Raw genomic sequence first — 60,948 nt, 5'->3', positions numbered from 1 at the left:
GATTCAGCCAGAGCGGCTCGGCTGATTTTGAATTCTTTCCACGGTTCGATTCCCAAAGCTCACCAACATCTGCCTCAGATTTCCCAGAAGCCTCCTGTCCCGGATACGACCATTAACCATCGTGCCGTGTCTCCTCCGGCTGTGCCACCGCTAACCGAGCTGCAGGATGAGCAGCGGGATCGAACCCTTCCAGACCGGCCTGACACGGAAAATAAGACGAGAGCAGCAGGCCTGTAATTTCCCCTGACTCTGACCTTTAATCATATCTCCATCTCCATCCTCCATCTCCATCCTCCATCCACAAACGCTGCTAATTTGAGAGCTCATATTTCTGATCGCTTCCCGTGTTCGGTGCCATGCTCTGGATCGGGAACAGAAACCAAACCTCGGTGTGATCGTCCTGGTCTGGATCCTGACGGAGCAGAGGGTTCACGCGTTGTTCTCAGAGTTTTGGGAGTTTGTGTTTACTGCTGTGTAAAAGCCACCTCTGCATGTCGCAGTAAAACGCTGCAGCAGCCTGCGGTGGCTCAGTGGAAACTCACCGCAGCTCTGCAGCCCGCGCTGCTGCTGCTGCTGCTGCTGCTGCTGCCAAATATAAAAAGTGGTGGAGTTTAGTCATGGAGTTTGCTAATGATGAGGAACAACGGCTGCTGGCTCCTCGGCCTCCTCTGCTCAGACCTTAGCAGGAGAAAGAGACGGCTGACGTTTTCAGATCACCAAAACAAACATCTTCTCTGCAGCGTCTGTTATCCTGAAGCAGCTCCTCTGTTTAATTACAGGCCATAAATCATTTAGTGGATGTCTCAATTAACTGCCAGGCTCTATTAGCATGGAGGATCATAAAACCATTAAACTCAAACTGTCAGATCCCTCAAAACCTCCTGAAACTGAAAGAGAGCGCTCCTCGTAAAGCAAAGCCTGAGCCAGGCCGTGCAGGTCCGAGCCAAGCCGCATGAAGCCGGGGTGTATTTTAAACAAAGGCTGACTTTTAATAAGGCCAGAGGGTGGCATATCGTGGCAGATAGCTGCTGACTTGTAACGGCCGTGTTTGGCGTTAAAAACAGCGCGCTGCCATGGCAACAAGGATGCCAACTGTTCCCCCTTCGATGTGCCAGACTGCCTGGAACTGTTTGTATGCAAAGGAGGCTCGAACCAGAAGTAAATTTTAATTACAGGGAAGAAGAAGGAGGAATAAAGTCTTTATATGAGACTGTTTATGTAGCTGCAGGTAGCAGCACCAAGCGCGAGCGTTTGCACCGTCATCTGAGTCTGCTCAGGCCGAAGAGGGCACCACGTGTTGAGTCTCTCCAAGCTGTGTCAGTGTGTGTTAATTTATGATATTTTCTCTGACTTCCTGTGCAGGATGTTGAAACTCTGACTGATTTAGCGCAGAGCGGCTCTGAACCTCAAACATCCAGTGCAGAATTAAAAATCCAGCCTGTGTTTCTCGCTCTTTCTCCTCATTATTTCCGTCCAGAAGAGCCTCAGAGCGTGACAGCTCCTGTTCACAGCTGTAAAGTTGGACGTCAGGAGCCGGTTACACAACCTGAGCCGTCATGACAAGAAGTCCGATGAAAAATAACCAGAAAGTTCCAGTTTACATTTCAGCCGACAGATGTTTGGGGAGGAATATCGTGGCTCTGTGTGCGCTGAGGTTTGGTGAGTTTGGGCCTGACGTGCCGCAGCAAGTTACAGAGAGAGGACAAAACACAACGATCCATCACCTGACGTTTCTCTGCATTCAGCTCAGCCAACAATACAGAAACCCTCCAAGTTCACGACCCCGTGGAGCAGGGTTCACCTCAGTCTGCCAGCGCGTAGGAGGACACGGGGACTGAACGCTGTGGCAGTGTGACTGCAGCTAGCACAGGCTCTGAGGAGAAAGTGAACCTTCACCTGCAGATAACCGCCCACACACACACACACAGAGGCCGACACACTCAGTGTGTGTGTGTGACTGACTCTGTTTTTACCAGACGTGACAGCGCAGGGCTGGGAAACTCTCCTAAATGTCAGAGTCTCAGGGAGAGCTCTTACTTCTGACCAGCAGCTATTTGAGGGCCAAATAAACAGAGTTAAGGTTTCATGAGATGTGTTTAAACTGCTGCAGGGGCTGGATCTCCCTGAAGGACCTGGCCAATGAAACCTGCTGGAGCTGGTCCCCTTTCAGAGCCAGACAGACTCAGACAGGAGGGAAAACTTCTATTTTTATACTTTAAATACTCCACACTGAGAGGGCTGAGTGATAGAAAGCCTTCAAACCAACTGTGGGGTAAAACTCAGCTCCTAAAACACCACAGAGTCGATTTTTAAACAAGTTTAGCTCATATTTCAACTTTCATACAGAGTTAAAGTATGTGTGAGTTTTTTCTTTCTTACAGTTTAAAGAATAAAACAAAACCTTTATTTATTTGGTGAAACTGTTTATATGAGTATAATAACATACTTTATTATTATGATTATTACTTAATTCATAAAACTCAGACAAGAGACAAAAACAAAAAGTCTTTTAAGGTGGACCGGGCTGGAATGCAGTTTTCCGCTCCTCTCTGCTCTGCGGTCTCATTCATGTTTGGCCCACATTTGCTCCACCTTAAATCTCTCTTTCTTTCTGTCTCTCTCTTTCACTCACACACACACACTCACACACACACACCCGAGCTGCGTCGGGAGCGCGCAGCAGCAGCAGCAGCCTGTCAAATCACAACGGGGGTGACGCACGGACCGAAGAGTTGAGTGAAACTCCTCCGAGGACTCCTTAAACCGCCTCGAAGTCTCTTTATTCGCTTCACTCTGCTGCGGAAATACTCCACCGTGAGGATTATGACAAGTTGTGATAGTTTGCTGAGCTCTGGGGGACGTTTGGAGTAGATACAGGACACAAAGTACGCTCCGTAGCGCACAGGCGCACGGGACGCGCGGACGCGAAGGGGGAATTTACCGACTTTCTTTCTTCTTTCACGTTTTTCGAGGGATGTGAGTTTTCTGAGCACGTTTGGATCCTTTACAGAGAGTATTAACACAGGATAAAGCCACTTTTTCAGACTCTGTGTGCCTAGAGTTCAGCATGCTGGCGAACACGGCGCTTTACGCAGCGAAGAAACGGAAGAAGCCGGTCCAGAAAATGTAAGTCAACAAGTTGAAAAGCGCTTCAATCCCGCTTGTGTTCCGGGTTTATCCAGAAAGAGCCGAGTAATAAGTGTTTTTCTTCTCCTTTTAGATCTTTTCACCTGTTTTTACTCTTTCTGTTGAGTTTTAGCGACCCTTTGTGCCTTTTTCTGCACTCCTTGTGTAACACAACTTCTGCTTTATCAGTGGATATCTGCAGACTCCTCCAACATGACTCACTACATTTCAGCTCAGCTCCATGCATTCGTGACTTTCTCAGTTTTATGGCGTTTTAATGAGTTGTTATGTATTCATACAGGCAGCGTACACCATAGTTACCTCCTTTTTAAGGTGGTTACAGCTGTGCAAACACCTCCAGACTCAGTCTCACAGCCTGTCTGTCTCTCAGCCTGCCTGTCTCACAGCCTCAGTCATCACAGTAGTGTAGTGACTTGTACTGGTGCTTGCAATAGTAGCTGCATTGTCTGAGGTTGGATCCCTGAGACCATAAAATCTATTTTCCTGCTCGTGGTTGTGCAACGTTGGCCGGCCGCTCTGAGGTGATGTGAAGTGCTGAAGTCCAGCAGCTCCGAGCAGAAAGGACAGAAAACTGTTGCCTCAGGATTTTTAAATCTGATTAGACGCTCTCAGACGTCGGCCCTTTGCAGGACAATGTGTAAACCACTGTCCTCTTTATGTTTGCCCTTCAGTAAACTCCCCAGGCCACCTCCTCATCCTCCTTTAAACTGCTCCTTCTTTTCTCCTGGGTTTCCCCTCAAAGACCCCAGGCGCTCACTCACTTTTTTCTGTTTTGTGTCGGAAATGGTCCCATCTGATTCCTCCCCCAGAGGTCCCTGAAACCCAGAGGAGCAAACAGAGTAAAGTTATTTGCTCCATAAAGGGACGCGTTGACCCAGGGTGTCTGTGGACTCTGGAGTCAGAGTGTTTGTCCAATAATGGATCAAATGGAGCAAAAGGAGGGTCAAAGGTCAGGCTCTCTGTGGCCCCGTGAGGAGCAGGTATTACCACATTTTTAAAATATGTGCTGGATGTGCGTGGAAGAGGAGATGGTTTTGATTCAGACTTTTCAAACACCTCTCTGCTGTTAATTAAGGAGCTATAACAGCAGACTTTGGTGGTCATCTGAGGTCCCTGAAGCAGAAAAAGTTCCCTGTAGACCCTGATCATAAAGCTTAGAGGAACCTTTGGGAAAGTTCTGCCCAGCTTCACTTCTCATTGTTCCTTTAAAAACTTTCTGACCTTTTCTAAGAGTTTCCAGAAGCTCTGTGCCTTTTCAAGCTTTTTCTCCTCAGGCATGTTGTTTATAAAGTTTATTTTGGACCGTCATGGTTCTGTAAGGAACGTTCTAGAGAAGCTGCAGCCAACCCCGGCCTCCTCTCTGAGCTGTAAAGACGTCTTTCTTCTCCTCTCAGCTCTGTCCTCTCTGCCCTCCTCGCTGTGATTTGACCAGTTTGTGATTTCTAACTTTAACAAGCCAGACGGAGTGTTAACTGCTCCGTACAGAACCACAGCCCCCGCGCGGGGGACCGTGGCAGAACCTGCCAGAACCGCGGTTTGAGTGTGTGTGTGGTAGTACCTGCATTAATCATAATCAGGACGTGGAGCGAGAGCGCTCTCACGCGATGTTTCCACGAGGGAGGAGGGAGGAGGGAGGATGGCGTAATCTGAGACTCGCTCTGTTTTTTTTCTCCTCCTCCTCTGACTGCCACAACATACTTTTTTCCTGTCTTTCCTTCTGTCTCTCTGTGTGTTTTTTTGGGGGGTTGTTTCTTTCCTCCCTCCCTCAACACAAATTAACATAGTTCTGTGTCACGCAAACGGTTATGTAAGCCTGCCATGTTCTCCCGCCCGGGTTTTTAGGAAAAGTTTCTCTCAGGGAGTTGATCTTTCCTTTCTTTCTCTGGCCTGAGTTAGGAGTGTGAGAGAAAGTCTGTTTAACCCTCGGTGCAGGCTGCCGCTGCGCCCTGAGGCTCTCCACCTTTATGTTTACATGCATTGTAAAAGTAGAACATTTAAATTTATGGTAATGCCTGCGTCTGTGTGTGTGTGTGTGTGTGTGTGTGTCGGCCTGCACACACTCATCACACTCCAGTCTTCCTCCTAAATCCAGCCCTGCTCTGAAAGCCTCTCCTTTTTGATTTCAGGCTTTAACCCAGCTCTTTGTTTTGGAGCTTGGCTGCAGGGATTTGCTCTCATGCAGCCACAAAAGCCTAAATAAGGTCCAACCCTGATGTTGGAGGATCAGATCTGGCGCTCGGTTGGTGTTGGAAGAGGTTGAGGTCGAGGATGTGGTTACATATTCCTGATCTCGATGCTTTTTTCTGATGCTGCAGACGTCTGCAGAGCAAAAAGGAGATCTTTATAGAAACGTGGAGACTCACAGATGTCTGATCAGGAGAGTAACAAACAATCAGCTAATGGACTTCTCGTCCTTACGTTAACTGTGCAACTTAATCTTCTCTGACCTGGAGGCGTCACGACCTGAAATCTTTTTGTGCTGCAGAATCGACTCCTTTTGTAGAAACTGTAGACAGAAATCATGCTCCTGTTTGCAGAAATTCAGAGTCACGTTTCACCTTCCTCTTGCCTTTATTTTGAAAGGACAGCTGGAACAGGAAGTGCGATGAGATGGGACCATGAATCAATCAGGTGTCGTTGATTCCTGTTGGACAGGAAACTGGAGCACAGGGCTGAACTGGTCCAGAGTAAAGTGGTCACAGAGGTTACGCTCATGGTTATGAGACGTGCTGCTTCTCTTATGACTGACATGTGACGGACGTCAGTCTCCAAACTCTCACTTCCCAGACGCTGCCACAGAGAGGGGATGAGAGCTGTGTACAGTTTGGTTTCAGACAGAGAGAGTATTCTCTGTTCATCCTCAGCCTGGTTTATTCAGCTGATCAGTCTCTGAGCTCAGCGTTTGTTTCCGTCAGCGGGAAAAACAAACAAGATGATGGAGAAATATTCAGGAAGTGAAGTTAAAAATAGTTCATCTGAATTTCTTGTGAAAGAAAAATCCTCCAAACTGCTCTGATAACTGAGGTCAGAGTCAGAAACACAGACATGTTAAACTAAAGCTGAAGTGACTGACACAACAGATAAGACCTTTGATATCTTTATTCCTGACTCAGATATTGATTCTCTTGGTCTGATATCTACTCCCTGGGTCTAAAATCCACTCTCTGGCTCTGATATCAGCTCACTGGCCCTGATATTGACTCACTAGCTCTGATATCAACTCTTTAGCTCTGATTTTGACTCACTAGCTCTGTCATTGACTCTTTAAGCTCCGATATCTACTCTTTAGCTCTGACATCAACTCGCTAGCCTTGATATCGACTCTTAAGCTCTCATATCAACTCACTAGCTCTGATATCGACTCAATAGCTCTGTCATCGACTCTTTAGCTCTGATATCAACTCACTTGCTCCAATATCAACACACTAGCTATGATATCAACCCTTTAGCTCTGATATCGACTCTTTGGGTCTTATATCAACTCACTAGCTCTGATAACAACTCTTTAGCCTTGATATAAACTCTCTGGCTCTTATAACGACTCTCTGGCTCTGATATTGACTCACTAGCTCTGATATTGACTCTCTGGGTCTGATATCGTCTATTTAGGTCTGATATCAACTCTCTGTCTCTGGACTCGACTCTCTGGGTCTGACATCGACTCTTTTACTCTGATATTGACTCTTTAGCTCTGATATCGACTCTTTAACTCTGATATTGACTCTATGGGTCTGATATCGACTCTTTTGCTCTGATATCGACTCGTTAGCTCTGATATCGACTCTTTTGCTCTGATATCGACTCTTTTGCTCTGATATCGACTCGTTAGCTCTGATATCGACTCTATGGGTCTGATATCGACTCTTTTGCTCTGATATCGACTCGTTAGCTCTGATATCGACTCTCTGGGTCTGACATCGACTCCTTGGGTCTGAAATCGGTGTATCTGTATCATAACCCTACCTGGGTCAGACGCCAACTTCATATTTAGCTCCTTTTGTTCTGCGAAGGTGTCGTTGCCCCGGCTGGAGACAAAGTGCCTTTGTGTGAGTCAGGGAGTGTTTCTTCAGGTCCACACACACTCACACACACACTCACACACACTCACACACACTCACACACACTCACACACACTCGCCTGAATCTCCACGCCCCTTCCAGGACTGATGGAGTAGATAAAGCAGAAGAAACAACACTGGCCGCTCATTGTTCTTGTGGCGGCAGGAATGCAGCGATAGCCATCTCGGCCTGATTTCAGATATGTCGTGTTCGGGGGTATTATTGGAAGCAGATGTTTGATTTGGAGGAGGGGGAGGGTCCACATTTTACACATTTCTGTTACAGCTCAGACTGTCCTCTCACATCTTCCCCTCACACACTCTCTCCTTTAACATCTGGAAGAGGTCATCAACTCGACAAGAAAGGATTTAAAGTGTGAAATCAGACTTCTGCTGGGGAAGGAGGCCAGCTTTCCATGCCTGCTGGCTGCTTTCTCACAGACTGCTTGTTAGATTTCATCTCAGATTGATATATTTAGCTTTTTAGATCAGGCACAAGTTGTTCTCCTCGTCTTCAGAGGAGCTCTGCTCGTTTCCACGGCCCGCGGTGAAACCAGACGTTTCTGCTCCTCAGCTGACAGGAAGATCCAGCTCCTCAGAGACCCCAGACCTGGTCCTGTGTCTGAGAGCTCCTCTGATAAAGTATAACATGTTGCAGCAGCCGGTCTTCACTGTAACTCGTGGCTGCAGGTGAAGAGGCATGAACCTTTGAGTAATCGAGGTTAAAGGGTCAAAGCAGCAGTGCCGAGAAAGTATGAAGTTATGCAGGTGCACACACACTCACACACACACACTCACACACACACACGCTGGCCTCACCTGACCTGAATCCCCAGCGGCGTCATCAGCAGGAACATCTGAACCTGATTTAACTCGTGCAGCAGACGCGCAGCTGCTCTGAGGGGGAGCGACCTGTACCGGAGAGGTCACAGGTTCAATTCCCAGATCCAGCGTGGACGAGCAGAGACGCTCGCGCTTTTTCTGAGAGAAATCATAGATTCACCGTCGAAGTGTTTCTTAAAGCAGAGAGCTGGAGTAAACAGGAGGTGTTTGCAGCTTCAGCTCCTCGCCGTCTGCTTCCTGTTAAAGACGAGGAGCCAGGGGTTCACTGCAGGTCACCAGAGCTCAGATGGATTGGTCCTGATTGTTGAGCTGCAGCGCTCTGACTGTTCAATCTGAGCTCTGGGACACCTGGCTGCTCACCTGGTTGCCGTGGAAACAGCAGGTGAAGCAGAAAGACTCATCCTCCAGAGGAACATCTCTGAGTTTTTCTCCTCAGCTGGAGGACGAGGAGGATGATGAGAGATTTGCTACGCTCATGTTTGAGCTAATCCTCTGAGAGAGGAGAGGACGATCTCGTGAATCTATGACAACGATGTCAGATATCTGCAGGGTGACATCTCTGTGTTTACCTCAGCTGCTGCAGCGCTGACGGACGTCTGCACACAGGACAGATTTAGCCTCCGCCTGTCGGTGAAGCTCGCTGACGTCAGGCAGGACTCTGTCAGGTGTTTACGCCCAGTTTGAGAGTGAATTCATCTTTGTTGTTGTGTTTTAACGCTGCTCTTTCTGTCCCCTTACAGCCCCAAACCTCCACCTCCTGATGGCGCCAAGTCCAACCCGTCCAAACGCCACCGCGACCGCCTCAACGGCGAGCTGGACAAGCTCACCAGCCTGCTGCCGTTCAGCGAGGAGGTCCGCGCTCGTCTGGACAAACTGTCGGTGCTGCGCCTCAGCGTGGGGTACCTGAAGGTGAAGAGCTTCTTTAACGGTGAGCGTCCACGCCGCGATGTCTGTGTTCGACTCGTGTTTTCAGAAATCAGCTTCATTAATGTGACGCAGGAAGAAGCAGAGAGAAGAGTGTCAAAGATGTGTTTCATGACTTTATTTTGACAGTTTTAGAAACAGAAGTTGAGTCTGGACTCCTCTCGTGTTTGAGTTGAACAAACGTCCGTGTGTTGACTCTGAGGACTTCTTCTTCTGGGATCAACAGGTTTTTGTTTCGTAACAGAGTCAACCTGAGCCAGAAACCTCAGCCGCTGGCGAGTAACCTCTGAGTCAGCGGCGTTGACTAACAACCCGCTCAGACCCCTGCAGACATCTTTTGTTGTATTTATGCTCTGAGATGGTGAAATAAGCCTCTGAAGTCTAAAAACGGTGAGTTGTGAAGTCAGCCGCCTCCACCTGTTGCCAAAGGAAACACGCAGCACAGCTCGTTTCTTTGGGCTCATCAATTATTTGGCAGCAGCGGTCACTTAGCGTCGACCGAACAAATGCGTTTGGAGGCCGAGCGCGGGTCTGGTTTCTGTCAGGCTACACCCGCGGTGACGGCGAGGGCGTGGGCTCCTGAGCATCCACGCTGCGCCTCCTGACTCCTCCACCCGTCTGTGCTGGGGACAGGTTTCAGAGTCAGATCTGCTGTTTTTATTCACTCTGCAGAGATCAGCGCTGGTTTCCTGGTTGTAAACATCCCTCACTGTGACTGGAGCTGGACCTCAGATATGACAGGAATGAGGCTCGGTGCTGGAAACTTCCAGAAGGAGCACTTCTCCTTTAAGCCTCCCCTCCACCTCCTCTCATGTCTTGGCAGCTGATCCGTCACCCTCCCTCCCACTGAGCCCCACCCATTTCCTGTGGCGGCCCCTGCAGCACCCCGGGGCCCCCTTTTTCCTTCAACTGTTCAGAGCAACTTTTCCTCGGCAGCTCTGAAGTTCACAGCCCTCCTCCTCCTCCTCCTCCTCCTTTCCCCTCCTCCTCCTCCTCCCCCGCCTCAAACAAACGCTGCAGGAGTCCAGTTTGTTGTTACAGCGGGGAAGCCTGTTCGCACGGCAGGCCTGCACGGGGACAACTCACAGCTTTATGCATTCATGAAGCGAGCCGCTGCCCGTCTGCTGCTGCTGCTGCTGCTGCTGCTGCTGCTGCACAGTTTCTGTTTCAGCTTTTCATCAACACTCCTCCTCCTCCTCCTCCTCCTCCTCCTCAGCTGCTGCAGCTTCCCCCTGAAATGTGCTGCAGTGGAGATATCAGAAGGGAAATGACTCGAACATGTGAGAATAAGCCTGAACTTTATCAGGATGCATACTTCTGCAGGCGACGTTTGCACAAAACTCAAGTGACAGACTTTCCCTCCGTCCCTTTTTTTATCAGCTTCAGAAAAACTTTGATAAAATTCTGAGTTTAAGGATTAAAAACGTCGAACAGGAGCAGAGAGAGCGTCTCCACAGATGAAAACACTTCCTTTGTTTTCTGCTCGGTGAATCCATCCCCAGTCCTCTGACCCAGCTCCATGCTTCTGTGTGTGTGTGTGAGTGTGTGTGTGAGTGTGTGTGGCCTCGGTGCTGTCCAGACGCTGAGGCCTGCAGGAGCTCTTCAATTAGATTACTCCTCATGAGGAATTTGGACGAACCGCGAGACCTCCGAGGCTGAGAGAGTCCGCTGTGTGCCAACAAAGACGTGCATCCTCCTCTGCCGCCGCCACGAAAACACGGGACAAATGTTGTTTATCAACCGTCCGACCCCGCTCCAGCCCCTGCTCCTGTTGCATCATGGGACGATTTGGCGTTGGAGTCAGACACGTAAACAGAGCGAGCGTCTGGTGAATCCGTCTTTGTGATCGCGGCGCAACCAAAACACCAGAGACTGTCTCATGGCCAATTTCCCAGCATGCCTCTGAGCGAACAAAGATGACCTGGGAGTGCAAAGGCTCATGGGAAGGCCAGGGTGTCTGGCTGCTCTGGCAGGAAGTGGTTTAGAAAGAAATGCTCTGTGTTGCGTCCGGCTCCCCCCGGGCCGCGCTGCAGGACGGGCTCAGGGGCTGATGGGAAAAGCCCGAGGGTTCGATCCCATGGCGGGCGCTCACAACTCGGGCTTTGTTCGGCTCTGTGGGCGCTTCTGTCTCTGCCGCCTTTGATTCTGTCGCTTTGACGCGAGCTGACCCACAGACACCATCGACGAGCAGCTGATGGACGCTTCCTGAGACCACGCCCACTCGCCTTCTCTGCGTGAGGAAGTGGATCTGAGCTGCTCTCATTGTCTGTGAGAGTTAGGGAGGAGACGCTCTAACACACCTGAGAGCTAACGCCAGGTGAGGTGACGTGTTTCTCAGGCATTGTGGGACAGATTAAAGACCAGGTCTTGGTTTCTGGTGACCCCCCTCCGTCCTGGTTTTTATCTGAGCTCCTCGCTGCTGCTGCTGAGGCCTCGGCGCAGCACATTTCTGGCTGTGGAGAGCCGTAATTTGTGGTCTTATAATAGCTCGGCTGAACTTCCCTCCTCTGCTGGGCCTCAGGAAACACACACACACACACACACACACACACACACACACACACACTCACGTACATGCCTGTACACACTCTCTTTTCTTTGTTACTCTCCGTGTTTTCTCTCTGCTCATGCCTTTTCCAGATGTGACGGTTTCGGGGCTCAGTCAGGAGTCCCAGCAGGAGGTCGCTGAGCTTCCTCTGAGCGTGACCTTTGACCTGTGTAGTGGTCAGTGAAGGGGTTTGTGGACTTTCAGGTCTAGGATCCATGTGATCCGGGGTCAGACTTGAACCTGCTGTGGATGTTTCTGCTGTTTCAGACGCGCAGGAAACAAAGATCTGCTTTAAGACGCAGCAGAGTCCTGCTGCAGACTCTCCGCCCGCGCTGAGTAACCGCCGTCAGGAAGCAGATGCTGGTTTTACGGCGCTGGATGGGACTGGAGCTAAACGCAGCCGGGCTTTTGGCAGATTTGTTTTCACAGTTAATGTTTCTCTCTTTGTGTGTGAACGAAGTCGCCGAGCGTGTCCGTCTTTCAGCGAGGAGGAAGAGGATAAAGACAGAACTGGTTTGTGTCGGAGCATCAGTGTTTGTATTGGCAGGAGAGAGAAATCCCACAGAGGGACCTCGAAGCCGCAGCAAACCGGTTGTGACAGCGCAGAGAAAGTCGAAATAAAGGATGAGACGTGTGACGGAGAGGCGCTCACGCCGTGGCGAGGTGTTAATGTAGCGAGAACGGAGAAACGCTTTTGTTTGGAGTGGATAACATCAGACCTGCAGACCCTCGCAGTCAAAACATGAGCGAGAGGTCGAGTCCAAACCTGCCCAGGCATCTGGGGAACACCGCAGGGACTGAGTGAGGAATTCTGGGTAATGTAGTCCTCTCTTTTAGAGAGTTAAGGACACATCTCTACATCCCGTCTCTTTAAAGCCTCTGTAGCAGTGCCAGGCATCACTAATCGATCACAGATGTCCGTCCCCTCCTCTCCTCCTATCGGTGACGTCAGGAGCCGCTTTGTTTTCGTGCCATGCTGTTGTTCCTGTGCAGACAACGATCATAAAGCTGGCAAACAATGAAACAGGCTCCCTCTGACTCAACTCTTACTCATCCTTTACCCAGCATGCTCGGCTCCTCCTAACGCACAGGCCAGCTCCAGGTTTTATGGTCGGGCTGCAGCAGGAGCGGGGAGTAGTCGCAGTAAAGTCTGTTTGTTTTAGTTGTGAGATACTTCAGCCGTCCCGCGCTCTGATTCTTTTATCTCTGGCATGCAAAGTCGGTGTTTTGCATCCTCGTCTCGCTCAGCTGTCCTCACAGGCCGCGCACAGACGACAAACATGTCGTACCTGAAAGGAAGCAGCTGAAGACGAGGCGTTTGACGGACGGAGAGGACGGAAACTCTGAGCGCAATCTGCTTCGATAAATCGAGTGAAACTGGGTGGATATGAGGCTGCAGGAACTTTCCTCTGCTGCTCAAACTTTAACCGCCTGCTGTGCAAACTGAGCAGAGGTCACAGCGTGGCCAAAAGGCAAATAGATCCCTCTCAGCCATGATCATACGTCTGCAGCAACAACCCAAAAACCACACGGCACATTTAACCCACACCAAAACCAGGCAGAGGCTTTCCTCCTCTCTCCGAGTTTATTTTTGCTTCCTGGTGGTTAATGGAGCTGCACAGAGGACGCCGAGGCCAGCAGAGCAGCTCATGCATGAGATGAATAAAACGACAGATTTAGAAATGAAACAGCGGGAGAAGTTAGAGAGCTAAAGAGAGTCTGACGAGGAGCAGCTCGGGCTCCACGTGCTCCTCAGTCAGTCGAGGGAAACCTGTAAAACACGTTGACTAATCTCTCCTCTGTGTCTTACAGGAAGTTATGTTTGTCAGAGGAAGTCAGGGCGGGAGGAAGCGCCCGGGGCAAAGTGGTTGCAGAGAGAAAAAGGTGTCTGCTAACCTCTGAACCAAACACAGCAAACGGCGCTGAAAGGAGCAGAAAGAGGACAGACTGAGGAGTTAAAATCAGCTTTTAGTTCAGAGTCTGCAGGATTTCTCTCCGATCAAACCCCACATCTGACTCCAATCTGCAGCCGCTAATTAGGAAAACGAGCCCGACGATGGCTGTGGTGATTGTTGGGCTGCTGCACACGAGCGCTCTGCGTGTCGCTGTAGATTTCCATATGTCCGTCTGACAGACCGTGATTTAAAGCTTTACTAGGAGAGGAGGGCGACTCAGGATCCTCTAAAGTAGATTTATCAGAATCAGAAATGAAAGACCTCCTGAGAGAGGTTTCTCTGAAGCCAAACGCTCGCTCTGAGCAGAAACCAGCGCGTTTGTGAAAGAAATCAACGACTTTCAGTGAGGAAACCGTCTGCAGCGTCGTCCTGTGACTACAGTTGTGACTAACTCGACCACGAGATGAGAAAGAGGGAGATTATTCACATCAACGGTGATTAATCTGCTGCGTTCGAGCCCGACCACCCAGGATCCTCTCTGTGCAGAAACAGGGAAGGATGACTCAGTCTGAGCCGCTCAGAGTCAAATAAATAAAGTCAGTAAATATTTTCAAACACTGGTGTCTGAGTCAGGCTGGATGGACGACTCTCCTGGACTCGCTGCAGGAAGTCTTTGTGATGATTAATGATTTATTTACGAGACAAACACTGAAAAGCTTCTCTGATGGAGACGAAGAGAAACGCTCCTCGAGCCGTCATCATCTCACTTTCCTCAGAGGAAGAGGCTGCTTCCTGACTCCACTTCCTCTTTATCGACCCAAATCTGCGGCTCAGACTCCGCCCTCCTCTCTCTGGGCAATCTAAAACCTGCTGCTCATTAAGACACGTCCGTTTCTTTCTTAACTTTTGATTAATGGTTGGTTTAATTTGAGTTTTCTGCTCAGGAGTCTCTGCGAGTCGTGAGAAGCTCTGACAGGAGTTGATCCTGAAGATGACAGAGCGGCGTCCAGTCAACATCTGATTTTATGATCCTCATAATCAAACAATCATCAGTCTTCTGGGTCGTTGTGTAATAACCAGTGTTGAAAAAGTAATCTGATTACTAGTTACTGATTACTCCTTTAAAAAGTAACTTGATTTTAAAAGTAACTCAATCAGATTACAAGTTACTTTGTTGGTTACTTTCAGCAGCTGCATAATTTGGCATAAATTGTACAATGCAATTTAAAGAAATTATAATATGAGCCCACATGTTTTATTTAAAAGTAACACGCAGACATTGGTGGTTGTAAAACGTGGACTTTACAATTAAAAACAAAAATATTCATTTTATACATTTTGAATTTCAAAATACAACTAACGAATGCTTTTACACTACCATTTTTGGTGCACTGCGCAGTTTTTTATTTAAATTATTTTCTTTTTATATATATTTTTTTTTTTTAGAGGTCGACCGATATGGGTTTTTTGGGCAGCCGATGCCGATATGCATAGCCGATTTTTCCAATGTGATATTCAGGCCGATTGTTAAATAAATATATATTTATCACATTTTTGTGAAACGCAGCAATTTCTGAGCAACTAAAAGAAATCTATTACAACAAGTCGTGTCCAGTCCTCTAAACATTTATTCAGCTTTCAAAACAATGAAATATTTGGTCTGAGTAAACACACAATGTAACAAGCAGTAGTAAACATTCACACTCTTCTTAAAATGTCAAAAAAGAAATTTAAACTTATTAATATAAGTTGTTATATTAATAAAAAATAATAAATTATTTAATTTATTAAATAATTTACAACAAAAGTATGCAATGTGTCCAAGTGGTTCCACAAGTTTGAGGTGCTCATCTTTTTTGTGCCTGATCAAAAATTGCGTCATTTTATACAACGGATCAAATATCAGCCCGATATATCGGTCTACCTCTAATTTTTTTGGTCTAGTTTGGTTCTCTATCAGTTTAATTTTTCTTACTGAACCTGTACTCACCTTTCCCCAGGTAAAAATCAAACAACTTCTCAAGCGTTTATGTTCGCAGTGCGCGAATCTCTCTCTGATTGATTCATAAATGTTTGAGTCAAATATCTGAAGCAAACTGCCAGCACAGAGTGACCAACGAACCATAATATTATCATCTTTAGCTGACACAAACTCCAAACAGTGACTGTGTTTCCAGCTAGAAAACCAACATCTCTCCTCTCCCTCTGTTTACCTTTGTGTCGTTGGCTGCTAACACACCTGAGTCGTCCTCGTGCTGAAAACGTGATGGACACGCGACTCCCGTCAATCCCCGAGACACAAAAAAAAGCATTTAGATTTTTTTTACATGAAAAATGAAAAAAAAAGTAACGCACAGTGAGTTGAATAAGTAACTTTAATCTGATTACTGGTTTGGTGATAGTAACGTGTTAGATTACTTAAGGTGGTAAAATCAGAGTAACTCGTTACCGGCATCACTGGTAATAACACGGCTATGGAGGATCTGTGACCTCATCAAACTGCGTCAGGTGTCATCGTATGAGACTTTCCTGCAGCTTTAATGATTGTTTCACGCAGTGTAAACCCTGATCGAACATCTCTGCGTCTCTGCGCCTGCTCGAATCCCCTCAGAGTGTCTCAGCAGCTGCTAAAGGTCACCACCTGTTTCTGCTCCCTGTTTCTCTGCAGCCATAAATCCTAATCCAGCATGTGTGGAAAGCAGCGGCTGCTGATGCACGCTGTCACATTTGAATGTCTGCTCAATCCACCGGTTGCAAAGTGTGCCCTCCTTCAGAAAAGTGAATCCTGAGCTTGTGGAGAGTGTTTTTGTTCACTTAACACAGATTCAATCCGCAGATATCGAGGATAAACCTCCGGGACTCCCCCGTCTCTCTGAACACGCCCGGAGCTGCAGCAGCTCGGTGGTTTTAATGACAGGGAAGTGAGTTTAGTTCGATCTTTATGGTGGAAAATTACTGGCAGCCGCTCGGCCCCGCCTCCCTGCTCATGAATGAGAGTTTACATAGGCAGCCGGGCAAGTATGTGTGGCTCATTAAGTGGAGGAGGAGCCGTGCCAAAGGAGACGGTTTGATGCAGCAACAAGTTGATCTGCTGCTCGCACCTCGCTCAGATCTGCACAGACTGATTATCTTTTATTACAGAGGAGGCACACTGAGATACAGAGCTCATCTCTTCTTTTATTTCTCTTTTTTCTGCATGCAATCAAGCTTTTATTTCTCTGCTGACATTTACGAGTCACAGCTTCAATGCACACTGCAGGTTTTCGTGCCGTCTGACTCTGGAAACCTAATCCGCTGCAGGGAAGACAACACAGATTAAAGCTCCAATGTGAGCTGCATTAATGTAATCAGCAGTTTACATCGCTCTACATCTGCTGCCGTCTCTCCCGCTCCTTCATCTTTGTCTCCTCTCCAAAGCATGAAAACAAAAAAAGCCTGTCGAAGCAGATCTCTCCGATTCCCCCTCCACCCGCCCGCCCGCCCTCAGCTGTCTCTGCAGCCGTTTCTGGGAATATTTCTAATCTCTGCAATCAAAGTTGTGTAATTGATATGAGCCAAGTCTGAATCACCCTCACACTCTTCTTCTGGGTCGTCTCTTTGAGCTCCCAGTGATCGGACGGTTTCTGATTTGATCTCAGGGACGTATTTTTAGCTGCAGGGTTTCTCTGTTGCAGAAATAGTCAGGAAATTAAAACACACTCCTCTCCTGTTATGGATCTGTGTGTGTGTGACGGTTTACAGTAGATAATCCAGCTGGAGGTGTTGGCGTGTCGCTGCATGAATCACCGTGACTCTCAGAATCAACAGGTGGATTATCAGAGTTTTATAAAACTCGTGGAGGGAATCGAACAGCTGGAGAGCTGTGATTTCTCAGAGGATCTGGGTCGCTCTGGGTCCGTCCTGCAGGTAGACTCTGGGTGGAGCAGGGTGGAGCTGGGTGATGGAGTCCATGTGCAGCAGCAGCAGCAGAGGAGTGAGCTCATGTCTCGTGCTCTCAGAGTGAATCTCCCGGCCGTGGTCTCTCTCTGTCCTCCGGTGATTCTCTGCTCCTCTCCTTGTTTACATACTTGAGCTCCTGCAGATGAAAGAGGAGCCGGCGCCTCCTTCCAGCTGGTTCAGACATGTCGGCAAACTGGCCTTCCTCGCCGCCGGGCCCAAACACCAAAACAATGGCTGCGGTTGTGTAATCGCCGTACGCGCTGCAGAGGGAAGCGTTAACCCTGTAGGCTCCTGCAGGAAACGGAGCACATGTTAGGAATAAACACTGACTCTGCAAAACACATGGGCTGCGTTCAGGGACCGTGGGTCGTTCTGACGCTGCTGCCATGGAAACACATCACACAGGCTGCTTTGAGTCAGCTCGTCATGTGTTTCCTCCTCAGCAGCTGACCGACCCGTCCGAGCAGCGGCGTCCATGTGCGCCGGCGTATTTTTAGCCGTGTGTGGAGTTAGAGCGGAGCCAAATAAAACCTGTCGCCCTCCCCGAGCGGCTCAGAGGGGGAAGGTGAGAGATTCCCCGACCCAGACCAGACGATCCGGTGTCTCATCGTCAGACTTTTGGATCACACCCAGAGACCGGTTGGAGCGCTGGACATTTGCTCCATCCTGTGTTTACTCACACAGCAGCGCGGCGTCTCTCCTCCTCTACGTTGATGGCGTCCAGAGTCGGGGATGAGACGCTCCCTCCGGTCCCACTCTGGATGTTTAGGTTTGTGGTGAAGCGGCCTCAGAGTTTACACTGAGAGAGGCTGGTTCCCAAACATCATAAATCTGTTTAGGAGGAGAAAATGGGAGCCTGATGTGTGTGGAGCGCTGATCATTAAAGAAAAGCTCTGCGTCTGCGTCTGCGTCTGCGTCTGCGTCTCTCTGCGTAGAAACCAAAGAGTTTGGATCCTGTGATACTCTCTGAATAATCTCTGCTGGGTTTTTAGAGACACAAACAAACAAATGATAAACGTAAAGCTAATCCTGTGATCGTCTGATGTTTCTCTTTCTCTTCTCTTCCATGTCTGATGACCTGACTCCCTCTGCGCTCACCTCTCACAGGTAAGAGGAGTTTATGCACAAAGATCTGTTGCCTCTCATTAATTAGCTCAGTGTTTGCACAGTAGCTAAATATTTGGCTGCATCAGCGTGTGTGTGAGTGTGTGAGTGTGTGAGTGTGTGTGAGAACTGTTACTTTGACTCTGAGTAGCATTCCTGGTGCAGACGTGCAGCGACCAACCCGCCCTTCCTGTTTGACTGCATTCACCTCCCTGTGTGTCCTCACCTGTGCTGTTATTAAAGCAGCAGAGGCTGAAAACAACACGCTGCAGAGTGTGTACTGAGCCCGATAAGAGGCTGGAAACACTCAGAGATCATCAGCTCAGGAGGAGCGATCCAAATATCCTCTCCTCCTTTTTCAGCTCAGGTTGATTTGAGGAGATCTGCTCCTCTCAGGCTCCAGACGCGTCTCCTCCCGGCGTGATCAGGGATGAAGATAAATATTAGCTTGTGGATCAGACGGTCCTACCACAGGCTGTCCAACAGTTAGCTCTGAGCTAAGCTGCAGAACGGACCCAGAATCCACTAAACCATCCACATGTTTGATATCCTGGTCTCAAAGATCAGAAACTGATCAAAGAGTGAGACTCTGAGTGAAGTTAAATCAGCCAGCACGCAGGAAATAACCAACCGTCATTTACATAGTGTGTGTGTGTGTGTGTGTGTATAAGAGTGTGTTTCACCACAGTGGCAGCATGGTGCTACCACTTCCGCCTTTGAGCACCCGCAGCACGAGGCGTCATCTTTGACGACATCTCGTTTTTAGGTTTTAAAGGCAGCAGAGCGAGCTGGTCGTTTCTTTCCGTTGTGTTTTCCTCTGAGTGAGCCGCCGCTCCGAGGTCCACCTGCGCAGAAACAAAAACACAGGCTCGTTGATCTGTGTTTCTTTCTGTTGTTGAACTCAGAGAGTTTGGGTCTAATGCAGCATGAAGCCGCCGAATCAGTCGTTCGATTTTATCAGGTGATGGAATCTGCTCTGGTTTCACCGCCCGCCGCCGAGCACGTGGCAGGAAGCTGCTGAGGTCGGCGGGTTTTCCTCTCAATCGCTCACAGCATCTCGTTTGAAACGTCCGATAAACACCTACAAGTTACAAACTGATGCAGGGATGAGTCCGACCTATGACCCTCAGCATCACCGGCCTGTCATGGCGCTGAGACCATCTCTGAGAGTGTGTTTGGAACAGGAAACTTATCACTTTGACTCGATCAAACACACACACACGCAAACATTAGATGGAGCCAACTCATCTGATCAAACTGATACTGTTTCCATGTAACGTATACACACACACACACACACACACACACGCCTCTGTCAGCACATCACTCCTGTTTTTTCAGGGTGTGTTTTCATCACTCGTGTTTTTTCTGCACATTTTATCTGTAACATCCTGTGTGCGTGTGTGTGTGTGTGCTGTAAAGTTCCCAGTGTGTGCTTAAGTGTAAAAGTGTGTTAGTCTTAAGTAAACTGTGCACACTCACACACACACACACTCACACAGTTTTTTTAAAAGATCCCGTCCCTGTTGGGTTCAGGTCTAACTTTTCTTTGGGCTCTCGAATCCTGACAGGAGTGAGACCTCTCCCCTCTCCAGCTCTCTGCAGCAGAGTGATCCCTCAGGCCTGAACAAAACATCTTTGAACACCCCCTCCTCCTCCTCCTCCTCCTCTCCCTCCTCCTCCTCCTCCTCCTCCCTCCTCGCTCCCTTGTCTAAATAAACTCTTTACACGCAACTCTGCTGGCTGCCTGCCCGGCCTGTCTGAGCGCCTGTCAGTCAGCGCTCAGGGCTGCAGAGGCCAGAGACGCCTGTTTCACCCACTAACTCACCGACTCACCGACTTCTTCCTGAGTTTAGTTTTTTCTTTTCTCTTTTTTCCTCCTTTTTTCTTTACTTTTTCCCCTTTTTTTCCTTTTTCTCCTTTTTTCCCTTTTTTCCTCCTTTTTCTTTTACTTTCCCTCTTTTTTCTCCTTTTTTCTTTTCATTATTCCCTTTTTCTTTTCCATTTTTTTCCTTTTTTCCCTTTTTTTCTTTTCCCTTTTTCCCCTTTTTTCCTTTTATTTCCTTTTTCTTCTCCTTTTTTTCCCTTTTTTTCCCTTTTTTTCTTTTACTGTTTTTTCTCCTTTTATCTTATCTTTTTTCCTTTTTTCTCCTTTTTTTCTTTTTTACCCTTTTTTCCCTTTTTTTCCCTTTTTTCCCTTTTTTCTTTTACTGTTTTTTTCTCCTTTTTTCTTATCTTTTTCCTTTTTTTCCTTTTTTTAACTTTTTTCCCTCTTCCCCCTTTCATTTCTCCTTTTTTCTTTCCCTTTTTCCTTTTTTTCCTTTTTTTCCTCTTTTTTCTTTTCCTTTCTTCCCCTTTTTTCTCATTTTTTCTCCTTTTTCTCTTCTTTTCTCCCCTTTTTTTCCTCCTTGTTATGTTTTTTCATTTATTCCTTTTTATTCCCTTTTCCCCCTTTTTTCTTTTCTTTTTTCCCCTTTTATTCCATTTTTTCTTTTTTTTTTCCTTTTTCCCCTTTTTCCCCTTTTTTTCTCCTTTTTTTCTTTTCTTTTTTTCCCTTTTTTTTCTTTTTCTTTTCCTGAGTTTCTGACACTGGTTGAAACATCTCTAATGTTAAACCAGATAACACTCAGAAACCGTCTGATTGGGACCTGAGAGCGGAGCTGTGACCTGCTGTAGTCTGTGGATGAATAAATCTGCTGGTGAAGCTTTGGTGGGTTAAATTAAAGCTGCCAGCAGCAGCAGCAACAAACACTGAGGCTCCTCCAGAAACACTTGAAGCTGTCGCCACGTTTTTACATCAAGACAAATCAACATTTCACGAAATGATCCTTTACTCCTCGGTCTGCTCCAGTCATCAGCTGACCAGTGTGTGTGTGTGTGTGTGTGTGTGTGTGTGTGTGTGTGTGTGTGTGTGTGTGTGTGTGTGTGTGTTTCCTGCTCTCTAAAGCTGATAAGAGCAGCACAGCTACATCATTCTTGCCTGTTTCTCCCCTATCCTCCTCCTCCTCCTCCTCCTCCTCCTCCTCCTTTGCTGAATCTCTCCCTTTAACCTCCAGTAACCTCCTTTGTGTTTCCATCTCCCTCCTCTTGTTTATTTCCTCCCCCTTTCACCTCCCCTAACCTATTTCTTTTTCCACTTCCTCCTGCCTCCCCTCTCTCTCTTTTTCCCTTACTCTTTTCTCCTCCTCCTGCTCCTCCTCCTCCTCCTCTGTCCCTCCTCCTCCTCAGTATCTACTGTATAATAACTTGTAGCGGCTCCAAATCGGGAACATGTAATCATGCAAACTGTACAGATGCCAGAAAAGACATATCAGACACTTTGGCAGCTCTCACCATTGTGTGAGTGTGTTTGTGTGTGAGTGTGTGTGTGTGTGTGTGTGTGTGTGTGTGTGTGTGTGTGTGAGTGTGTGTGTGCGCTTTCTCTCACACACACACACACACACACACAGACGGTAATCACACTAAATGTTTTCCCTCTCTCCTTGTCTTTTCCTCCGCCGGCCTCCTTCCTCTCCTTTCTCGGCTCAGGATGTCGGGGATTGAAAGTTCGCACGCGAGGCTAAGTGTGTGTGTGTGTGTGAGTGTGTGTGTTTATGGATATGTGTGTGTGTGTCAGCAGTAACTACAGCAAATTAGCCGTGTTTCCCTGGGTTGTGCAGCAGCGAACATCTCTTCTCTCTGTTTCTCTTTCCTTCCTGTCTTCTTGCACCTCTCTGGGTGTGGAGACACTTTTTGACCTTCTGCTTTTGGAGCTTTCTGTGCGTAAACACTTCTCTGAAACTCGTTGCCAAACCCTCTGAACTTCTTTTAACCCCCAGTTTTCAGATGACCCCGTTTTATCTATCCTTACATGAACTGACGTGAAACCACAACTAAAGACGATTTGAGAATAAGAGCTTTATTTTTATGCCTCCATTTTTTTTTTGCAGCAATTATCACCTCTTTTTTTTTTTTTTTTTGCAGAATAATTTTTCTTTCACTTCAGCGTGAGTAAAAGTCTTTGTAGCTTTCATCTCTTCGGCTTCAGCGCTGAAGATTTCAGAGACGCTGAGTGACGGACTTCTCCTCAGGATGAACTCGCTCGCAGCGTGTCTGAGATTAACTCCTGAAGTTGACCTCTATTGAATGAGTGATTGGTATGATCTCGAGGTGTGTGTGTGTGTGTGTGTGTGTGTGTGTGTGTGTGTGTGTGTGTGAGGGTGTGGTGGGTCATGTGCAGTATCAGCGGAGGCACCCCGGGGTGACCCGCCGTTCACACTGGAGGAATGTAAACTCTGAGACGTCTCCGACAGACTCGGCCTTATCGTAGCACGCTGGAGGTCAGAGGTCGGCGCTGTGGTAGGATGAGCAGGTTCAGGGCCGGAGCAGTGTGTGTGTGTGTGTGTTCAGAGTGTGTGTGTTCATCCTCGGCTTGTTTACCATCTTCTCAGCGCTGCCATGTGGGCGCGGCCATCAGTGAAATAGCTGTGGTTATCAAAGTGAGACTTCTGACCGCAGAGCAGGAAGTCTCAGCGGCGACGACCGTTGGAGGAGCGAGCAGGAAGGAGAGAAGTGAAAAACAAAGAGGGCGCTAAAACCTCATCAGGTGTGAGCTCTGAGGACAGGAAGTCATCCAGGTGTGACGAGACGATTTATCCAAACACTTATTCCTCTGCGCAAAGATGGAGGTGAAACTTTCCTCGTTTGATGACAGAGACTTCGACACGTCCCCGCTCAGAGACATTATTTACGTAGACGCCTCATTGACTGGCGCTGCCTATTGGAGCTGACACAGCTGCCGGCCGCCATCTTGGATGGGTCTTACACGCCGCCCCAGTGCGGTTATTATACTGAGAAAGGTGTAGAAAGCACAACTATTATGAGCATAACTCAGCGAATTTTTACCTGATTTTCACACGGATACGTTTGTTACAAACAACAGAGATGAACTAATATTTTTTAATACAAACTTTCAAATTAAAATACTTTTTATTTAGCTATTTTTGTCGTGCATTGAGACAGGACAGACAAAAACATTTTTGTGGTCATACATATATACTTATATTTACTTATATTTACTTATATATTCACAATGCCAACTTCACACATATTTTCTAATATAATAATAATATTATTTTTGTTAATAATAATATAATAATAATAATAATATTTTTATTAATAATATAATAATATTATTATTTTTATTATTAATAATATAGTATTAATAATATTTTTATTAATAATAATATAGTATTATTTTTTATAAATAATAATATATAATAATAATATTTTTATTAATAATTATAATAATAATAATATTTTTATTACAACTAATAATATAATAATAAGTATTTCTTTTAATTACTACTTAATCGTAGTAAAATTAATAACAACGATGGCAACATCAGCCACAATAATAATGAAATTAAATCTAACTGTAGTATAGCTGCTTATAAGATAATAAGTAGAACAACAGTAATATTAATTATTTGTTATAAAAGGGAGAAAAGTCATTTAACACTAGCAGCTGCAGTATAATTACAGTAACTGTAAATGTAAATATATCGGAGTAAATAAAACAAAAAAGAAAGTATTAAAGAGTCATAAAAATACACAAAGGGTGGAGTATTAACAGGCAGAGGAGGAACAACAACATCGGTTGGGCTGTGGTTGTATGGAGAGACGCTGTAAACGGGGCCTCTTCAAGTGTCAGTGTCTTTTTGGAAATCTTCAAAATGTGAAGAAGAAGAAAAACGCTGGAGATAAAGTGAGAGAGTACCAGCTCCTACTGTTAGCATGTTCTCGATCGTCCAATACCGTTAGTTAGAATGACATAAAATGATAAATGGTCAATAAAACTAAATTATTGTGAAGTCTAACTTGTGAAAGGTAATCCCACGTCATCTGCTCGCAATATTACGGCGGTTATAGAAACCGTGGGCGGCACAAAATACCATCATAATTAATCACTTAGCGCTCAATCCGTTTGTGTCTGCTGCTGGAATGCAGTGAGGAGACCCATCCAATATGGCGGCGATGCAGGACGCGGTTCAGTACATAATGAGGCGTCATGTATATATGTCTATGATCCAAAGACCCAAACTGTTTCTGTCTCTGCAGAAAGAGGCGGCTCCTCGTGTCCGAACCTGCAGCAGGAGGATCAGAGAGGGGGAGACGGAGAGTGCTGGTGATGCTGATCTCCTGTCACCCCTCCTCTTCGCCTCCTCCTCTCCCCCTCCTCTCCTCTCCCTCCATCCTGCAGTCCAAAGGGATGAAGAACAATGACTCCATTCAGCTCTCTGGTTTCAAAGTCGACAGAAACCGCAGAGTGCTTCGGAGCGGGTGTTTGGAGACGGAGGGATGAGGGGGTGTGTGTTGGAGGAGGAGGAGGAGGAGGAGGCGTAAATATGACCAGAAACTCCTGTGGAGGAGTTGATCAAGCAGTGTGAGAAATCTGAGCTGTGAGAATACCCACAATGCACTGCAGCTGAGTCGTATGCTACTGTGCAGCTCTCTTATTGGCTCGTTAAGTTTCTGTGTTCGACACTCAATCTTCAGCAGCTTCGGAGGAGCTGGGGAGGGCTGGAGGAGTCTCTGAGGAGGAGGTGGGGGGCGCTGTGGTGGTTCCTGGTTTTATGAGGGTTGTGGTGGTTTGGTCGGAGTCAGCTGCTCCTCGTTAAAACGAGCGTTTGGGGCAGTGACTACGTCAGAAACGGAGCAGGGAGTTCCCCAGGGCTCCTTCCTCGTTCCTCTCCGGATCTTTCTTTTCTAATATCATTTCATCCTTCACCTCCTCCTCCTCCTCCTCCTCCTCCTCCTCCTCCTCCTCTTCTTCTTCTTCTTCTTCTGGGACTAAAATAGCTCATTGTTGCTGCACCGAGACGCTGAACCACTAAACCCGATCGCCTCCAGCTATGAGTGTGTTAGAGGCCCGAGCATGCCCGAACAGACCCCCCCTGCACACACACACACACACACACACACACACACACACACACAAACACACACACACACACTAAAACCACACTGAGGCAACAGTGAAACCCAGCACAAAGACTTGTGAATTCCTGTCTAGTTTGAGTAACTTTTACATCTTTACTCAATATTAACAACCACACACACACACACACACTCTTACACACACACACACCGCACGCTGTTTTTGTTATCTTTATGAGCAGCTGCTCCACATTTACACTCCTAATCCGTCTTCAGCCTCTGAAACGTGAAGAAGTTTCACATCAAGGCTCCAACACCACAAGCCCCGTCCTGTCCAGTTTCTGTTGGGGCTGCGCGTCGCGGTGAAGACTCTGTAAACACCTCTGAGGAGTGTGAGGAGTGTGAGGAGTGTGTGTGTGTGTGTGTGCTCAGGTTGCACAGAGGATGTCAAACTGGGATGTGCAGGTTTGTGTTTCGTCTGGTGTTAACTCGGTCGTTTTCGTCAGGATTGAAGCGTCAGGATAATAAAAGAGAAATAAATTGAGCAGAATAACTTCTCCTCCCTCCTCTCCTCGTCTAAACTCTCCTCTGATTGGTCCCAGCTGTTCCTCCACCGAGCGATGTGCTCTCCTCCTGTTTTATGGCTCCGTCTCTGCTGTTGGTGTTGGACCGTGCTGGCGTTTCCTGCCACAGATCTGAAATGTGTCCCTGGATGTAAACTGCTAGCTCCTGAAACGCGACACACTCGGTTTGACGTTTTGTGCTGCAGACTGTTCGTCCGTCATCGCGTCTGAACCAGTCTCCCTCTCCTGAAACCCACCTGCTTCCTCCCTGAGAGGATATCTGAAGTTATTTGAGTCTGCTCTTTTTTTCTGAAACGTCCTGGTAATCTCCAGAGGAGGAAGAGGAGGAAGAGGAGGAAGAGGAGGACGAGTTCAGAGCGGGGCTGTTGAAAGAGGACAGGAAACATCAGGCTGCTCCACCCTGATAACCAGAGAGATGCTGTGTTCCTCTTTCTGTTTCTCGCTTCACACTTCTGCTTTAAGTCAGAGAAATCAGCGTGAACACAGATTATTAAAGAGCTGCTTTCACTTCTTCTTCTTCTTCTTCTTCTTCTTTGTCGTCGTCTGACCTTTGTTTTTCCTGAACCTGACGATGTGTTTTCCTCCGTCTCCTCAGCCACCATGAAGAAAGGTCAGAACGGCTCCAGCTGGACCAGCGAGCGCAGCCTGATGTTCGGAGGAAACGTCCAGAACGCCGTCCCCCCCACGCCCGCCGCATCCTCCCAGGTGACCTCCATCGATGGCGTCAGCTTCAGTGAAGGAGACCTGCTGCTCCAGGTGAGTCAGGACCCCGTGCGCCTCCTCCACGGAGTGTCTGTTAGCATCACAAACATGACGTGTTTCTGCTCCTCAGGCGCTGAACGGCTTCGTGCTGGTGGTGACGGCTGAGGGATACGTCTTCTACACGTCCCCGACCATCCAGGACTTCCTGGGCTTCCACCAGGTAAACAGAGACACACCTGAGGGATCAGGATCTGTGAAGACCCCAGAGTCCCTCACCCTCGCCCTGAAACACAGACAGACTTTAGAGAGTGAAACAAGCCCACACACACTCACACACACACACACACACACACACTCACACACACACACACACACACACACTCACACACACACACACAGGTCAGAGGGTGAACCACATGTGAGTCATGTGACTGTGTGTGTGTGACACTGTGTGTGTGTTTGTGTGCATGAGAACTGAACCGCTTTGTTGTCTGTGAACTCTTGACTCGTAAACACATCCGTTTGAACCGAGGTCGGAGAAGTCTGCAGCAGTCAGGGGGAGAAAATCAGAAAATGCTTCGCCTGAGGAGAGAGCACGCTGTAAACACACACACACACACACACACACACACACACACAGGTTTTCCACAGCACAGTGTGCAGGCAGGATGCTAATCAGGACAGGAAGTGTTTGAAACTGCAGCTGCTCTGAACCGTTTAATAACCCGTCAGAGACGAACCTGAGCTCCTCTCCGTCCCTGAATCTGCGCCTCCGACCCGCGGCGCTCTCACGTCCTGACTTCAGGCTGTCTTTGAACTCCTCGCAGCCCGGCTGAGCTGACAAAGGAGGTTTTGTTTGGGTTTGTTTGCCGTGGGTTGAGTAACAGAGAGAAGCAGAGAGGTGTGGTTCACTCAGCACCTCCGTCCCTCAGCACAACGGCGTCTCTGTGTTCCCAGCACCGAGTCGCTGCCATTCATCCACCTCGGAGCATTGTTCTCCACCTGTGTGTGTGTGTAAGTGTGTGTGTTTGCACTTGCATCATTGCTCTTGAACGCAGCAGAGCAAACAAAGAGCTGCAGCTCAGCGTCCTCTCAGACTTGTTGCATGTTCGCTGCATCTCAGAGACGATTTCCTCTGCAGCAGGAGGTCGACACCAACGCTCTCACGTCTTATTAAGTTTATTAAACCTGCAGTAAGAGTCTCTGAGCGTCAACATTTTCACTTCTGCAGCCAAGACTCCCAGGCTGAAAGCGCCGCCTCGTGGAGCCGGGCCAGAAACACTCAGACGACACAGAGTGGCTGCTTTGGAAACCACGCTTTAACTCCTGGTTTGGTTTTCTTCTTTCAGTCGGACGTGGTCCATCAGAGCGTGTTCGAGCTGATCCACACCGACGACAGAGCCCAGTTCAGACGGCAGCTCCACTTCGCCTTCAACCCCAACTCCAGCCAGACCAACGGAGGAGCCGACAGCCCCAGTGAGTCCAAACTCCCTCAATGACTCCTCCTTTAACCACTCCTTCCTGCTCGTAAACGTCTCCTCTTTCCTCCGTCAGACGACCAGAGCTCTGCAGAGGTCAGCAGCAACGTGATGACCTACGACCCCAAAGTCATGCCGCCTGAAAACTCCTCCTTCCTGGAGAGGAACTTCTGCTGTCGCTTCCGCTGCCTGCTCGACAACTCGTCAGGCTTCCTGGTAAAAACACAAATATGTTCAGAGTTAGAGAGGATGGAGGGCGAAAGACCAGATCCTCATGAGGTCAAAACTGTGTCCGCAGGCGCTCAACTTCCACGGCCGCCTCAAGTTTGTCCACGGTCAGAACCGCGTGTCCGAGGACGGGACGCTGATTCCCCCGCAGCTCGCTCTGTTCTCCATCGCCACGCCCATGCAGCCGCCGTCCATCCTGGAGATCCGCACCAAGACGGTCATCTTCCAGTCCAAGCACAAGCTGGACTTCACCCCCATGGGCATCGACACCAGGTACACGCAAAAACACACAAAACACTAAACCTGCTCCACGCTAACCCCAGAGTCTGATCCGTCTCCTGATCTGTCTCCTGATCCGTCTCCTGGTCTGTCTCCTGGTCTGTCTCCTGGTCTGTCTCCTGGTCTGCAGGGGGAAGGTGGTCCTGGGCTACAGCGAAGTCGAGCTCTGCATGAAAGGGTCCGGATACAACTTCATCCACGCCGCAGACATGCTGTACTGCGCAGACAACCACGTGAGAAGTGAGTGAAGACGCCGCCACAGAGCGCCGAGCTGAACAGGAAGTTGGCTCTGACTCTGACCCGTCTGTCTCTTTCTGTGCGCAGTGATGAAGACCGGAGAGACCGGATTCACCATCTTCAGGCTCCTGACCAAGAGCGGGGCCTGGGTCTGGGTCCAGTCCAACGCCCGGCTCGTCTTCAAAGGAGGGAAACCGGACTTCATCATCGCCCGGCAGAGACCGCTGACGTGAGTTTTCAGTCAGAGGGCGTCGGCTGAGAGTCTGTGAGTCGTTTCTGAACTTTTCTTCTTCCCGCAGAAACGAGGAAGGCGAGGAGCAGCTCCGTCAGCGCCGCCTGCAGCTGCCGTTCCACTACACCACCGGAGAGGCCGTGCTGTATGACGTGGCCCCGACCTTAGACGTGCCCGACCCGTGCTCCGCCCCCAAGCAGAGGAAGTTAGACAGCTACTCCGTCAGCCCCAACTCCCTGCTGGGCTGCATCCTGAACCAGGACCAGTCCCTCTACTGCCCTTCCAACGATGCCACCGCCCTCAGCTCGCTCAACGACACCGCCTTCAGCGACACGCACGCCACCCTCAGCGTCCCAGGAGACATCTGGTTGGACCCCACGCCCAAACCTGCGGTGGGGAAAACGGAGGGCACGGTCCAGGACATGATCGACGCCCTGCAGCAGATCCTGGAGGAGAAGGACCTGGCGGACGCCCTGGACGTGGCGCCGGACGAGCTGAAGAGCTGGGAGACCACGCTGCTGAAGATGAGCACGCACAGCTGCGAGCTGAACGAAGACCTCAACGACATCCTGAGCAACGACATCCTGTCCTACGTGGAGGAGCAGCTGCAGAGGGAGGGCGGGCTCAAGCTGCCGGACCAGCTGGACGACATCCCCCCCTGCCTGTCCGAACTGGACCTCCAGAACCCGGACCAGGACTTCAGCTGGAGCCTGGAGCCGCAGGGCCAGCTGGTTCTAAACGGGGACCCCATGGTCCCGGAGCAGCAGACCCAGGTCCTGGGCATGATGAAACTGTCCCACATGGATCTTCCTCAGACCAGTCCTCCTGGTCTGAACGGTCCGACTCTGCTGCAGATCAGCTCCCAGCAAAGCGCCCTACAGCTGGGCCCCCCTGGTCCCTTCAACACCGCCATGATGGACCCATGTGGTCCAACCCAGAACCAGCTCAGAACTGTCCCAGTCCCCTCCAAGGAGAGCAGCCTGGGAGGTCTGCCGCTCGGACAAACCAATCAGATCCAGTCCAAACAGATGGCTCCGCCCATCCAGAACCCCCTCCAGATGAGGACCCCCAACCCCACCATCGGCCTCAAGGACCAGAGTCCAGGACCGTCGGTCTTCAGCTTCCAGGGGAACCAGTGGAGCCCGGCTGAGACCTTTTCCCAGAACCTGAACCAGCCGTTCCCCTCAGAGCCGCCCGCCGCCGCCCGCCTTCAGGGACACTTTCCACACCAGAACGGCGAGAGCCAGAGGCCGCCGTGGTCGCTGGAGAAGCAGCTGATCTCCAGCGGACACCAGCAGATGGGCGCCTGCCTCAACCAGATCCCGGGGTTTCAGAGGAACCCGCTTCCTGGAGACATCGCAGGTCAGAACGCCGTCAACAGCATGCCGATGTTCAGGACTCCAGAGACTTCAAACGGGCCTTTTCCTGCGCAGCAGAGCGTGCAGACGCCTCCTCTGGCGCCCACCAGCAGCTGCAGGTTCAGTAACGTCCCTCAGACCGTGCCTGTGAACGGCGTGCACCTCAGCCAGGCGCCGTCCTGTCAGAGACTGAACCCCACCAACACCCAGATCCCCTCCAAGCCCTCCTGCTTCTACCAGGGTCTGCCGGGCGGCGGCTCTGTGCCGGGGATGACCAGCCTGACCAACGGCGGGGAGGCGGCGCTGTCCTGCCAAATCAACGCTGGTCTCATCCCCGGGCAGCAGCAGTTCCTCAACTTCAGTGAACAGACACAGGTGAGACACGGGAGGGTCAGGGGTCAGGGGTCAGGGGTCAGGGGGAGGAGTCAGAGAAGCTCATGTTTGAAATGTTTCCATCCTCTAAAACCTCCTCATCAGGTCTGTCTCTTCCTCCTCCACAGATCAACAACCGTCCAGTCGTCGGGAACGGAGGGTTCCCCTTCTCCTCGCTGCCCAACGGGAACACCTACTACTCAGAGAACAAATAGAAACCAGCCGCTCCGACTCTGACGGCGGAGGATCCAGACTCAGACTGAAAGAGCTGCTGGAGGAGACTCCTGCCTCCAAAAACAAAGAGGAGCGGAGCAGACTGAAGGAGGGCGAGGAGGCGCAGCAGGACGTCTCTGCTCCTCTTTTCTTTTTTTAAAACCCCGAACTGAAGCGAAACCTTTCAGGGTTCAGAGAGCCAGGTCAGGACGAGGATCGAACCAAACCACGAAGAAAGGATGTTGGAGAGCGGTCCAGGAGGATGAACCATGACTCAGCACTTATTTATCTCCCTTTAAAGCGTCGGATCATTGAGGCTCCACACGGTTAACCTGAGTCAGAAAGGGAGGAGGCTCCTGTGAATCCTCCGCCGTCTCTGACGCACAAACACTTTCCCGCCTTCCTCCTGAAGTCCTGCTTCCTGCGTGAGCGCTCAGAAGGATGAAATATACCGACTCCTCTGTCGTTTTGTCTGTTTTTGTCCTTTTGAAAACGCGTTTTCAGTTCATTTCAACTCCTCTCCGTCCCCGTGGGGGGGACTCGCTTCGCAGACAGGGTTTAGAAATAAAAACGCACAAACGCCGTCACAGCTTCGACTTTTTAAACACGCGACGCAAACCGCTGCTTTCGTGCCTCTCTTTATGTCTGTAAAGCATTGAGCCAGTTTCTTCTTCTCTGTAGTTTCCTGTTGTAGGGAAGAAACACTGACGGGGCCTTAAAGTGACTGTCTGAGACTTTAAAGGGACAGTCTGCTGAATTTTAATCATTTCCAACAGCATAAAAAGTGTCTCTGCATTTTATATTTGATATAAACCAAAGTTAAACTCGCCCTCGCCTTATCTTTGCCAAGCCAATCATGGAGATTTTTTGCACTATTCCTTTAAAGTGTTTGCCAAAGCATCGTGAAAAAAAAAAAGTACAATCCATGAATCCTTAAGAAGATTCCCTAAAATAATCCAATTTGCACAAACGAGTTGATTTCAGACTTCAGACAGACCTGATTAGGTTGAAATGTTGTCTTTAATGAACTGAGCTCAGCTTGAATCAGAAACATTCTTTAAAAAATGAGCCGGTGCCTTTGAAAAGGCTTTTTAAGCTTTGATCAGGACCCACGCTCAGCCCCATGTCTGTGAGACTTCCTGTGAGACACCCTGTCCTCATCCTCTCCACATCAAATGTCCGTCCTCGTCCTCTTTTCCGTCTCTCTTTGAGCTTAATTTATCCACGTTCCTGCTCCGACGATGGTCTGGCAGCAAACACAGAAGTAAAACGGTTAAAGGCAGCTATTGTATATTTGAAAAGAGGAGAAAAATGGAAAACACTTCACATGTTCACAAAAACAAACCAGGGGTGGAAACTTCAAGTGCCTTTAAATGGACTTCTGCATGATTGTCTCAAACACGACTCAGCACTTAGAAAAGAAACAGAGCGCGAGCCTCAGAGTGCAGAAACGTGCGTCGCTTCATCCCGTACTGAGCCATGAAACCTGATGTTTGTGTGTGTGTACACAGCACTTCTGTACTTTATCCTGGAGGAACAGCAGCTGGTTTAGAGGCCACCGAGGGTAAAAGTCTGTCCTGAATACCAAAAACAAACTGTGATGCTTTAACTTGCAGGATACCAAAGGGACGAGGCAGAGAGCAGATCTTCAGCTGTGACAGAAATACCGATTCAGACAGCAGCAAACAGACCGGAACGATTGTAGCTGTGGTTTTACTGAACGTGTGATAATCGTGCTGCGTGTCCCTGACAGCAGATCCACCAAACATCATCAGTCAGACCAAAAACCCTCTCAGAGGACAGTCCGTCATGCACGCTCAGTACAAACAAAGCACTTATTGCTCTCCTCTTAAACAGTGCTTTCATCAAAATATGATATAAAATATAAAAATCTTGCTACATGCTTCGAAAATAAAAATAGTGTTTGTACTTATTATACTTTTATTTTTCAAACCCCAGGAAGCCATGGCTCCAAATTGCAGTATCTTTGTGTACCTGTACATAAATATATATATTTGTTTTCTTTTTCATATTTTGTGTATTTTTATGTCATTTTGCCTTAACTTACTCATGCCTATCTTTTTTGTACATTTTCTGCACAGCATATCAAAATGTAATCTCTCCTTATGTTTTTTTTGTAATTCATTTTATCATATTGTGGATTTTGCCGTCAATATTTTGTCTCTAACAGTGTATGAGTGTTTGAGTCAATCCTTTAATGCTGACTATATTAAAGGTGATCTGATCACACAGTCCTGTGCTTCAAATGAGTTTCTGAAAATATAATCTCTTTTTTTTTTATATTATTTTATTTTTTATTTATTTTATTTTTTTGCATTTAAGAATTTTAATTTTTTTCCACTGGATTTTTAATGGTAAAATAATAGGACATAATGGGACTTTATTATGGATTATCTAAGAGTGTAATGATTCAATATCTCCACTAGATGGCAGTGTAACGCCATTTATCCTGTACCACAACAAACTGCCTCTATAGATATTTTAGATTTTATAAAATATATTTTGTCACATTATTTTGTGAACATGAATTCTTTGGTTTAAAAAAATAGCGTTTTATGAAAAAAATAACGGTTAAATGTTAATTTTTGACTACGTCATCTCTGACCCTGCGGCTGCGCGCGCCTGTTTGAGGACGGTGTTTCGGTTCAACGAGTGACCCTGTTAATCTCGCCTAAGATAGGAGTAAGATACGGCGACAGAAATTTAGTCAAAAAAGATATTCTATCAATATATTTCGACGTTTAAACGAAAATATCAGTGATAGACATTTAATTATGTTCCTGTCTATCGTATTTCCGCTTTTAAAAGCTGCTGTAACTTCGAAAACCAAAGTGCGTTTGACTGAAAGTCGCCAGTTTGTAACGGTCTCTGTTTGAGCTGAAACACCTAGTCGATGTAGGTGTTTCAGCGAACGAAGATTTGAGAACGAAGATTTTACTCAGTTATTTTCTTGTTTTTTACTTGAATTTGAGTTTAAACACTTTGAAAATTTAACTAATAGTTTTTTGAATTTAAAGAGGTTAAAAAAAAACCGTTAATTTGAATTTCAACCGCTATTTTTCAGACGTCACCTTTGGCCTCCTGCGCGTGCGCGAAATCAGTGCCCAGGAAGCGCGCTCCTGAGCCCTGAGTCCGAGGAGGAGGAGGAGGAGGAGGAGGAGAAGAGAGGAGGAGGCAGAGAGGACTGGAGGTCGGTTTAACTTTTAAACGGGTGTGTTATCGTTATTTCTGAGGCTTTGTTCTCAGGATGTGAGTTTCTGAATGAGTGGTTTTGTCTCGGCTCCGCGGAGGAGATAAACGAAGCGGTAGAAACGAGCGTAACTCCGGCGATGATCCCGGCGTTAAGCTTCACTGCGTACTGTACTTCACTGTATTTAGAGCTCCAGCGTCTGTTTACTGCCTCTCTGCTCCCGGTAACGCTTTTAAAAACCAATTTGAGACCAGTTTAAAACCAGTTTGAAGAAGAGTTTACGGTTTGTATGTGCTGCTGCTGCTCCTACTGGATCCTACTGTCCGCGGCTGCTCCTAGTTGATGGATTTCCTCCACATTCACTGTGAATAACAACATGTATGCAGGACGAAAGAGGAGAAAACCAGCTCAGAAGGGGTAAGTTATGGATTATTATCGTTAATTAACTTATTAATAGTGGTTTAATGGGAGGAGACCAAGCAGGGAGGGTCCCTGGAGGTGACAGGCTGCTCATTTATCACCAATCATGGAGTCACACAATCATTTACATGCAAAGTCTGACTCTTTAATGTGTGTTTAAAGTCATTATTCAATCAGCTGAAGCCTAATGTAAACATGAAAACTGTCAGATTCATTTTATTGATGTGTTGTTCGTAGAGCATCCCTCCCTGACCACACAGGATTTGACCCGTGTATTTACCCTGGGTTAGCATCAGTCATGATGCCTTTATAAAACTCTGTTACATCTCCATCACCTCCACATTCAGGCTCAAACCAGCCCCAGCTGAAGGCGCCAAGTCCAACCCGTCCAAACGCCACCGAGACCGCCTGAACTCAGAGCTGGACCGGCTCGCCAGCCTCCTGCCGTTCCCTGAAGATGTCATCTCCAGCCTGGACAAACTCTCCATCCTCAGGCTCAGCGTCAGCTTCCTGCGCACCAAGAGCTTCTTCTCAGGTACTGTGGCTCTGTGAGGCCCCCCTGTGAGTATCATCGCAAGTAAAACTGGTCTGTGTCACTCTCTGTCTCCTGAAGCTCTGAAACAGCTTTTTCACACCTCACACTGAACCTGCGGACACAGAGGAGGAAACAGACAGGGTGTAAGGTTTGGTAAAGAGGAGAGGAGGTCAGAGGGAGTTTCAGCCAGGTGTGAAAACACATCAGAGACGCTAAAACAGAAAGAGAGGCTGAAACAAACCTGAAGCACTTCATCGTAACGGTTCGGTCCGGACGGTCTGTGCCTGGGGCTGTGTTTGAGGAGCAGCTGAGGAGCCGAGGATTGGCTTTATTAGGGAGTTAGAGGCTTAGAGGCGCAGCAGATGGATTTGGAGATGTAGATGTGTGTGTGTGTGTTTTGTATGTGTGTGTGATTAGCTGATTATACGTCGAACAACAACAACAACAAACGTCCTGAGTCCAGGAGACAGATCTGTGTCAAAGAGCATGAACCGTGTTCGACCCCCTCTCCTCCCTGCGTCTTAACTCAGCCCTAACGTATTGTAGGTCAGGTCCCCTCGCCCGTGGCCATAAGTCGACCCTGTCCCAAAGCCTCAGCCGCGCCGTAATGTAGGTCTGAAGCGACTGCTGCTGTACAGCCACAGAGAGAGGAGGTGGGAGGAGATGAAAGCCTCTGAGAATAAAAACACGGCGGGATAATCCACTCACGACCGCTTTACAGACTGTTTGAAGACGGACGGGGGGAGGTGGGCGCCCACTCCTCAACTTTTGACTCCTGTAACCTCGGAGAAACCTGTGTTTGAGGGTTTTCTCCTCTTTTAAGGTACGGCTGTCCTCTACGGGGACGGTGTTTGTGCTCTGGGTGCTGAGGGAGGATTAGGTGAGGTCACACACACACAGAGCAGCTCCTCCACTCCCTCTGCTGCTGCTGCCTCCATCAGATGTTCCTCCTCCTCTTATTGTGCTGGTCATACTGGTGTGTTCCCAGTGTGTGTGTGTGTGTGTATTAGTCCACATCTGTCGTCATGTGCAGCCATCTGCCGAGCGTTGACGTGAACTTACGTAACGCTGAGTTTCTGTCGGAGCAGACACAGCTCAGAAACAGGAGGATCACGACCACAGATAATAACACGGGTGATTCAGGCCTCCGTGGTTTTCCTCCTCCTCCTCCGTGGGGGTGATGGAGGTGATGGGGGTTGGCGTGCTGGATTAGACGGCTGATCAATCAGCTGCTGACGTGTTAGGCCTCCTTATGTTGAACCAAACTTTGTCAGAGTGATATTTGTTTTACTTCTCCTCCTCCTGTTTCCTCCCCGTGTTTGTGAAACGACTGAAGCGTCTGTTGTGATGTTTTTATCTGCTGTTTGTCCTCCTCCTCCTCCTCTCGGTCGCCTCGGGGTGTTTCTTCTTGCCGGCGGCTCCCGTTCATGATGTCAGGGCGCAGAGCACCCCTCCACCTCCACCTCCACCTCCACCTCCTCCAGCTTTAATAATTGATGGTGGACATGCTTTAGCTGCTCGGTCTGTGAGCTTCCACGTCGCGGCGTGCAGAGGGTTTGTCTCACAAACGACACAACAGAACAGAAAGCAACCACAAACAGGCTGTCCACGCCACGTATCGTGGTTACTTTCTGTCTCAGGCCATTAGCGGTGAGGCCGCCGCGCACAAAGCCTCCATTAATGTAAATAAAGAGATCCGATGGGGCTGTATTGATCCCCGTTTGGAATTTGGGTCGCGATCAGGAGGAGCCGTTTGTGTCCGTCGACCTTTGGCTCTGCGTATTGTGCGCGGCGCTCAGAGACTTCCTCTTCCATTAACGTCTGTGGAGCTGCCTCAGAAGAGCTCTTTGTCTCCGTCAGACCACTGGCTCAGACTTCAGCAGCGAGGTCAGAGGCTCAGAGCCGGCCTCCCTGTTTTTGTCTCCAGGTCAGAGGTCACCACGAAGCCCCTCTGGGCTGTTTTGTCTGCGTGAGTGTCGGGGAGATGCTGCAGTCACAATAACCGTCAATAAACTTTGATGAGGACGGTTTTTACGGCGTGTTTTCAGCATTACTCAATGAGTCAGAAAAGCTGATCAGCGTGAGTCCAGCTCTGTGTGGAGGTGTCAAAGGATGATTGTGCTTGAACGTCTCCCTCTGTGTCTCCTCTCTCTGCAGTGGCTCTGAAGAACGGGCTGTCCAACGGCATCAACAAGAGCAGCGATCACGCCGCCGACAGCGCCACGTCAGGACATGTGGACGGGCGCGTACCTGAGGGCGAGCTGCTGCTGCAGGTGAGCATGAGCCGGCGTAGAGGAACACACACACATCAGGACGGGCCTGTTGTTGTGGTTGCCTCTGTGAATCCACACCTGTATCGATCCCAGAGGAGTTAACGGGTCAGTGCGGCGCTGAAGACTCAGGGATGTGTCGGCGTGGAGCTTCCTGTTCAGCTGCTCTCTGCCATTACAGACACCCAGCCATGAATTATACAGAGACATCCATTATTGAAGGGAGGGGGTGAGGATGGAGGCTCTGAGTGTGTGTGTGTGTGTGTGTGTGTGTGTGTGTGTGTGTGTGTGTGTGTGTGTGTGTGTGTGTGCAGCATCTCGAACCTTGGATGTTTCCTCTCTGAGCAGCTGATGTGAGTCAGAAAGCGCTGGTTCGAGGAGCTCGCTCAGACTCAGGGAGGTTTCCTGTGTGTGCTCGCTGCGTTTGACACACACACACACTTACACACACACTCACACACACAGAGTCTCAGGAGAGTGAGAGGTTGACTGAACATGAGAGGTAGAGGGATGTGTTTGTGCCGACAGATGAACACTACAGTAAATATTTATACACACTGCCTGTATGTGGCTCCACCGTGTGCGCTCATGTGTGTCACATACGTGTAGCGTGGGGCGCGGCTGCTCACACGCTGGAGGATGCAGATTTTGGAGGATCAGGAGAGGAGATTTGTCTGCTCCGCGCCGTGCAGCGTGAATAATTTAGCGGCGTTTTTCCTGTCATGTGATGGATTTGGAAAAACGATTAATCAGGCGATTATTTTATCGATTAATCGACTAATCTCACGATTAATTGGACGATTAGTCTAACAATCATTTTTCTGTTGTTCAATTATTTTAAAACCATAATGTTTCCCAAATAAATGCCAAAATGATCTCTCTCATAACAGAGTTTATTAAACAACACTGTTTTGCACAGCAAAATGCAAAATATAGAATAAAATGATAAAAAATAAAAAGGCCAGTCTGTTTACTCTTACAGTCCAATAGGGCTGCAACTGACGATTATTTTTTAAGTCGATTAATCTATCGATTATTTTTTCGATTAGTCGATTAATCGCGTTTATTTTGTGTTTCAACCTTTAAAATGTGCAGACCTTTATAATCTAACCTGTGTGTTTCATTTTCACTGTGTTTACCCAGAGTTAGGTTCTCACCTCTGATTGGTCAGCCCTGTGTCATGTTTGTTTGTTTGTTTGTCTTTATTTCATTCATTAAGACATAAAAAAATATAAGTACTATACAAAAAAAAAGCACTCTAACTAAATGAAGCAGGTAACGAGGAAATTTCATTGTTATTTACAGTGTTTATTAGTGACTTTGTTCTTGTTTTCTAATGTTTATTTGTTTATTGAGGCTTTGCTCTCTGTATGATCCCGCCTGACTCTCTCCCAGCTCTTCAAAACATCGCGTTAAGTTTCCTTTCTTTACATGCGTTACTTCCACTTCGCTCATGCCCCTCCTCCATCAGATAAATGTCCTCTCTTTTCTAAAGTTAGGGGAGTTTTGACTCTAGTTTGTGGCTCAGATCCTGAAAAACTGTCTGTAACAGAGAGTGAAGGAGACTCTCTAAATCAGGTTATCAGACGCTAAACTCCGGGAGCTGTCAGGCTGTCCAAGCCGGAGATGCAGAGCCTCCGTCAGCACACAGCGCTCTCTGGGAGTGGAGATTTCTCCTCATCAATATTCCTCACGTATGAACTTAGTGATCTTTTCCCATAAAAGTATCAACAATAAAAACAATAATGTGACAAATTTTTATCGTCGACTAATCGCTGCAGCCCTTGTGTTCATCCTCACCTCCACCCCCTGAAATCAGCTGATTAACGTCACACTGAGCGCCTGTTTCCTCCCTGCAGGCGCTGAACGGCTTCGTCCTGGTGGTCACCGCCGAGGGAGTCATCTTCTTCTGCTCCCACACCATCCAGGACTACCTGGGCTTCCACCAGGTAACACTCTCTGTAGATCACAGGCTCTGATTATTCACTTATCGACCTGACGCTCGTCTCAGCTGGTTTAACGAACCGGCGAACGAGCCGTCACCGCTAACGGAGCGTTTGGAAACTGTGAGATCTGAGTGTCAGCAGCTCCTGTAACACCTTTAAAACACACAAACACACACACACACACACACACACACACACACCAGAGCAGAGACACTCTCAGGAACATGCAGACTCTTTTTGGTGACCTGGGTCTGACCCCCAGGGAGGCTGGTCCCACGCTGGTCCCCAGCCAGGTCATGCTGGGTCTGGACCTCAGGGTCACAGCAGGTTCCTGGCTCTGGCTCAGCCCTTGATTTCTTTTGGCTCCACATCAAGCCCCCCCTGGTCTCCTGACTCCTCCCTCTCCTCCTGCAGCTCCAGCTGTTTGTTTCCTCCTGCTTTAACCTTTATTCATACCTGTCCCCCTCAGACCGACGTGATGCACCAGAGCGTGTTCGAGCTGATCCACGCCGAGGACCAGCAGGAGTTCAGGAGGAACCTGCACTGGGCCCTCAACCCCCCCGCCGGCCCCGACCCGCCTACAGACGCCTCCACAGGTCTGTGAGCCGGAGACCACCCAGAATCCCTCAGCTGTTGATCCACCTGAGCCGGGCTGAGCCGCGTCTCGCTCCAGTAATGAGTCTGGGAGAGCGCGCTCACGTGGCGTCAGGAAACACACCTTTCTGATTGGTCGGCGTGTTTTTGACAGTTTACTGACCCGAGGTCGGAGCAGGGACAGGAAGAGGTGACCTTTAACTGAGGCCTCCTGAGATGAGCACACACTCACCCTGTGCAAACACACACACACGCCTGTCAGAGTGCATTAAGCGAGGGTCACACACACACACAGAGTCATGGTGAAGGTGACATCAGCTGAGTGTTATGCAGCAGAAACAGCACACACACACTCTTGACTCTGTATAATGGTGTTTTATCGTCCTCAGATGGCGAGTCGGCGGCGGCGGCGTCCTGCCTGGTGAGCCTGGGCCCTGACCAGCTTCCTCCTGAGAACTCGGCCTTCCTGGAGCGAGGGTTCGTCTGCCGCTTCCGCTGCCTGCTGGACAACTCCTCGGGTTTCCTGGTGAGTCTGAAACCACCGTTACACAAACCTTCATGCGTCGTCGGGGCCGCGGGCAGAATGGCGTGCCACCTCAGACTCCTCCAGGGATCAGAAGCCACCATTTACTCCTGTAATCCGTCTTAAGAGAGCCTCGGGGTCGTGGGGAAAAGGGTTTTAATCCTCCCTCCACCGAGAGGAGCCGCAGCAGAGGGGAAACTTGCTTAGTCAGAGACGGGAGCTCCAAAGCAGCCGCTGCGACTTCCACTAAGATTATTAGCCTCATCAGGAGGACGACGTCTCAGAAAATCCCTGGAAGCTGCTGGGAAACAGGGGAAGGGTCTCATGAGCAAGGCAGCTCAGCCCCAGTGTGGTCTAACTGTTTCTTTATGAGGCAAAGTCAGACATCTGTCGTCCTTCTCGTGGTCGTTCTGTCTTCATAACGTCCCTCAGCTCCCAAACGGTCGCAGCAGAGGTCTGGGGTCTGAGGAGTCCTGGTGTTGACCCGAGCTCCCTCCGTGTGTTTGCGTGAGCAGTAAGCCAGGTCCCTGCTCCTGTCCACTGGACACTATGGCTTTGTTTTAGTAATCCCTCCTGCTATTCAGGGCTAGATTCCTGACATCATGGCCGCCGGCCTTAAACCCACCAAGGTCAATTAAGCAGAGCTACCAGAGGAGGTGGGGTCCTCACACCAGGTGGGGACGGGGGTTAGAGGAGGACAGGAGCAGGAGGAGTCCTCCAGCTCCATCTCCATGAGTCATGTGACCACAGGGCGAGGAGCTGGAGGGTTTCCAGGCAGAGACACGAGCCGAGCAGTCAGTTTACCGTCTGTTTACCGTCTGTTTACCGTCTGTTTACCGTCTGTTTACCGTCTGTTTACCGTCTGTTTACCGTCACTGAAGTGTGATTAGTGTCTGCAGCTCACAGCAAGAGAAACTTTCCTCTCTTCCTCTCAGGCGCTGAACATCCAGGGTCGTCTGAAGTTCCTGCACGGTCAGAGCCGCCGTGACTCCAACAACGAGGGCAGCTCTCCTCCTCAGCTCGCCCTCTTCGCCATCGCCACGCCCCTGCAGCCTCCAGCCATCCTGGAGATCAGGACCAGGAACATGATCTTCAGGACCAAACACAAGCTGGATTTCACCCCCATGGCCTGTGACGCAAAGTACGAGTCGTCTCGCTGTCGCTGCCTCTGATGGCGTGTGTTGGTGGCGCTCTAAGTTTTGCTTCTGTTTCAGGGGGAAGATCGTGCTGGGGTACACGGAGGCGGAGCTGAGGGTCCGAGGGTCAGGGTACCAGTTCATCCACGCCGCTGACATGCTGTACTGCGCCGAAAACCACGTCAGGAGTGAGTCACACACAGGAAACAAGAAAACAATGTGTGTGTGTGTGTGTGTGTGTGTGTGTGTGTGTGTGCAGCTGATGGAGGAGATCTCCCAGTGTGAGTCAAGTGTCCTACTTAGCTCGTGTACCGAATGACCCGGTTAGCCGTAACCATGGCGCCCAACGCTTTGCTACCACACTCGCATGAACATGAACACACTGTCAGTGTGTGGTCATGCATGCAGGAGCAGAAACACATGTGAACATATTTGGAAACATACATGATCAGCTCGCTCTGATGCCCGCTCAGGTTTCCTGACGGCGTCACAGGCGTGCAGTAAAGTGTGATGTCACGTGCACGCTGAGCTCCGCCCAGAAACAGGAGTGACCCTGAGGATGAATCAATCACTCAGAGTAAATAGCACAACAAAGATTACCCAGCATGCACCATGTTTGGTCCATTTTGGTCTGGACTGGATCCAGATTCTGAGTGGGACACGGGTCGAGACGATGAGAGCGGCGCCGCGAGTGTGAGTCCGTCTCTCTGCACCTGAGAGTCTGAAAACCAGACGGCAACAAAACATGGACACACACAGCATGGGGCCGTGGAGTGTGTGTGTGTGTGTGTGTGTGTGTGTGTGTGTGTGTGTGTGTGTGTGTGTGTGTGTGTGTAAACACTCCTCCTAACATGTACCCAAAGTGAACATCAGCACGCCCGGCTGAGCAGACGCAGCGTGAGAGCGCAGCACACACACACTCACTCACACACACACACACACACACACACACACTCTAACGTCTGGTCTGGTGTCCCCAGTGATAAAGACGGGCGAGAGCGGCCTCACCGTCTTCCGGCTCCTCACCAAGGACAACCGCTGGAAGTGGGTCCAGGCCAACGCCAGACTGGTCTACAAGAACGGGAAACCGGATTACATCATCGCCACGCAGAGACCGCTAGTGTGAGTGCTCAGAGTCCAGGTCCCTGATCCAGCTCTGACGGGTCTCAGCTCACTGTTTGTCCTCCACAGGGACGAGGAGGGCGGCGAGCACCTGAGGAAGCGGTCCATGCACCTCCCCTTCACCTTCGCCACAGGGGAGGCGCTGCTCTACCAGACGGGCTACCCGCTGCACGGCTTCCCCGACCCTGGCCAGGGGAAGACCAAAGGCAGCAAGTCCAAGAAGGGCAAACTGGACAAGAGATCCTCCGACGAGCTGGACCCCAAGTCCCTGCTGGGGGCCCTGATGAGCCAGGACGAGTCCGTGTACGTGTGCCAGCCCGAGGTCGAGCCCAGGATGAGTTTCAGCAGCAGCCTCTTCAGCGGGGACGCTTTAGGGGACGGCTGGGGCGTGGCGTCAGACCGGGAGCTGGAGAGGAGCAGCGTCAGGTCCAGTTTCGATCCTCTCCTGGCGACTCTGGACTCTCTGTCTCTGGACTCTGAGGAGCCGTGCTCCAACAGCGAGCTCTTCAGCGCCCTGGAGAACCTGGGCCTGAACGCCGAGGACCTGGAGCTGCTGCTGCTGGACGAGAGGATGATCCAGGTGGAGCTGGACCCCAACCACATCCCCTCGCTCAGCGACATGCTCACCAACAACGAGATCCTCTCCTACATCCACGACTCCCTGGAGAGCAGGACCAACGCCGAGGAGCACGGCGGTGCCACGCCGCTTTCCCAGGACGGAGTTACAGCCGCCGCCTGCAGGACGCCGCCCATCACGCAGCTGTCGCAGCAGATGCAGCAGCACATCAGAGCTGAAGGGACTCATCCAGAAAACTCCCATCATCCCCCGCTGCTCAAAGCCTCACCGCTCAACGGGGACCACCGAAACCTCCTGCACCTGAGCCAGCAGTGGCAGCTCCAGCAGGACCAGCTCAACGGGTCCTACGCTGCCAACGGACACTTCCTGCCGAGTGTGGAGGTCAGCTACACGGGTTTCAACGCCTCTAACGCCCACACGAGGAGCGCCACGCTGAACGGCGACGGCTTCTGTCACTACCAGGTGAGCAGCTCGCCGTCCTACGAGCTGCAGGATCTTCAGAGACGCCAGCACCCGCAGCAGCTCCTGGACCAGGTCCCGTCCCACGTCGGCGGGTCCCAGGGTCCCGCTCAGACCTCTGCGCTGGAGCTGGAGCAGATACTGGGTCTGTCCCCGCCACAGCACGGCCTGCCGTCTCTGGAGGCCTACGGCGTGTTCAACAGCACGGGGCCGGACTCCAGCCACAGCAAGGTAAGACCCAGAGTCCGGTCTAAACCACTAAGACCATCAAAACCATTAACACAGAGATTAGCTTTAGGGGACCGAGCAAGCGGCTCAGAGAGAAACCGCCGTGATGACACGGGTCAGAGCAGAGCAGGATCCAGGCTCCAGGAGCCAAAAGATTCCCATCAGACAGAGTTTAGAGCAGGAACTCCGCGGCGCCGTGCTCCTCCAGGCGTGAGGAGCGCGGCCGGCGTTTGTGGGGAAAAACAAACTCACACAGCGACAAAGCAGAAAGGACAGAGAGGAGCGACAGGGGATGAAACAGCAAAGAGGCAGCAGTGAGAAAGAGTACAATCATGAATAGAATAAGGTCGGGACGGGCGCAGAGATGGTCGACCCCGGCGGGCATCCATTCATCCCCGCCCCATTCAGCCGCCACTGTTATTCTTCAGGGTCAGCGGCTGAGGCTGAGAGAGAAACACAGGCAGGCTGGTCAGCCAAGCATGAGCAGCGCTGACCTACAATTTGACTGTCATCATTACCTAATGCTGTGAACGCAGGGCGGAGAGCCGGGGGAGGTGCAGGGGGAGGCTATTCTGGGCTCAGATCTGATCCGGCTCCGTGGCTCCTCTTCAGGGGGAGAAAGGAGCTGATGCTTTCACAGAAACGTGACCACGATGAAAACTAACTCCTGTTTTTCTCTTTCAGCTGGAGAGCGGCTGCCTCCTCAGCGCCGCCAACGCCGCGTACATCCGCACGTGTCTGATCCCCAACGGGAACGAAGGCGTCCCGGAAGGACTCTCCGCCCTGCAGGACCCTCAGAAGTCCGGGTTCTTCCTCTGAGAGGAGGCGAGGAGCAGGTACAGACGCAGAGGAGACGATAAACGTTGAGCACTTAGAGATGTGTGTTTTTTACCTGTGAAGGAGAAAAACTCTGATTAGCATCGCGTCACACGGAGGATGTTTACAGTCGGTTTAATCTCACCCTTCATGATGCATTATCAAGGAACCCTGGGACGTGAAGCTGCTGACTCCTCACCAAAGACTCACAGCTTCTCTTTCAATCCAGGGTTTGTGTTTCTGATAAAGAAAAGTGAAATGTTGGAAACCAGCTGCTCCCTCCTTCCTCTGCATCGATTATTTATGCTCCGTGTTTGTTTGTCACTTAGACCTGTAGGTAGGAGACCTGTAGGGTCCGTAGGTGTTTGTCTGGTGTGTCAACAAAGAGCATTTCATCCTGACCATGAGATTTAACCTCCTCCTCCGCCCTGATGGAGGTTTACATGACGCTGTGCACTTACATGTTCCTGCTCCGTACGTCAGCCACTCTGAAATATCAGGGGATCATTCGTTCATTTCGTATTTGTTTTATAATCCAAAATCAGGAAACAGATAACGACTTGCTATTCAATTTCTCGTTTTCAAATCAAAAATCAGAAAACAAATAACGGGCTATTTTTCGCTGTTTTGATTTTGTTTTGAGATTAAAATTAGAATATGAGAGAGTGGAATTATCACAGGATTTTTAATCTGTGTATGGTTTCGTTCTTTCGTTATTCTGATACAAAACAAAATCAAAAAAATGAAAAACTGACTTGTTTTTTTGTTTTTCTGTTTTAAAACCAAAACAGAAAAACACGGTTTAAAAAACGAAGAAACAAAAAATAATGAAAGATTGTGTCAAAATTGTTTGTGTGATATTTTGATTTTAAATGTGAACATCTTTATATAAAAATTAGACAAATAACTCACATTGAAGGTTTATACAGACAGCCTTAAGACTCTTTCACCGCCACAGAAGCACTTTGGTTAATCCGATGTGCGCTGATCAGTTTCATGACTTTGATCAGGGCGCTAAATTCGTAGACCAGGCGCAAACGCAGGCGCACCTACCCTGCACCAGCCCTCGCCTTGAGGACAGGGTGTGAGCGGCGCACTCTGCAAGTTTCCTGCAGTGCCAAGAGAGGCGAGCGCTGTTTTCACCAATCAAATGAGCGCCTCTCCTCGCCTTTGAATGCTCTGCGGCTGAGCCGAGCTGACTGATCCCCGGCACCGCGGAAAGTGTGCTGGAAAGACCAGGTAGCAGAGACAGTCAGAGCCGCTGTCCCTGCAGCAAGAGCATGGACAGCGGGGCGCATCGGAGGACACGAAGCGCGTCACCGTGTGGGCCAGCTCCTCTCTGATGTGAGAGATGTTCACATTTAATATCAAAATATCAAATAAACATCTGACACAATCTTTTATTTTTTTTGTTTTTTCATTTTTAAAACCGTGTAAAAACCGTGTTTAAAACCAGTTTTCGTTTTTTTTTAATTTTGTTTTGAATCAGAATAACGAAAGAACGAAACCATACACAGATTAAAAATCCCGTTATAATTCCATTCTCTCATATTCTAATTTTAATTTCAAAACAAAATCAAAACAGCGAAAAATAGACTGTTATTTGTTTCTGATTTTTGATCTGAAAACGAGAAATTGAATGAACGAATGATACCCTGATACTGAAACCAAACCTCGAAGCATTTTAGTTTCCTGACGGGGACGGCGTGGAGGCGGCGTCCCGTTCATGCCTTGTGGAGACTGACCCTCTCATGCAGTGCGGCGGCTTGGCGGTTTGGCGCACACACACTCGTCCATTAAGGAGCTGATGGTGAATAATAGATGAGAGCTGGAGGCCGAGGGGGAGTGTGTGTGATTTCCTCCAGGTTTGTTTCCTGTAATCACCGGCTCCACCGCAGAGAGGGCGGGAAACAACCATCAGCTGATTCCCAGACAGGAAGCAGACTGTGTTTCTGTCGCTCCTTAAACTGGATAGCATTTAGCATTTAGCACAGACCCCCAGACTGAACCATGTGACCACGCGTGTCCGCTGAATGTCTGGCGTTTGAAACGGTGCTTACAGGTGACTCCTCCTCCCTGCTACAGAAAAATGCATTTACCTCTCTTCCTGTTTCCCTGACGACGGTTTAAACGGCGCTTTAACAACAACCTGTGTGTGTGTGTGTGTGTGTTTTTCTTTAACTGCACTTCTTTAAAGTCACCGCTCTTACAAAGTCCAGCACTGAAAGTCGTCGTGGTCGTCGTGGTTGTCGTGTAATAAAGAAGCATTTCTGACCGTGTGTGTTTCCTCTTCCTGTCGTGTTTGGGTGCCATAACGCTGAACACCTGAACCAAACCCAGCTGTTTGTTTGTGACTCTTTTTTTAAGGACACAGATTTTATTTTGATACTTTTGTCACTGACGGTTGTGGCTGTGATCTTTTTTATGCAGTTTGTCTCTGAGCCGATGTTTCCATGTGCTCTCAGATCCTGGAAATAAAAGAAATCTGTGCAATCACAGCGTGGCCTCCTCGTCTCTGTGTGTGGACGCATCCGTCTGAACCTCTCCTGTCTTTGCAGATCCCGACCTCCCCGAGCTGCTCCTCCCTCCTCCCCTCCCCTCCTCCCTCCTCCTGTAGAGTAGCCAGCTGAGAAAAGCTTCACATCAGGAGGTTAGGTAAGAAAACACGCAGCATTCAGGCTTTAAGAGAAATGAAAACACACATGTGTAAAGTTTAAGTTAGCGTGTGGGGATCCTCAGAGGTGACGCACGCCACGGGCGACCTGAGGAAGCTTTTAGCTGCTGAGCCCTCCATCACACACACACACACACACACACACACACACACACACACTCCACACCTCTGTCCTTACGCTTTTTGCACCAGCAGATGTGTGAAGTCACGCCCAGCTGAGAGCAAACAAACACACACTGATACCAGAGGCTCTCAAACTCAGGAGGAGACTCCTCCATCTTCGCTGAGAGGACACACGGAGCGCCGCCGTCTGCTGCTGCTGCTGACTCTGCATCTTTAATGAGCCGCCTCGAATCATTTATGAGAGTTTTTCTTCTCCCGCAGTCTTCAGCCGGTTAACTTTGCCCGCTTGTGACGTGATCAATCATCCAAGCAAGATGTTGTGTGTCCCACTTTAGCTTCCTCGGGCCTCTGCGTCGCCACGAGCCGCCTGAGAGAGGCCCACGAGGACACTGAGATGATCACACGTAAAGTCTGATCGTTTGATTGTTTGCTAACATGAAAAAGCAGCAGAAGGTGTAAAGTAGAGGAGGAACCTTCAGGTAAACACAGTTTGATTGATTTGTCTCCTCACTTTCACCACCCTGGGACCTCATTACTCCTAACGTCCCGTATTTAACACCTGGATCTCTGAGTCTGAGGACGCAGCAGCTGTGAGGAGACGTTAAATATTAAGCATCCATCTATAAGCACTCAGGCCGCTCCCTGACGGAGAACACGGCCGCTGACCTCCTTCTCAGAGCGGCTGATTAATGCATCAGTCCAGCTTTTATCTTTAGTCTAAGATTCACACCATCAGTGAGGAGGAGGCTCAGATTGATTTCCTCCTCTGCTCAGCTCTGTCTCCATCTCCGTCTCCACCCGTCGCTCTGTCGATGAGCATTACCTCCAGGCTCCTGCACTTCCTCCTCTGCCTCCTCCTTCACCGTGCAGCGGGTAAACAATAACGGGAGTGAAACCTGAAGAGATGAAAACAGGAAACAGGGTCTGATTGACGTTCATACCTGTGCGGATACAGGAGCGGAGCGCGGCGTGCGCTGTCATTAAGGTTTAAACAGCGAGCTAATGGCCGCTGCTCAGAGGCGAGGAGGCTTTTAGGAGGGAAACACCTCCTCCATCACCTCCAGCGCCCATCACAGTAACCCAGATCTGAGCTTAGGCGCAGACGGAGACAGAGGAGAGGGTGGAGTCATCAGGATAGTTCATGTTCCTCATGTTGGCCCAGTTTTAGAGCTTTATAAAACCTTTAGTCTCTGCAGGTGGTCCGGATCAGCGTGGAGCTGAAAGGTCACCTTAGCGTGTGTGTGTGTTTGAATGTTCTGACCTTTCTGAGTGTGTTTGTGCAGCCCGCAGGCTCGGCCCTCAGTGTGCACCTCAGGGTGTGTGTGAGAGAGCACGATATCAGCGCTGCATCCGCGGTTTATAGATGTGATGGAGTGTGTGAGCGAGGACGAGGACGACGAGAGTCTAAAAGGAGAAGGCGAATGTTGGATGTAAACACGTCACAAACATGAACACACACGGCTGACGGAGCAGCTGCGCTCCGAGGACGCTCTGTTTTCTCTCTGTTGTGATTTCATTTGACAGGAAACGTTTCTCTGTGTTTTCTCTCTCGGTGACGCTTCGCTGAGTGCCTTCAGCCGCATGCTTTGACCTTTAACCCCGTCCTCCTGCACACACACACACACACACACATCTCCAAACATGTGTGATCTCGTCCTTCATGTCAATGTGCCAAAGCAGGTTTGATCAGCGTGCTTGTTTCGCTGAGCCCAGCAGATGAGGCGGGTGGAGAGGTCGTCAGAAACAAGGTGGGACCAACAGGTGAACATAATCCTTTAATGCAGTTTGTTTTGGTCCCGCCGACGTCTCCACCCTCCTCGTTTGTTGTGTCCACTCCGACATGATGACGCTGAATAATTCAGAGTATTTTCCGCGTCCTGCTGCGACTTCTTTTCAGCTCTTCCAGGAAGCTGCTGAAGCTCACGGATCGGCCTGACCTAAAAGCTCTGACATCTCAAGGGGCGAACACACACTGAGCTGCCAAAAATACTGCCACAGTGTGTGTGTGGGTGTGTGTGTGTGTGTGTACTAGAGAGCAGGAAGACATCCTCGACCCAGATACTGGAAAACAAGCAGAGGAGGGTTCAAGGAGACGAAGAGAGGAGGAAACAGCGTAGAGATGATGGAAAAGAGGACAGAAAATGAAGTGAGAGGAGGAGGAGGAGGAGGAAGAGGAGTGATGTTTTGGAGGTCAGGGTCTCCCTCCTGTTGGTCTGATGGATCCACACTGACAACCAGGGACCACAGGAGACTGCGCCTGTGTGTGTGTGTGTGAGTGAGACACACACTCACAGTTTCCCTGGAGGTGTTTTCTTTATCGACTGTGGTTTTCGTCTGGAAACTCACACACACTCACACACTCGCTCACAGAAAGGTCAGAGGTCAAAGGAGAGTGGCGTCCTGCACAGGTGGCAGGTTTCAGGGAGTGAAAGGTCGGAGGAGACGCAGTCCGGCTGTCAGGGAGCGGAGGATGAGGAGGAAGAGGAGGATGAGCGGTGCTGCCACGCTGGATCCGTGGAGCGGCGTGAACGGGCTGCCACGCCGATGACACCTTCATTAACACTTCCACCAGTCACACACACACGTTCACACCTCCGCTATGAGTGTGTCCACACACCTTCAGAGCCGCTGAGGAGGCGTCATGTCAGGGATGGTTTGATGAAACTGTTTTTAAAGGTCAAAGGTCAGAGAGGTCAGCTGATCGGACAGTTATTAAAGTTTTCTGTTTTCAGTTTTCCTCCTTCACCTCCTGCTCCTTTCATCTCTTTTTATAAACAGGCCTGTGCTGCCATCTGCTGGCTGCTGGGGATGCTGCACCCTGATTGGACAGATGACTCCGCAGCAGCCTCACCTGCATTCAAGGTGAGGAAGACTGGTTTATTCAGCTCTGTGCTAAAAAAATAAAGCAGATTTAATTTTTCTGCAGCTTTTTCTCTCTTTACGGAAATGATAGTGAAGAAAAACAATCACAGAAGCGTCTCAGATCGTCTGATTTGCATGTGATGGCTCTAACGTCACAAACACTGGACAGGAAATGAAAAAAAAACGTGGGTGAAAGTGACAGTGTGACTTTAATGTCGCAGAATAATCCACAGGGATTAACGATTAGCGTCTTCACTGAGACTGAAGCAGCTTTCAGCAGCTTCTCTCACAGTTTCCGTCTCATTGTAATCCTCTGATTCCCTCTGATAAACTCAGGACAGGAGGAGAAAAACGCCTCTTTCTCTCTCCTCTATAATCACGTTAAGTGTCGAGGACGGAGGTAACCCAAGTCGTTTCCAGCTGCTGTCACCCTGCATCAGCACTATTCAGGTCGAGTCAAAGGCCGGGCTGAAACCAGACCCCCCTGCAGACACCAGATCTCTGTGAGAGGGAAGACCGGCTCAGTCTGGAGACCCTCACAGCTCCACACAACAGAGCAGACATGTCCTCCTCCTCCTCCTCTCTGTCAGCTAACAGGCTGAGCCGGAGCAGGGAGGGCGTCCTGTAAACACCTGAAGCAGCAGAAGAAGAAACCTGACCCTGCTGGACTCAGATTTAAACAAAACAACACGATATGTCAGATATGAAAGCCTGATTCTTCAGAGATTAGGAAAGCCCTGACCTGTTGACTCAGCTGAAGCTAAAATAAGAAGCTGAATCAGGTCAAAGATCTGCTCGGAGGTGGACGGTGGAGGCACAGAGAGCTTTATCTGTGCCAGGGATTTAAACGCATTAGTGTAATCTTCCTCTCCAACAGGTCCCCTCATCCTCCATCCATACGTCTCTGCCTCATCCTACACATCAGGATGTTTAATGTCACATCTGGACGCCTCTGATGCAGCACAGATTAATGTTTGAATCCACGGCTTCTGCAGATAAAACTTTTCATCCTGTGTCCAACGAGGATTTCCTGCCAAACGTTACGTCATTTTAATGTTCCTGCGTTTGTCGGTGTGATCACAAAAAGTGCTTTAAAGAGAGGAAACAAATCCTCAGGCTTTTGTTTTCAGTGTTGTCCTGGAACATCCCGATCAAAGTTTGACTCGTTCTGATTAAAAGTAAATCAGGAGCAACCTGGAGGTAAACAATCACATCTGTGCAGAGCGTCTAAAGCTCGCCGCGTGGCCCACTTTGCTTCAATCTCTCAGAGCGGCTGATAACCCCCCCCCTCCCTTCGACGCCGCGCTGCCGGTGAATAATTGACGAGCTCCCCCCCTCCCGCCCCCCGTGTCTCTTTCCATCTCTCTGTCTTTGTGGTGTCGCTCGTCAGCTTCTTCCTCCGAGCCGTGACAACCCGCGCCTCCTCCCTCGCCTCCGTCATGTTCAGTTTCCACCTGTCGCCGGCTGCATGTTGACGAGCGCCCGGAGGAGAAACAGACGGAAACACGGGAGCAGCTGCAGGTAGGACGAAGCTCAAACATTATAGCAGCAGTTTATGGTTCGTAGAGCTCGTAGAGAGGCAGGAAACAGCACAGGTAGCTCTGTTTATCCTCGTGGACTCACTCAGAGATTTAGATTAGAAAGAGTAGAAACAATAACCTGTTGAGTTTAACACGTCGAGTCCACTTTTTAAGGCTTGAGCAGAAAGATGGAATTGAAATCTGTTATTATTATTATTTTGTTGATTTTTACACCTTTAGATTATTCCTGTGTGTCAGTAACTGCTCCTCTTTCCTCTACAGAGCGCTCTGACACCATGAAGGCCCCGCTGTCCCTCCTCCTCCTCCTCGTCCTCGTGGTGACGGAGACGTCCTCCAGGTCTAACAGCAGCTGGTGCAGACCGGGCTGTGACTGCAGAGGAGACCTGAAGTTCACCATCTGCTCCAGAGCTCGCTTCAGCCTCCTCCCCAGCAGGGTCCCCCCCTCCACCGAGCTCCTGGACCTGTCCGACAACAACATCTCCGTCATCCCCCAGAGCTCCTTCACCAAGAACCGCAAGCTGAGAGTCCTCATCCTGCACAACAACAACATCAGCCTGGTGGAGGACGGGGGCTTCTCTCACCTGGAGTTCCTGCAGAAGCTGGACCTGAGCTGGAACCGGATCTCCACCCTGACCAAAGGGTTCTCCATCGGTCTGGCTTTCCTGCGGGAGCTGCAGCTCGCTCACAACCGGCTGACGAGTCTGGACAGCAGCAGCTTCATGCACCTGGACGGCCTGCAGAGGCTGAACCTGACCTCCAACAGCATCCACACCATCCAGGTGAGGTCCTTCTCCTCCCTGAGCTCCCTGAGGCAGCTCCACCTGCAGGACAACCAGCTGACGGCGCTGAGGAGCGGGATCTTCTCCATGCTGCGCTCTCTGGAGGTCCTAAACCTGGCCGGGAACCGGATCAGGGAGACGGAGGTGGGCGTCTTCAAGCCGCTCACCAGCATGACGCTACTGAACCTGGCTGACAACCAGCTGAGCACGGCCTACTTCAAGACCTTCCTGAACATCCACACCTACAGCACCCACATCCTGCTGGAGGGGAACCCCTGGAACTGCGACTGCGACCTGCAGAGAGTCTTCAGGAAGCTGCGCAGCATCCAGAGGCTCTTCCTGGACGACTACTACAACCTGACCTGCAAGGAGCCGCCCGTCCTCCTGGACTACCGGCTGATGGACGTGGACACGGAGCTGTGCCTCGCAGAGACCGTCACCGTGCTCATCATCACCGTTACCGTGGTGATCACCGTGCTGGCTGCCATGCTGATGGGGGAGAGGAAGAGGAAGAAGAGGAAGAGGGGGAAGCACTGGACGCAGCAGGGGGAGCTTTCAGACGAGTCGGACTATTGAAACACATCTTTCTCATCGCCTCATCATTCTGACGGATGGTCCACCCCCAGCTCTACAAAAAGAAATAACTGTAGGATGTATGATTTGTTGTATATCGATGTGAAAAGTGTATTTTCTTAGTTCTTTTTATGGAAATGGACATGATGCGTTTGCTCCTGCTGTGACTTCACGTTTAAAAACATTAAATTGAGTGAATTGACTTCCTGTTTGTCTTTCAGTCATTGTTAAACACAGGTCTGCAGCGCCCCCTGCTGGTGGAGCAGGTGAATGACAGTGGAGAGCATGTATTTGTTTGATGTTCCAGTAGCATCATGGGTGGGGTTTGCTGTATTTATAAAACAGGAATTTAAACTCTTTTAGATGTTTTCACCTTCCTGTATCACATGGATCAGTTGTAGGAATGTGCTATTAAAATAAAAGATGTGTAAAAATAATAATACATCACTTATTAACAGGAAAAACCATTATTCTTTTGTACTAATAAAGAAACTACACATGCAGGTGGAGTTTAAATCATGTGGATCCTCTTCCTGTGTGTAAGCTTCACATTAATCTGTCTGACTGATGAAAGCTGTAAGCATTTATGTGAATTTAGGAGCTGATTTATCACCATCTGCTCCAGCTCTGTGCTGAGTTTAATGACCATAATGTTGATTTATTGTTGTTATTTATTCATGCTCATGTTTGCAGACCCGGATGCTCCCACGGGGAACGTCTGTAGAGTGTCTCTGAAATGCATTACAGGAATGTTTTCATGTCTGATTAACTCATGTGTAATTAATGGAGTTTCCCCTTTAATTCAGGCGCTGGAGACCTTCAGGCGGAGTCGCTGTGCTGCGTCAAGGTGCATCAATCCAAGACGTGGAGGTAGCTGGTACACACAAAATAAAAGCACACACACAGCTCCGTGTCTCAGTATACATTTATTCTGGATTTACTGTTGATTTAACGTGTGTTTTTCTCAAATTAACTTACATTATGATGTCAAGAATTTATATTTTATCTAAAATTGTAGAGAAATTAGTCATGGGTTAATAAAATATAGAGAGTCAGTAATTTATAACGTCTTAAAATACCAATAGATACATGTTTAGCAAAATAATTAAGCCTAGTTTTGTAATAGTAATAATACATGATTAAAAAAAAATCGTTTTTGTAGCTTTAAAATCCCGTTAACACACATAGGTAACGTTTGTAAACAAAGAGTCTTATTTTGAAAGCGTCTAGCGGAAACTACTGAGTGCGTTTTCGCGCGCTTGACGCCTATTGGTGGAGACAGGTGGGAGCTCCGGTTCGACGAGCTGCTGTTGTTCTCAATACAAAGAAAGCAGCCGGAGAAACGCTCCGTATTCACCTCAAATTTCAACATGTTCACGTCGGGCTTTGTTTAATTATTATGAGTTAATTTTTAATTTGAACTCTGAACGATTTCCTGAGAGAAATGTCGGAGCGGGAAAAGAAAAATTCAACAGAAACTGCGCAGTCATAATTTAATGGGAGCGGTGACCTGAGCAGGTGAGAGCAACATTTCTGGTAATTTCCTTTAAAGGAGGGGTTAATTTTGTTTATATACCTTAAAGAGTTCAATTCAGGTTAGAGATACAGGGCTTATATTAATTTCCTGTTTGTCCGGTTCACTCTGTTTTTATTGAGATCGCTGTTTGAGATCATTCATCACTTTTTATTCAACGGAAGGAGCTCGGTTTGGAGATTTACGTCTGAAATAAAGAGTAAAAATCGTAAATATGTCATTTACTTCCGCATAGGGTCATCTGTGCCAGTCAGTGACGGACAGGAGGTGTTCAAACTGAGGTCCGAGGGCCCCCAGCGGGCGTTGGAGGACCATTTACTAGACTTGAAAAGGTAAAACTAAAAACTTCTACAAATCAGGGGTTTAATATTATTCTGATGAAAGTATATGAGTATGATATAAAAGTAATGGGGACCAATGGATGATTGCTTTTGTTTATGCTAGCAAGAATATCCTTATTTCTGTGTTATTTTGCTTTATAAAGAGCTAAGTTATGATAAATATACAGTCAGACAGATGTTTTGCTTTGTTTTTCACCCTGAACAAGTCGTCTCATGTGAATTACTTTGTAGAGAGCAGAGTAAAGACAGTAACCGCACACAGCTGAACCCTGAGCGGTGGCGTCTGCTTCATTTGCTTGTTAACTCCCTCATTTCCTTATCTGCAGATATGGCGGCAGACGACAAGGTCGCCATCCTGACCGACGATGAGGAGGAGCAGAAGAGGAAGTATGTGCTGGCAGAGCCCTTCAACACGCTGTCTCTGCAGCCCCAGCCGCCAACAAGGGACTCTGCCCCCCCTGTGCCCCCCTCAGGCCCCCCGCCTGAGCAGCCCGCCCCCTCAGACTCAGACTCCATAGACTGCTGTGAGAGGATGTGCCTCCGCATCAACAGCCACCTGCTGGTCTCCAAAGTCTTCTACTTCTTCTTCTACGCTGCCTACGGCTCGCTGCACCCTCTGCTCCCCGTCTACTACAAGCAGCTGGGCATGTCCCCCAGCCGCAGCGGGCTGCTCGTCGGCATCAGATACTTCATCGAGTTCTGCAGCGCCCCCTTCTGGGGCGTGGTGGCAGACCGCTTCAAGAAAGGGAAGGCAGTGCTGCTGTTCTCTGTCCTCTGCTGGCTCCTCTTTAACTCCGGCATCGGCTTCGTGAAACCAGCCGAGATGAAGTGCGAGGAGAAAGGCATGACGACGACGACGACGCTGGCGCCTGTGATAACGACCCCCCCGATTCTTAATGACACACATCCCAGCAACTCCACCAACCGCACCAGGAGCCGCAGGAGCCTCCTGGACTTCCCTGGCCTTCATGAACTTTTAGACTCTTATTACAACATGCAGCTCAGACACGTGCGAAGCGTCGACGCAAACGCCACTGACATCACCAACGCCACCACCAACACTCCCATCACGCTGGCTTCCCCCACCAAGCACAAGCCAGGCAACACCTCCATCCTCACCACGACCCCCACCACCACCACCAAACCTGCTCCCACCACAGCCAAGGAGTACCAGATCATCTACAACAAGGACCAGGTGGAGACCATCTTCCTCCTCATCCTGCTCGTCATCATCGTCGGTGAGTTCTTCAGCGCCCCCGCCGTCACCATCGTGGACACCGTGACCCTGCACTACCTGGGGAAAGCCCGGGACCGTTACGGCCTGCAGAGGATGTGGGGCTCCCTGGGCTGGGGTCTGGCCATGCTCCTGGTGGGGATCTGGATCGACCACACCCACATCACCGTGAAGATCGACGGCGTTGGCTGCGTCGTCCCCGAGTACCGCCTCCACAACTACCAGATCGCCTTCATCGTGTTCGGAGTCCTGATGGGCGTCGCCTTCATTGTCGCCACGCAGTTCTACTTCGAAAAGGGGGCGGACTACAGACACGAGATCCCTGAGGGTGTGGTGGCCGAGGCGGACACCCCCAGAGCTCTACCTGAGTCCAGCTCCTCGGATCAGACCCCCATCAGCCCGGACGCCTCTCAGGAGTTCCACTACAGCGACCTCCTGAAGCTGCTGTGCAGCGTGCGCTACGGCTCCGTGCTCTTCGTGGCCTGGTTCATGGGCTTCGGGTACGGCTTCGTCTTCACCTTCCTGTACTGGCACCTGGAGGACCTGAAGGGGACCACCACGCTGTTCGGGGTCTGCTCGGTGCTGAGCCACGTCTCGGAGCTCGCTGCGTACTTCACCAGCCACAAGTTCATCGAGCTGGTCGGACACGTCAGGTGAGACAGAGTCCGACGCCTTAGGGTCGGGATCTTTGGTGCTTTGGTTCATTTTTTATTCGTGACCTTAAATGTTTGGGTTTGAGTTTCAGAGCTGCAGTTCATAAAGGAATGACGTTTGAGCGTCTCAAACCTCCTTCCAGGAAAGTGAGCAGCCTGTCAGCCTAATTATTACCTCCTGCAGCGTCGGCGTGCCTCAGACTCAGCCTCAGCCTCAGACCGAGCTGGAAAGTCACCCTGCCTCTGCAGCAGCTCTAACACAATGCTGTCATTGATGCTCAGGGTTTCTGTTAGAGCAGATTCAGGGGCTGGACTCTCAGACCTCGCAGGCAGCAGGGACATTTGAGATGTTGGTGTTAGATTTCAGAGCTCTGCCTCCGGGCTGCAGCTCTGTACCTGCTCAGGAAACTCTGAAAGCGTCAACAAGAGTCAGAGCGAGAGTCAGAGGAGCCGCTCTGAGTCACAAAAACAAACTACAGTGTCTGAAGTGAAGAGCTGAACTTCCTTTGCTTCATAAACAGGAAAAGCAAGCCGTGGCTCGGTGTTAGAAACCGTTCCCACCCCTTTTGACCTGCACCGTGTCGTAACAATGAGTTAATCAGCTGCTTGGGCTCCTCCTGGCTCAGGTATTTATCAGATTTATAACACACCAAGCTTTAACTCAGCGCTTTTATTCCCAAACGTGTAAAAACAAGAGGCGCCGGACGTTGCTGACATCCCTGTCGTGTTATTTGGAGAGCCAACAGACGGATGTGCACACACCCCGCATCACAGACAGGATCACTCCAGTGTTTGTTCATCAGACAACGTTTACTGAGCACACACACTCACACACACAGAAAGACACATGACTGAAACACAGGCGTCACTTCAAATCCTCAGAGGATTATTAGACCATCAGTGACTCAGCTCCTTTAACCGCCCTGACCAGTTTTTTCAGCGTGTGGGGCTCGGAGCTGAGTCCAAACCCTGGACTTTTCTCTAAACTCAGGCTGAAACCTGCAGAAACAGACCCTGACCTGAGAGTGAGAGTGTGGTGTTGAGGTGTGAAGTGTGTCTAACCCGTTTGTCTCCTCTCCACAAACACCAACAGCTGCTCGCTCCACTTTCCTGAGCAAACAGACGGAGAGCTTTCTCCTCTTAAAGGTTTTTCTCAGAGCCAAGCCTCTGCCGGCTGCGAAGTGGCAGCAGAGGATGTTTCCGTGTCTCTCGGGGTCAGCTGAGGACTCCTGCACGCTTTATAAAAACTCATCAGACTTTCCAGTCAGACAGGAAGTGTTTCTGCAGCGAGGCGTCACTTCCTCTCACACAGAGACTCAGAGTTTAATCTTTCCCTCCTCCTCCTCCTCTTCCTCAGGGTGCTGTACATCGGCCTGGCCTGCAACACAGCCCGCTACCTGTACATTTCCTACCTGCAGAACGCCTGGATCGTGCTGCCCATGGAGGTCCTTCAAGGTAACCTCGACCTTCGCCCTGAGAGTCTGGAAACTAGGACCCAGGAGACAGGACCCAGGCTGTGTTTGTCCAACAGGACGCTTATCAGGCGGCCTTTTTCCTCCTGATAGCTGATGGAGCTCAGGAAACACTCAGATGAACTTTGAGCCTCTGCAGGACGCGTGTTAAGACGGTCAGACAGTTCAGTCTGAGCGTGTTAGGAGAGGAAACTTTCATTTTTATATTAGCCTTTTCTATAAAGGGTTTATTTCTTTAATTAATATCATTTTATATAGCTACTTTCCTTCTTTCTTTCTTTCTTTCTTTATTTATTTATTCATTTATTTATTTATTTATTTATTTATTATTATTTTTTAATAAAGCACTTTTCAATTTATTTTTTATTTTGTCTTTATATTAATACTTTTATTAGCCTTTTCTTTTATAGATTCTTATATATTTTTTATTAATTTATTTATTCTTTTATAAATTCTTATATAATCTATTTATTAATTCATTTATTTATTTTCTTCTTTTATAGATTTATTTTTGTAATTTAGCACTCTCACTACTTCATATTTTTTTATAAGGCTTTATTCTTTGATTAATATCACTTCATAAAGCTACTTTTTTTCTTTCTTTCTTTATTCATTTCCTTATTTTTTATTTATAAAGCTCTTTTCTATTTATTTTTTTTTATTTTTCTATATATTTCTTTTTATTAGCCTTTTCTTCTGTGGATTCTTATATTATACATTTAATAATTCATTTTTTATGTATTCTTTTATAGATTCTTTTGTATTTTTTATTTATTTATTTATTATGTCATAGATTCTTCTACAATTTATTTATTAATTTATTTTTTCATTTATAGGACGCGTTTATATACGCATTTATAAGACGGTCAGACGGTTCAGTCTGAGCATGTTAGGAGAGGAAACTTTCATTTTTATACTTAAGTTTGATAAAATATGAACAGATGTGTCTCAGAGAGAAGCAGTGAGAGTTTGCATGGTGTGTTTGAGGCGTCCGCCCTGAGGAAACACGACGCCTCTCAGAACAAACAGAAAACAAGTTCAATGTTTGAGGCAGAGTTTAGAAAGTCTGAGTCCAGCCTGAGCTGATAACAGGAAGTCAGGAGGAACTCTGAGCTCTGGGTTTAACTTTAGAGGAGCAAAGAGTTAAAGAGACACAGACGGACCACACTCAGAGACATCTTTCTTTCTGCTTTCCAAACATTTGTCAAGTTTTACAAAGTCCAAACCCTGTCCCTTCATCTGTCCTTGTGTGTCCTCCAGGTGTGACGCACGCCTCAGTTTGGGCAGCCTGTATCTCCTACCTGAGCGCGGCGGTCCCTCCGGCTCTCAGGACGTCAGCGCAGGGCATCCTGCAGGGCCTCCACCTGGGGCTGGGCCGAGGCTGCGGCGCCATGATGGGCGGAGTCTTCGTCAACTACTTTGGTTCGTCCTGATGCTTCAGCAGCAGCTTCTCCTCCTGCTCCTCCTGCTGTTTGGCTAAAGTCCTCCTCCTTTTCTCTCCGTGCAGGCGCTGCAGCGACCTTCAGAGGCATCGGGATGGCCTCCCTCGTCATCCTCCTCATCTTCTCCTTCATCCAGTGCCTGACAGGAGAGAGTGAGGGCCAAGGTGAGGACGCCTCCTCCTTTGAAGGAGCAGAGAGGTGACGGATGAACAGCAGTCAGATTAAACTCCTCTCCTCCTCTTTCTCCTTCAGAGGACAAAATGCTGGCTGAGAACATCCCGGTCCCCTCCAGCCCGGTTCCCATCGCCACCATCGACCTGGTGCAGAGCCAGAACGGAGTGGGCAGCCCCGGCCAGACCCGGGCCGCCCTCGTGCAGCCGGTCCTGAAGACCAAACACCAGGAGGAGCAGGAGGACGTCAGCAGGCCGGCGTGGGTGCTCTCCGGCGCCCCCTGGGTCACCGTTGCCTTCGCGATCTTCCAGATCAGAGAGTTGATGAACTTAAAGAAGGGGAGCGGACCTCCACCTGAGAACCAGCCGCTGCAGGTACACACACACACACACACACACACACACACACACACACACACACACACACACACACACACACACACACACACACACACACACAGAGTCAGGGTTTATTCTCTGTTCACTCTCTTTAACAGCCTGTGTGTGTTTTCAACATGTCTCATGTTCACACACTCTCCAGGCTCCAGACTGTGTGTGTGTAATGACTCAAAGCGCACACACACACACACACACACACAGCCTGCTCCCTGGAGTGTGTGTCACTAATAAGAAGCAGTGTCTGAGTGTGAAGCT

At 49.2% G+C, this 60,948-nt stretch overlaps 4 protein-coding genes across 4 annotated transcripts in view; all 4 read left to right on the top strand.

The window, feature by feature from the left end:
- Positions 1-2,670: 2,670 nt before the first annotated feature.
- ahr2 (aryl hydrocarbon receptor 2) lies at positions 2,671-33,177 on the top strand. Its single transcript, XM_074664399.1, has 11 exons — positions 2,671-3,126; positions 8,789-8,976; positions 26,556-26,716; positions 26,793-26,882; positions 28,012-28,138; positions 28,217-28,356; positions 28,439-28,641; positions 28,778-28,887; positions 28,972-29,113; positions 29,184-30,849; positions 30,975-33,177. The coding sequence occupies exons 1-11, from the start codon at positions 3,068-3,070 to the stop codon at positions 31,059-31,061; spliced, it is 2,973 nt and encodes a 990-aa protein (XP_074520500.1). The 5' UTR covers positions 2,671-3,067; the 3' UTR covers positions 31,062-33,177.
- A 1,046-nt stretch (positions 33,178-34,223) lies between these two features.
- ahr1b (aryl hydrocarbon receptor 1b) lies at positions 34,224-45,479 on the top strand. Its single transcript, XM_074664410.1, has 11 exons — positions 34,224-34,687; positions 35,038-35,225; positions 37,383-37,498; positions 39,355-39,444; positions 39,911-40,037; positions 40,425-40,561; positions 41,494-41,699; positions 41,773-41,882; positions 42,675-42,816; positions 42,886-44,083; positions 44,765-45,479. Exons 1-11 carry the CDS (start codon positions 34,647-34,649, stop codon positions 44,897-44,899), a joined length of 2,490 nt encoding a protein of 829 aa, XP_074520511.1. The 5' UTR covers positions 34,224-34,646; the 3' UTR covers positions 44,900-45,479.
- A 6,475-nt stretch (positions 45,480-51,954) lies between these two features.
- Positions 51,955-54,133, top strand: LOC141785874 (uncharacterized). Its single transcript, XM_074664470.1, has 2 exons — positions 51,955-52,076; positions 52,358-54,133. Exon 2 carries the CDS (start codon positions 52,372-52,374, stop codon positions 53,449-53,451), a length of 1,080 nt encoding a protein of 359 aa, XP_074520571.1. The 5' UTR covers positions 51,955-52,076; positions 52,358-52,371; the 3' UTR covers positions 53,452-54,133.
- A 576-nt stretch (positions 54,134-54,709) lies between these two features.
- LOC141785841 (major facilitator superfamily domain-containing protein 6-like) overlaps positions 54,710-60,948 on the top strand; it is an 8,029-nt gene continuing 1,790 nt past the window's right edge. Inside the window, exons 1-7 of the mRNA XM_074664413.1 lie at positions 54,710-54,966; positions 55,218-55,314; positions 55,650-57,210; positions 58,568-58,665; positions 59,943-60,104; positions 60,190-60,288; positions 60,377-60,669. Of these exons, the coding sequence (XP_074520514.1) occupies positions 55,652-57,210; positions 58,568-58,665; positions 59,943-60,104; positions 60,190-60,288; positions 60,377-60,669 (2,211 nt within the window). The 5' untranslated portion in view covers positions 54,710-54,966; positions 55,218-55,314; positions 55,650-55,651. The remainder of the gene's footprint in view (positions 54,967-55,217; positions 55,315-55,649; positions 57,211-58,567; positions 58,666-59,942; positions 60,105-60,189; positions 60,289-60,376; positions 60,670-60,948) is intronic.

This window comes from Halichoeres trimaculatus, unplaced genomic scaffold, assembly GCF_033239565.1.
Source record: "Halichoeres trimaculatus isolate MK-OKI-2021-1 unplaced genomic scaffold, fHalTri1.1 fHalTri1_scaffold_24, whole genome shotgun sequence".
Lineage (NCBI taxonomy): Eukaryota > Metazoa > Chordata > Actinopteri > Labriformes > Labridae > Halichoeres > Halichoeres trimaculatus.
Note: the sequence above shows the minus strand (reverse complement) of the source record. Positions and strands in the feature narration are given on the sequence as shown.

Coding starts and splice junctions, on each gene's coding strand:
- ahr2 (XM_074664399.1), top strand. CDS start 3,068: ATGCTGGCGAACACGGCGCTTTACGCAGCGAAGAAACGGAAGAAGCCG. Junction 3,127..8,788: donor AAGAAGCCGGTCCAGAAAAT/GTAAGTCAACAA, acceptor GTCCCCTTACAG/CCCCAAACCTCCACCTCCTG. Junction 28,642..28,777: donor CCCATGGGCATCGACACCAG/GTACACGCAAAA, acceptor CCTGGTCTGCAG/GGGGAAGGTGGTCCTGGGCT.
- ahr1b (XM_074664410.1), top strand. CDS start 34,647: ATGTATGCAGGACGAAAGAGGAGAAAACCAGCTCAGAAGGG. Junction 41,700..41,772: donor CCCATGGCCTGTGACGCAAA/GTACGAGTCGTC, acceptor CTTCTGTTTCAG/GGGGAAGATCGTGCTGGGGT. Junction 41,883..42,674: donor CGCCGAAAACCACGTCAGGA/GTGAGTCACACA, acceptor TGGTGTCCCCAG/TGATAAAGACGGGCGAGAGC.
- LOC141785874 (XM_074664470.1), top strand. CDS start 52,372: ATGAAGGCCCCGCTGTCCCTCCTCCTCCTCCTCGTCCTCGTGGTGACG.